The sequence below is a fragment of the Adiantum capillus-veneris genome, chromosome 5 (genome assembly GCF_014529385.1).
Source record: "Adiantum capillus-veneris isolate H3 chromosome 5, ASM1452938v2, whole genome shotgun sequence".
NCBI classification, from domain to species: Eukaryota; Viridiplantae; Streptophyta; class Polypodiopsida; order Polypodiales; family Pteridaceae; genus Adiantum; species Adiantum capillus-veneris.
In genome coordinates this window covers 152,355,111-152,427,199 of record NC_140935.1, presented here as the reverse complement: position 1 = coordinate 152,427,199, position 72,089 = coordinate 152,355,111, and the positions used below count along the sequence as shown (strand labels likewise).

The window sequence follows — 72,089 nt, the reverse complement described above, 5'->3', positions numbered from 1 at the left end:
TGAACATACATTTTTTATGCCATTGTCTTGCACACGTCTCCCACATTGGCTTTTGCCCTTTACCATGCACCTATCTGCATACACAACATTGCACTTAACACTTTCCACCATGGATGAACTTTGGTTGCACCAACTATATCTATTAACAGCCAAACCAAAAGTCGCTTACCCTAAGTCGCTAACCCTTAGCGGCTAGCCCTAAGCAGATTGAAATGGCCAAACGCTACCCTAATCCGATTTAGAGTGGCTAAACATAAGCAACTTTATGCAGCCACATCCTAGCAACCAAACCATAAGCATCTACCTCTAAGGGGTTAGCCCTAACCTAACAACTAGCCAAATGTTGCCCTTACCCGATTTGGAGCAGCCAAATCTAAGCAGTTTTAACGAACTACCCTAACCGTCCAAACACGGCCACATCCTAGCAACCAAACCATAAGCATCTACCTCTAAGCAGTTAGCCCTAACCTAACAACTAGCCAAATGCTACCCTTATCCGATTTGGAGCGGCCAAACCTAAGCAGCTTTACACTACCTACCCTAACCGTCCAAACACGGCCATCTATTAGTGGCCAAACCAAAAGCCGCTAACCCTAAGCGGATTTAAATGGCTAAATGCTACCCTAATCCGATTTGGAGCGGCCTAACGTAAGTAGCTTTACACAGTCTACCTTAATTGTCTAAACACTTCCATCTATCAGCAACCAAACACTAAGCCGCTAACCCATCGTCCAAACATGGCCATCTATTAGCGGCTAATCCTAAGCCGCTAACCCTAAGCGATTAGCCCTAAGCGGATTGAAATGGCCAAAAACTGTCCTAATTTGATGTAGATGGACCTAACCTAAGCGGATTTACACAGCCTACCCTAATCATTTGAACATGGCCATCTATTAGCGGTCAAACCCTAAGCCACTAACCCTAAGCGGCTTTACACGACCTGCTCTAATCGTCCAAACACGACAATCTATTAAAACGGGCAAACCAAAAGCCGCTAACCCTAAGAGGTTGGCAACAAGCGGAGTGAAACGGCCCTAAACGGATTTAAACGGCCAAACGCTAAGTTTAAGCCAACTGAAACATGCAACTAGCCAATCCTAAGCAGTAAGTTCTAAACAAATTAAAATGGCCAAACCCTAACACTTGTTGGGGTAAAGGCATATATGCTTGCCCAACCGCTATGGGCCGCCGTCCACTACTCACCTTATTCTTGTACATATACCAAGAATAAGAAGTAGCTCATTTGAGTCTTGCTCCACCCACACACGGTCTACTCTCTCCCTCTCCCCTTCTCGCATGCTCACACCGCACCACATCCGCACCGTGTACACATCCGCACACATGCACCCTTTAACTGATATCAGAGCCACGAACGACGATCGGCACGTGCAGCACGGGGGATTCACTAAGATTGGAGAAGAGATGCCACATGTATGCATCCCATAGAAAAAAACCCCTATATAAAGTCCCTTATGTGGTAGCCTAGCCCCCTATCTACGAAGATTGAAGCGCTAATATAACCCCCTACACATGATCTCTATAGTATTAACACGACCTCCCTACCTTATATGTACAAACAATTCAATGGCTTAAAGAAATTTCCAAGAACTCCTTGAAATTTTTTTGCCAAAGTTTCTCATGTATAGAGACCAAATTTTCAAATTTACATATGCCACCTACTTTGGACACAAGATTTAAGGCTTTATAATCAAAGAGTATACCCAATATCTTTTGACTCAAATATTTTGCAAAATTGAAAGTGCCAATCCTTTAATTTATGAGGAAATAAACAGCCATAACATACGACCACTTCAAATCTCGAGTTATAGATGAACAATAACCATGGGTGAACCATACATGTGAAAGTTGCGTACTAAATGAGTTGTTTAAAACAGAACTTCATAGTACAATTTCACAAAATCAATCTAAATTACACAATTCAAAAGCAAGTCTTTACAATGTTAAAAATATGTAGCATCCTCCCATGTTTGCAAAATACTTAGTCATAAAAATATTTAGTCATAAAAAGCTCCAAATTTAGAAAGGTTATCAACTTGTAAGATGCAATAATTCATATGAGAATTGGCAAAAACTATAGCATCCTCCCCTGTTTCCAAAATAGTTAAGTTACCTTTCACATAGTCATTAAAGACTATGAAGCTTTACTCATAGTTAACGGACAACCCTTCCAAGGAATGGAAAATTGATCCCCATACGAGACGTATAGTCCTCTCTCATGAGTCATCTTTGTCGCGAGTCCCCATCAGAAGCATGACCAATCAAAGGGATGAACACATCCTTCATACGCTTATTCTAGTAAGAATATATTGCATCCCACTCCGCTCTAATAAAGAGAGAGTCAAACTTGTTACATGTTAATTGTACTAAAAGTATGAGCTTTGGTAGACATTCAAGGAGTGGATTGGAAATCAATACCCTAGCATAATGAGAAATCTCATTCTCATGAAAGGCATCTATAGTTTTGTTGTATCCAACATTTTCATTACCACAATGATTACAAAATCTTGTTGGCATGCATGCCCTAGCTTTCTTCCACAAAATCCAAGAAGTTCATCATCTCTTGCTATCCATCTAACCATTCTCTTGATCACTATCTCATCTTCTGCAATAATGGCAGACATACTTCCCAGAGTAACGTTGTTTCTAGTCATGTGATGCTTGTAGATAGATGCTACATGTTGAAAAGTATCCTCTTGCAAAAATGTTCTATAGCGATGAGCCTTTCTTAAACCTCTCATAGTGGTGGACATATGCAAAACCCCAAGATTTTGAGAGAGGAAGTTATGCAATCTTGTGCCTCCCCACAATTTTATAGCCTCAAAGAGACTCTTTGTTGTATCGGACTATCTCTTGCCATGGTTTTCTCTGCCAATTTTTTAGAGATATCCATGAGAAATTTCCACAACACTTTTTCCCTCTTCAAAAGATCAAGGTTGTGGGCATTCATAATGTTTGTACAAAAAATATTGACATCGTCTCGTCCCAAGGCCTCAGTGGTGCTTTCTTGAAAACTCCTTACCCTTGCACTCAAAGCCGCCACCTTTGTTATTGTAAACCAAACCTCTCTTTTAAATCTCCGAGCTATGATACATTTGGATCTAGCAATGTGTAGAATCTTTGCATTAGTCATGTAATCCAAACGTCGACCAGCGTCAGTGTCTCTACAACCTCTAGAGCTTGATGGCCAAGACTCTTGATATATGCGCATGCAAAAATCTCGCTCCTTAGAATAGAGACACGCTCCTTGCACATTAGATTCAAATGAATCCCCCAATGGATTCAATCTTTGACAAATTTTATGGAAAAATGTACCACTAATATCCACTAAGATGAATCCCATCATAAATGTTTCTCTAGTGGTGGGCTTGCGAAACCACAAAGCACATCTCGACTATCATCTAAGAATAGCTTGAAGTCAACATGTTTCCGTCCAAATGTATATGTTTTTTTCCAAACCCCCCAACATAGAGATAGTAGAGAGTTGTTCTTTGTGTAAATAGCATGAGAATATTAAAAAAGAAAACTTTCAACTCACTTTTCATATATGTACTATGTCAAAGAGAGTACAAAATAAGGAGCAAAATAGGTAACTTCACCATTTTGCATTGACAGTGTATTGCTTGATTTATCAAGACTTGAATGCCAATGGAGACATAATTTAGCCCTTGAAGAGACCTAGAAACATACAAAAAAGATGTACGTCTATGTTACCTAGACTTGGTTTGAAAAAAAAAACTAGTTAGGCTCATTTGCCTCTCATCAGCAGGCATAGTTGACTTGCTTGGACAACCGCCTTTTTTGCAAACTCTTTCAAACTTGAACCAAATGCTTGGATGTGGCTCTTTGATTTGACATGTTCAATCATACACTGCTTGAGAGATCTTGTCTTTGGAAACAAGGGGATCCATTTGCCGCCAAGACCTTGGAGAGCACCTTGTAGTCCTCAATTGTTTTAAGAACCAAGTCAAACACCAAGGTTTTCTCTTCTCCAAATGCAATGACCTCTTCCATTGCTTTGTCTACCCTAGCTTTGTTTCTTGTGATAGCCTCCTCCTCCATGCTATTGTTTAGTGATGAAGTCTTTGATTCATGCAATCCCATTTCTCGCATATGTCCCCTCATCATTATGTGAGAGTTGAGATAGTTTTATATGGTATCTGGCCCTCCTTGACCATATGCACTCTTGCACTTTTGACACCAAATTTGAAAATTTGACTTTCCCTCCTTGTCCTTTGAGATAAGCTCAAACGTATCATTACGGCCCTTCAGTTGAAGCTTCTCCTTTGCGTGCACTATGTCTCTTTGCCACTTCTTAACCTCAGAGCGAGTGGCAAGGATACTCTTCAAATGACATCCCGCATGCCTCTCATCCATATTTATGTCCTCTGAAGTATCAGAGTTGGATCCTTCTATCTCTTTTGAAGAATGAAGAGAGGGAGAGAGGGATGATCAACATCATGATTTATGTCCTCCTGCATGTGCGCTCTCCATACCGCATGAAGTCTTGGTGCAGACTTATGTTGACGAGATTTCTCTCGCTCAACTCGTGAGATGACAATCATTGTTGTTTTTGGTCTACACCACCGCATTTGCCGATTCAAGCACCACCTGAGCAGCCTCACATACCTTTCAGCCATAGAATCAGATCCATCCCGTAGCCCACCACCCACTACATGCTAAGAACTAAGGGGAAGTAGCAATGTTATGTGCATACATGGATGACATCCCAACAACCACAACTATGAAATTACTTAGGTGGTGAGGGCACGAGCTTGCAACCACTAGAGGCAAGTAAGAGAAGTGTGGGTTTCATGATCTAATGCCTTTGTGTGGATCTGAGTGGTTTTCTTATACTATCAAATTGAGACACGGTTGCATTTTGCAGAAGTTGGTGAACTCAATATTGATTCTCTATTCTTTTGTTCACATTCATCTCTATCTCTATGGCATGAAAAAAATGGTTATGCTCTCATGGTTTATTTTTACTATTTTCATTCGAGTTGTTAATATTCTTTTGTTCTTGCCTCAATGCCAAGTAGATGGTTTAGTCAAACTTGGAAGTGTTGAAAGAGAGAGAGAGAGAGAGAGAGAGAGAGAGAGAGAGAGAGAGAGAGAGAGAGAGAGAGAGAGAGAGAGAGAGAGAGAGAGAGAGAGAGAGAGAGAGAGACTTGGTCACTTCACTTAGCTAAGATTGCTTGATCTAGCCATAATCTGCTTAAGACATTGTATGTCTGGAACTATGGCATGTCTTTGATGCTAAGAAGTTGTTTTAGATGTGGTATACTCACAGTGTGCAGGATGGAGCTTGTGGACTAGTACCATGAGTCTTTACCTTGCATAGGTGAATTTGGCTCATTTTTTACTCATTGGAGATGATGGTTATATTATATCGGGGTGATTATCGTGAGTCTATGCTTGATATTTCCTACCTTTGGTTGGAGGTTTCTTCTAATGCTTGGATCATGCTACTAGAGTGTATTATGAGTTCTCCATATTGAACAATACCCAGGTTTTACCCTTTTGTTGGATTCTCAATAGAAGGGCTTGCCCATTTTTTATTCAAGATTTTTCTTGGTAACTCTCAAACTTCGAGTGGCACGGCATACTCACCTTAGATTAAAGAGGTTATTGAGTTATGGCAACTTTAATGTGACCTACGAGTAGTTTTCCCCATGGCTCTTGGATGTGCGTGGTTCCAGATGCTAGATCTTCTACTCAATTTTTCTTTCCTCTCCCCCTCTGCTCGATGCTAAAGTGTGTGGCTATTGCCCTTATCCCCATTGTATATAGCTTCTACACCACCCATAGTATACTCAAATGACTCACTTTCCCTCTAATGGGATGATAAGCTCATCCTTCTATTGCATAGAATATCCCTTCTCATGATATTGACAATTGCTCTATACTGGCGTATTTTTGTCTTAGAGGAAAATACTACACATGTTCGTTCCTCTTTATTCAAGGTATGACAAATTGATTCTCTGTTGGATTGTGGTTTCTTGCCTTTAGTGGTATTAAATTACCTCTATAAGGATTGTTAGAAACCACTTATTCTCATAGTGATAAAAATGTATACAAAGAACACTTCTAATATACCTGCCTTTGATCATGCTTTGCTTCCCGATTCTAACCCTGGTAGCTACACTACTTGTGTATATTGGTAGGGATCCATTCCTTCCTACTAGCTTTCAATCTCTATGTAAAGATATGACCTCGTTTGATGTATGCTAAAACAACTAAAACCCTGGAAATACTTGAGCTATTGCCTACCTCTTCCTCCATTAAAAAGGTGAGGGATTTTACTTCTTCCCTCACTTAGACTTGGTATAGTGGCATGTAAGGATTACTGTGGTGGGTTATACTCTTGTGGAATTTTTGATGTTGTGTTGAAGTTTTCCTCGTTTGGTGGATATGAAACTAGTTGACAAGGCCTCGACATCCTAGGTTTCTTTGCTCACTAAATCTAACCTTTGGCTAGACTTGGGCTTACATGTTCTACAAGTTCATTATAAGTGAAAGTGATTTGCTACTAAAGTGTGTGCTTATCTAGTTTGAACTAAAAAGGGCTCTGCTAAATTGTCTAAACACACCTGCTCTCCTCATATGTGCTTTCTGGTTTTTAGCTTGGATGATATACATGTCATATATTCATACATCAGAATGTAAATTATTAAAAGATGGATAGTGTACAGTGAAAGTCTTGGTAAATTTTTTATGGCTCACTCGTTATGTGGAGACTTGGAGTATTCTAGGATTGGTTATTTCCTTAGAACACTGATACTAAACTCAGGTTTTTTTTACCCTTTTGGGTGCTAACTGTAGGCTAAATGGGGTTTTGTTCTACTGGCATTGCTTATTGTTGGCATTGGTAACTCCTAAATGTGTGATTTACTTGGGGTGTTGTGCTTTTACTAAAAACTATAGGGATAACTTCTCTATAACTAATACTTGTACTGGAGGCCTTGCCATGACCTAAATATGTGTTGGCCTTCTACTGGCTTACTATGTTTGGACGGCCTTGGGAAGATTGTTGCTCTTTGGCCTTGGTATGATTTGCTGAGACATACTAGCATGGTTCACCCTCTCTGGTGGTTACTGGTGTTTATTGAGTTCTGAGCGGTAGTCGCAACTGGATATTTACTGCTTTGTATTTGTTTATAAGCTAATATATACTGGCTTTTTTCTTAAATTTGGTCTAGTATTCATTAACCCAATGGTTCAGATGATATCTTATGGTATCTACCCATTTTGGTAGGTTACATTTGCTGGGTTGTGGCTTGTTCTGAAAACCTAAAAAGGAGGATGCTTGTTCTTGGTTTGGGTTACTGGTTTTTTCATACAAAAAGTGAATGATTTGGTTCTAGAATACTCTTTTGCTGACACTAAAACTTAGATACTTGCTGGATTTAGTGCTGACTTGGAGGCTAGCAGAAATCTGATGTATTAGACTTAACTTGATAAGATTAATCCCCAAATTGGTTTGACTAGCTGTTGCCATATACATGTGGTAGTGATGTGTGTGAACACACTAGGACCGCTGGGGCATTTTTTCCCTCTTTAGGAGGTTTTTCCCCCGGAGCATTGTATATATGCCCATCACTCTAGGGCTATCTATCTTTCATTGCACACTAAGTAACACACTCTCTATTGTGTGCCTTGAGCTTCCTTTGTCTTCTCCAAGCTGTGTGCGTTTCTCTGCAACCCTAATTCCAACAATTGGTATCAGAGCAGGTTGCGTCCTCTCGGGCTTAGTCGCCAGTTGCTCCAGCACACGTCTGCTGACTTTCTCTGATTTCAGTGAGCTTTGGCGAGCGTTCGCAGGTCAACAAATACTTTGGGCAAGCTCGTAGAGCTTAGTCTGCTCAGATTTCTGATTCGGGGCTCATTTCGACCTCCGTTTCCACTACAGGCCACTGTGCTGCACAAGCTATTTTGTCATTTTGTGCAGAGTTTCTGTCAGTGTTGTTTTCTGCATAACAGGTGCCTTACAGTCGTCTACGGTTTGTGCTATATAGCACGTGTTATTCCCGCTCCATTTCTCCTATTTTCGGGCAGTTTTCACATCAGGTGCAACATTTACCATGGCTGACAACAACACAGATGTCTTCAAGATGTTTGTTACTGAGGACATGTTAGATTGGGGACAATTACCCTATGTGGGCTTATATGATGCAACACGTTCTTGTGTCAAAGGGCATCTGGAATATGTGCAGGGCATTGATGTACGTCCTGGTTCTGAGGATGTAGGCGATGTTGAGGATGTTGTAGGTCTTGCTGCAAGGATTGTTGCTATTAGAGTTGTTTTGCCTACGACAGAACAAGCTCGTTGGGATGTAAAGGATGCGCAGGCTTATGCATTGATTGCATTGTCTATGAAGCGCACCATTGTTCCTTACATCCGTTCAGCAAAAATCTGCAAAACAGACTTGGGATATTTTGGCTGGTCTTTATGCAAGCCGCAATGAGGCTAAAATTTCTTTGTTGCGTAAAGAGTTGGAGTCGAAGATTATGCATGAGGAAGATGATATGGACACTTTCCTTGCTAGTGTCAAGGATATCAATGAGAAACTTATTTCTGCAAGTGAAGTCATTTCAGACAGCTCCCTTGTGCAGACTGTTCTTGATGCCTTACCAAAATTTTGCTAGTACTTGGAGACTTATGACCCAAGGAAATCCAGAAGTTGTCAAGTTTGATGCATTATGCACATTGCTGTTGCAAGAGTCACTTTCCATAAAAGACAGGACTAGATAGTGTGCAGTTGAACAGGCTTTTATTGCTTCTCAAAGAAAGGGTGGTAACAGCAATGCAACCACTTCTTATGGTTCTGCTGCGAGTGGCAAAACTTCTATTCCTAATGCTTCTGCTGGCAGCACTTCATCTGGCAATTCTGGTGATAAGGGCAAAAAGAAGATGCGTTGCCATTATTGTAAAGCTAATGATCACTTGATCAAGTAGTGTCCTAAATTGAAGGCCAAAGAGGCTAAGAAGAAAGAGAGTGGTTCCACTGCAAATGCTGGTTCCACTACAAATGCAGCCATTGTTGAGTCTTCTGTGAAAGGAGACTGTGATGCTGATGTCGATGCAGAATGGGCTTTTAGCGCAAAGTGCACTTACAATTCTGCTGTCCATGATGCATGCTTGTGAGTTGCTGCAGATTCACTTGTGTGGTATTTCGACAGTGGTGCTACAGAGCACATCACCTCACATCGTGAATTGTTCACCTCTCTCAAGTCTGTCCCTCATGGGAATTCTGTCACTTGTGCCAACAATGCCTCTTATCGAGTTCAGGGAGTTGGAAAGATTGTGCTTACTACTGCTAATGGCAGTTCTTTCACACTTTTTGATGCACTTTATGTACCTGGGATTAAGAAGAATCTTTTGTCGATATCTGCACTTGTTAGACTGGGACTTGTAGTCAAATTTGTGGATGACAGATGTATAGTTCATGATCTCAGTTTTGGTGATGAAATCATTGCATCTGGTTGTGCCGTGGGCTGTATAAGCTCACTTTGTATGACAAGTGTGGACAAAATTTTGCAAATGCAGTTGCAGATTCAAGGGCTATTTTAGATACAAAACTTTGGCATGCACGTTTTGGTCATCTGAATTTTGCCAGTTTGCTACGTTTGCAGAAATCTGATATGGCTGCTTCTTTGCTGCCTCTTGAAGCACCTGTCAAACATGTTTGTGAGGGCTGTATTTTGGGTAAGATGCAGCGTTCTAAGTTTCCAAAGGATGGTTCAATTCGGGCCACATGCAGGTTGCAGCTTGTGCATAGAGATGTTTGTGGGCCCATGCAAACTCCGTCCTTGGGCCGTCCTTGGGCAATTACCTTTACTTTGTGACTTTCATTGATGATTACTCCAGGCATGCATGGGTATTTCTGCTTAAAGCGAAGTCCGAAGTTTTTATGTGCGTCAAACAATTTCTGGCTATGATTGAAAATGTCTCGAAATGTACTATGGGCACCCTCCGTTCTGATCGAGGGGGGGAGTATATGTCTCTCATGAATTCAATGCATTTCTAGCTAGTTGTGGGATAAACACCAATGTACAGTACCTTATACACCACAACAAAATGGTGTTGCTGAGAGGAAAAACAGGTCACTTACGGAAATGGCACGATGTATGGTCAAAAGTCAAGATTTGCCGCATTCTTTTTGGCTTGAGGCCATCATGTGTGCCACTTATGTTCTAAATAGGTGTCCTACGAAAGCTTTATAGTCTATTACTCCATATGAAGCATGGCATGATAGAAAGCCTTCTATTGAGCACATGCGTGTTTTTGGTTGTTTGGCAGATGCTTTGGTGCCACAAGCACATCGCAAAAAACTGGATAATAAGGCTGTCAAATGTATTTTTGTTGGTTATAGTGCTGAAAGCAAAGGTTACAGGTTGTATCATCCGCAAACAAAACGTATTTTGGTTTCATGGGATGTAGTGTTTGTGGAAGATTCTGTTCAGCCCTTGCTGTCATGTACTAGAGATAGTAATGTAATCTCACAGGACATTTATGACACTCTGTTGCCTCTTTTCAGTGGTGGAAATACGAATGTAAGTTCGAATGAGGCAAATGTACAGCCTATGGGGGTTTATAAAAATGTTACAGATCAGCCTATTACTGATGCAGATGTACATGATGTACTTAATGAGGAAAGGGTTGAAAATGAGCAGGCTAGAGATATGCCAAAATGGCTGGTGAACACTTTGCGTGATAGTAAATTGGATGCACCTTTGTCTAGTTGTACTCGTTTAGGCTCTCGCCATGCATTTTATGCATCAGATTGTTATGCTTTGGCTGTGTCTAGCTTACATGATGTTGAGGAGCCTCTGTCTTTTGATGAAGCACAAAATTAAAAAAATTGGATGGCTGCCATGCAATCAGAATATGATGCACTTATAGAAAATGACACATGGACTTTATGTGATTTGCCTCCTGGAAAAAAGGCCATTGGTACGAAGTGGGTTTACAAGTTGAAACGCAAGCCGGATGGTGAGATCGATCGCCATAAGGCTCGACTTGTTGCAAAGGGTTATGCACAGCAAAAAGGCATCAATTATGAAGAGACTTTTTCTCCCACTTGTTGTATGACTACTGTGTGTTTTCTATGTGCATTGGCAGCTCATTTTGGTTGGGATGTACATCAATAAGACATTGTTATTGCTTTCCCGAATGGTGACATATTTGAGGAAGTTTATGTAACGCAGCCTCGCGGTTTTGTCATAAAAGGACAAGAGGACAAAGTGTGCGGATGTAAGAAGGCTTTGTAGGGGTTGAAGCAATCTCCTTGTGCTTGGTATGAGAAAGCTGACACTCATTTGGTCAAACAAGGCTTTCGTAACAGTCCAACAGAAAGCACATTGTATGTAAAGCGTGAGGGTGATGTACTTCTCATTGTGGTTCTTTATGTCGATGATTTGCTGATCACTGAACCAAATGAGAGACATATTGTTGAATTTAAGGCTGATTTGAATGCTACTTTCAAGATGAAAGATTTGGGGTTGTTGCATCATTACTTGGGTATACAGTTTAAGCAGTGTGATGGTGGTATTGCCTCGTGTTAGAAAATTTACATAGAGACATTGCTATGTAAGTTTGGACTTGAGGATTACAAACCTATTGTCACTCCCATGGAAACATATTTGAAGTTGAGTCTACATGATGCTGGCGATCCTGCTGATGTCACTCTTTATCAAACTGCTGTTGGCTGCCTCATTTATGTATGCAACACGAGTTTGTAGTCTCATAGGTCTGTAGATTTATGCATAGCCCAAGGTCTAAGCATTGGCAGGTTGTCAAGAGGATTTTCTGCTACCTTAGTGGCACTTTACATCTTGGCTTGTTTTATCCCAAGGAGAGATCATTGCCGCCAGACTTACATGCTTTTTCGGACTCAGATTGGGCTGGTTGTTTTGACACGCGAGTGTCCACAAGTGGTTTTTGTTTCATGCTTGGCAGTTCATGTATATCATGGTTGAACAAGAAGCAACCTACTGTGGCCACTTCGAGTTGTGAGGCTGAGTACAGGGCAATCTTCACAGCTACGGTTGAGCAGACACCTTATGGATGATTTGGGTGTTGGACAGGACACTACCAACACTATCTACACTCACAGTTAGAGAGCATTGGCAGTTGCGAGGAACCCAGTTTTTCATGCTCGCACAAAGCACATTGAGGTGCATTACCACTATGTCAGGGAGAGGCTCTCAATAGGAGAGATCAACTTGGCTTATGTGCCAACACAGGACAACCTTGCAGATCTTTTCACAAAGGCATTGTCTTGTGAGAAGCTTGAAGCTTTCCGCAAAGCTTTGGGCTTACTCCCCTTTGTGGACTGATGATGTCCTCAGGGCATGGCATTTCCCTTTACTCATGTGCCAGCTCTCGTTCACCGCATCACTCCAGGGGCGATTTGTTATCATATACATGTGGTAGTGATGTGTGTGAACACACTAGGACCGCCGGGGCATTTTTTCCCTCTTTAGTAGGTTTTTTCCCCCGAGCATTGTATATACGCCCATCACTCTAGGGCTATCTATCTTTCCATTGCACACTAAGTAACACACTCTCTATTGTGTGCCTTGAGCTTCCTTCGTCTTCTCCAAGCTGTGTGCATTTCTCTGCAACCCTAATTCCAACACTAGCTTCAATCCCTAGACGGACTAGCTTCTATGTATTAATTGGATACTGATCTATTTGATCTTTTTGACTACAAATGAAATAGGATTGCTTTTTGATGGTTGTCACTAGTTGGGATAATGACCTTTTTATAGCTTGATCTGTGTTTGCATATGAATTTTTGGCATAAACTTCTTTTATGAGGCTTGAGTACTTCATGTAATAGGGTATTCTTAAGATGTTTTTCATATGAGCTTTCTTAGCTAGGGTAGGTTTCTTTCATACTAAATGACTTACAAAGTATCGGCTTTGTGAAGGCTTTGGCACTCTTGAGATGCTGACTATTAAGCATTATCTCTTCTTTGGCTTTAACTTAAAACTACTTGATTGGCTTTAACTCATGGAGAACCTAAGTCGTAGACTATGCATTGGTTTTCAAAAATGATATTCTAAAAGTAATTTACAAAGTAATAGAAGACTCTACTCTGTGAGTATAACTTGGGAAGTCTAACAAATCTTTTGTCTTGACTATATGGATGTAGGTGAGAATTTTATCTTGACTTAAAAAGGTTTAGCGTGTTGAAGTCCCCGATGCTGAAGATCCCTGATAATTCAATCGAGATGACCTCAACAACTCTAATACTTTTGTATAGAATCATTAGAATGATGCCTCATCCTTATTATGTTGTACATAAATGAATCAAAGACCGAGTCATTTCTTGGTGTAGGGAAGCCACTAAGCTAAAGTTAAGATGGTCTGTATGGTTTTTGTGTAGGGAAGCCGCTCTCGAGTGTGAGGCAAAATTGCAGAACTTTGGATGCAAAAATTTTAAGATAAATTGTGTCTTTGGAATTTGCATGCAATTTGTAATTTGCCGCTCTAAAATTTAAATTTGGACGATGGGAAAATTTACAATTTTTTTTAGATATAAGTGGTGCAAATATGCCAAATAGACTTACATCATTATATATAACAAATAATTATAGTATGTGGGTCGGCTATGGGTCAGTAAGCAGAGAGGTGGACGCACTCACCTCTTTGAAGTCCAACACTATTCCTGCCTCACTTACGACCACTAATAAGAAATAGAGGCCGATTGCGCTCTCTCTCTCTCTCTGTCTCTCTCTCTCTCTCTCTCTCTCTCTCTCTCTCCCCCCTGTCCGAGGGTCCGCTAGGGCTTCCTTTTCGGTATTTGCCTGTGAGTGTCCAATGCCCCCTCGCATCTCATTTACGGGTGGGTGTCTACTCCCCCTTTGGTGAGGCAGCGAGTCATATGGCATAGGGAGACGTAGGTAACAGCCAATGAAAAGGCGAGAGAGAGAGAGAGAGAGAGAGAGAGAGAGAGAGAGAGAGAGAGAGAGAGAGAGAGAGAGAGAGAGAGCTCCTTGCCGAAGTCCTTGCTCGAAGAGTATCTAGAAACTTGGTGCAGCCTGTAAGGAGACAAAAGCGATAGCCACCAACCTATCTACTTAGGCAAAAGGTAGAATTAAGAGGGTCTCCATGACTTTTGTAAGAGGGTCTCCATTAAGAGGGACATACCCGGTCTTTGCCTCGGCCTACAAGCATGTGGCCCAACCCATTTACCTATACGAGGACGCGCTTGGCCAAGTGTCTCCCACTTGGAAGGCCGCCATTCCAACGAGCTCAACTTGGGCTTCTCTGATCATAAGACAACTTCTTCAATAGCCTCCACGAGTGCGGTGCTTCAAATCGTGGGCTTACTAGTTAGCCATCTAGAGATAATTTTGGCCATTGCAATATGTTCATTGGTAAGAGTGAGCCAAACCTGCTGTAGGCGGGTCGCACGAGCTTGTATTTGGAAGGGATAAGCACCTCCCCCTGTGGTGGGCCCTCTGGCTACAAAAAATATTTACGTACATCAACATATAGGTACATTAACATGTCCCACATGGAATAGAGAGAGTGTGAGAACAACCTCTTGTGGAAAAGGTTGGAGTTTTCCTTTGATTAAGGCCCCATTTGTAGAGTAGAGATTAGGGTAAAGTCCTGCTGTGCAAGCTTGGAAGAAGATGATGTTTGTAGAGGGGTCGTAAGGGTAGAAGATGACACAGTTTAGCTGATATATGAGAATGGCGGGTTCATCCGAGGATGCCAGATTTGCTGTTTTTGATTTCGAGGAGGACCTTTTCCTAGAACCTTTTGACCTCTTTGATGAAGCAGACATTGAGCTCTTGAGAGCTCAAGCACAGCAGAATGCGCTCCTCCAGGACTCTGTTGCTGCTTCTGCAGAGATGGAGGCTCCATGTGAAGAAGCAGTCCTTGCTACTGCCGGCACGAGTGCAGCGGCAGCAACACTATCCGCTGCCGAAGAGCCTTCTTTGCAAAAATGGTTAGAGACATCAGCTGCTGAAGAACCGGCTCCACTCATCGTTGACAAGCTACGGCATTGTGTCCACATAGCGACATCCAAGGTTGAGCAGGTACATATGTTATGGCTATGTCAAATGACTGTCGCTTGTATGGTTCTGAGCTTGTACTTTTAAGAGATGCTTCTATCTGGTTTTTTGGGGATCGGTTGAAGGCTGAATGACACGCTGTCATTGCAAAGTAGATTTGAAACACTTGATAATGACTTATACTGTTTTGTTTAACAAAGTGAGTAGAATTTTACCTGGTTAGAACTACCAGAGTAACCTGTTAATTATTTTTAGAGGAGTGCATTCAAAAGCTTCATGATATTAGTGATTGTTAGAGCTAAAGCATACTGAGAACCAAAATCTCTTGCACACAATTTACTTGTGCAATATATAATGTCTTTCCTTCTGTTGCTGTCTTAATCATGATTGCATAGCTGGTGTTGCAAATGAAATTCATGTGAATTTGTACATAGTAACCTCCATATGGGCCAGCTTTAGCAATGATTACCGCATATGCAATCACTTTCAACTCTGAAGATAACACTAGATTTTGTTGCACATTGCGTCATCTTCATTCAACTTCTTCATTTTTTGTTTTCTTTCATCAAGGGCCATTAGGTTGGCTGTATGACTTAGGATGTCCCACGTATCTTGTTATCTTAGAACTATGGAAAAAGGTTTGTGGGTTAAAAATGAAATGGTCTTCATATTTCAGAATTTCTGAACATGGATTTGGTAGACATCTTCACGGCCTTCATAATGCAACCTTTACCAGAAACAATGAGACAACTCTGGAGTCTTGGATTTACCTTTTTCTTTTCTTTAAGTAATTAGTGGGTTTTAACCATGTGCTGGACATAACATTGCAAGAGCTCTTTGGTGTCTTTATTGAAAACGTGGATGAAAATTTTACTGGCTTAAAAGTTGAGGAGCTTCCATAGAGTTGAGAAGGGTATCTTATGGCATTGCTCTATTTGTGCATAATGAGAAAATCAAGGGCTAACACAATGTGTACGTTATCGTGTGGCTGATAAACTATGCTATTTCATAAGACCTCCGGGTGATTTGTCTTTAGGAACAAACGTGAACCACAACTATCCCATGATTGGCGATGCCTAGTTTTAGAGTAACAAGCTACACAAGCCGAGATAGAGGACTTTGCAAATTTAGGCACAATGTTATACATTCTATGTGGATTACAGGTAGCTATGACCACAAACTTCTTGAGTCCCAGTAATGTTTTTAGAGGCAGCTCACCCATTAGGGGTTTATATATTGGGGTCTTTACTTGCCACTTGTCCTAGAGAACACCTTGGGAGAGCCTTACCGTGGACCAAGTGGGAGTAATTACTCCACGATGCCTTCACTTTTCATCTCAAGATGTGCTATTTTCTCAACATGTCTATGATTTATCCACATGACCAACACCATTTGTTGTCTATCTCCCTGGAAGCTAGATTTTACTCTTGTAGCATATGAAAGATAAAATGCATTGGCACATGCTATAGAGTTATTGCCAATTTTCTTTTCAAGTGACACAAAGCATACTTTCTGTAACGAACTTGGGCACCCCAAGTCTAGATTCTGTCGCGACACGAGAGAGATTCACTTAAAATACTTCACAACTTCAAAATCACACTTCAATTTGGTTGACACGGTCCGGTGTAGTTTTGTGCCCAGAGAGATTGGCCCCAAAGAGTGTTGCCCCTTTCGGTATTTCTTTTATTCTAACCTTTGAGCAAAGTACAACTCGCACTCTCTCAAACTCTACGTCCAGATGCTCTAAGAGTAAGGCCCTTAGGGTTCTTTTATTTTTACAAGGGATGCCCAAAGGAAGAGCCCCAAAGCAGTTAAACTCAAAAGCAAACTGTTCCAAAAGCTATTGGTCCCAAAAGCTGGCAGAAAAAGCATCAGCACAATTTGCAAAAATCTGTATAGGTTGCCACGTCATCACTTGTCAGCGCAAATCGCGGAATGCCGTATTGTATGCCATGTCAGCCGTCGTACTGCCACGTCAACACGTGTGTATATTTGTTCGGGTGGCTCTGCCACGTCACCAATTTGTGACATACCCCCCTCTTGAAAGAATTGTTATCGCCCTCGATTACGCTTGCAAAAACATACAGAGGCCATAAACTGTCTTAGTAGAAAGCGAGTGTTGGTACCGACGCACTAGACTCGACCCATCTAGCACTTGTACAAAACGACAGTTACATCACATGACATCACAGGATATCACATGACAAATCACAGAAAAATTCATTCCAAACCTCAGACCATGACTGCCGGCAACGTATTTAATAATCGCATCTAGATCCATTCCGGACCTCACTGATATCGGAGTAACTAATCCCATATTGCGATCATGTCTATAGAGATTTTTGACTCAAGTAACAGGGGAAATTAGTTCCCTTGTTACGTTTCTTCAGTTGCTTTTCCGACGGCTTCTTCATGTTTAGAAGTTGATTGATTTGGGCCTGGACCGCATCATGGAGTTCTTCTTCAGTAAACATTCTCGAGGTAGGAGGCTTCTTGATTGTCGGTTTGATTGGTGGCTCGGTGGCTTTTTGCCACTGAGTGTGCTTCAGCGATGGATTGCTGAGACAAAATTTTTGCAAACTGAGGGTCTTTCACAAATTGAATCATCTGCTTTGTGCACTCGTCAACCTGCTGTCAACGCTGCATCCCTTGAAGTTCATACTGAGTAGGCCGAGGTGGCCTGACTCTTCTTTTGTTAATTCGTTTAAATCTACTGCGTGGTCTCCTCTCGCATCAACGGATTCAGAAGAAGTCGACTGATTCTTTTCAGAATCCATAAGTGTCGCGAGATAAGGGATCAGATTTCCGAGTAGGAGAGAAATCGGGCGTGCTTTGATACCACTGTAACAAACTTGGGTACCCCAAGTCTAGACTCTGTCGTGACACAAGAGAGATTCACTTAAAATACTTCACAACTTTAAAATCACAGTTCAATTCGGTCGACACGGCCCGGCGTAGTTCCGTGCCTAGAGAGATTGGCCCCAAAGACTGGCGCCCCTTTCGGTATTTCTTTTATATTAATCTTTGAGCAAAGTACAACTCCCGCAGGGTCCTCCCCTCTCAGACTCTGCGTGTAGATACTCTGAAGAGTGAGGCCCTTGGGACTCTTTTATTCTTACAAGGGGTGCCCAAAAACAGAGCCCCAAAAGCAGTTAAACTCAAAAGCAAACTGTTTCAAAAGCTATTGGTCTTGGTGTTTGGGGATACTTCATTACCAGATAGAGTTACTGTGGCTGTGCGCGATTGAGACTACTCTCTCCGCATGGTAGTCATTGGCCGCCCAGGACAGTGCTTACGCTGTCACGAGATGGGACACTTGGCGCGAGATTGCCCCACCTTGCCACGACATCGGCGGCAACAACAGCCGGTCCGTGGCGGTCACGTTCAAGCACGTGGTCAGCGTCAACAGCCGGTTCCTCCTCCTTTCCCATCTACTACTCAAGCACCTCAGCAGCCTACAGGCGCTCCTCGAGCTCCGGCCCTCCATGTTCCTCCCTCCGCTTCAGCTGACACTGAGGCAGCATGGCAAACAGTGGGTCGTAATCATTCCTTCCGTCCTCGTCAGCAACCAACAACACAGCCAGCTCCCAGTGTTACCTCTCCTGCTCCCTCTCAAGTTTCCACCACCCCCTTACCCCCTGCATCTCCTCGCCATTCTTCTTCTTCGCGACAGGATCACTTACCTCTGTTACCAGCTTCTCCTTCACCTGCAGTTCCCCCGCCCGCTCCTTCCCCTCTTCCCGAGGTCCCTGTTCCCATGCAGATGGATCATTCACCGCTACTACCTCTCCCTTCTCCTCCTCTTCCTCTCGCCCTTACTCTCCCCCCTCCGCCTTCTGATCCTCCCCCTTTCTCAACAGCTCATACTTACGTCTCAGCTCTTGCCCTCTTTCCTGGGGCACTCATCGGGTTGAGATGTGCGGAGACACAGAAGGGCCATTGCGGGTGCAGCTCTATCTTATGCATCACAAGACAGGTTGTGTTCCCTCTTTAATAGGCAGTCGCTCTCAGCCTACCCATTCCTTTTTCCTTCCATTCCACACTGCTCAGGAATGGTCCGAGGATTAGGCTCTACATTTTGTGCACGCACAGACTATGGCTCAGCTTCATTTATTGTTGTCTACTTCCGCTCCTGATGTTTTGTCTCCTCACTACCCTTCATGTATTGGTGCTATGGAGTGGAGTGATGTTTATGCTTGCTATTCATTGCCTATGGTCATTCATGTATCCTCAAATGTGGTGCTTCCTATGTCTATGCGCATTTGGGGTGTCAAAGCTGCAGCATTGGTAATGCAATGTAAACAAGCTGAGGTCCGCAGTTGGTGCAATGAGACACCATATCTTAGAGAGGGCTTGCGGGTAGCTTTCCTACCGCCTGAAGCTCACCCCTTGGATGGCCCAGCTGCCTCCAAGAAGATGCGCAGTTAGTCATATGCTATTCAAACTCTTTCATGCAGTCTATGGATTTACATGTAGTTTCTTGGAATGCTAATGGTTTACAGACTTCTCGGGTAAAAGGTTCCCGTAAGCTTTTACTTCGCAGAGATTTACACGCTCATGTAGTGGGCACTGTGGATATATTGCTAGTACAGGAGCATAAGATTGCCCCCCCCCCCCCCCCCGATTTTTGATACTAAAGTCACTGATGTCTCTTTTGAGTTTTAGGGATACTGTGAGCTGACAGTATTCTGCTGTATGACTTTATGAACTAGAATTCCCGATAATATGATACTGATTTGTTCTTGACTTGTCTAAGTGTATGAACTGATTAGACGAAATGACTGCAGCATTTCGGTTTGAAAGATCTCGATAGACGTGATTGCAATAAGGATTAGTTAATCGGGCATCTATGAGGTCCTGAGTGGATCTAGATGCGATTGCTAAATACGTTGCCGATTAATCATGGTCTGAGATCCGAATGAATTTTGAATGTGATTTGTCATGTGATGTCAAGTGATGTCCTGTGATGTGACTGTTGATTGGTACATGTGCTAGATGTGTTTCCCTAGTGCGTCGGTACTAACAATCAATGTCTGCTAAGACAGTTTATGGCCTCTGTCTATTTTGCAGGCGTAATTGAGGGCGATTACAATGGGGTATGTCACAAACCGGTGACGTGGTATGGCATGTTATGGGCTGCAGATACACAAACCCTCCTCGGCATGGCCCGCTCCCGGAAATTACGCAATTTTGTTGACGTGGCATGCCGTACGAAAACCCGTGATTTGCGGCGGGATTTGCGGTGAGAATTCTGAAAACAAGCTGACGTGGCAGTATGTACGGAAAAGTTGTACGGATTCTCAGTTTTTTATCTACGCAAGGTTTTAGGAAGCTTTGGGAAAATTTTTTGCTTTATTCTTTAATGCTTTTAAAAGATGGCAGCTTTTGGGGCTCTGCTTTTGGCATCCCTTGTAAACCAATAAATAGGTGTTGGGCTCCCACTTCTCAGAGCATCTAGACGCAGAGTCCAAGAGTGAGAACCCTCCCACTCTCTTGTACTTTGAACACAAATAAATACAAAAAGAAATACCGAAAGGGACGCCACTCTTTGAGGTCAATATCTCTAGGCACGGAACTCAGTCGGGCAGTGTCAAATCAATTGTGAACTGTGAATTGTTTTGAGGTGAATCTCTATGGTGTCGTGGTAGAATCTTGACTAAGAGTGTCCAGGTTTGTTACATCTTCTCCAAGGATGAGGCAGAACATGGACAACATCTGATACAGGTCTTGCAGGCATTGCAAGATCACAAGTGGTGATCAATGCCAAGAAGAGTGAATTTTTCTTATCGGGGATACACTTTCTGGGACACATCGTCTCAGCAGCAGAAGTACAAATGGACCCGGCCAAGACTGAGACTATACGTGATTGGCCCGATTTGAAGAATGTCCATGAAGTTAGAAGCTTCTTGGGCTTATGTTCTTACTACCGACGGTTCATTAGAAAGTTTGCAAAGGTTGTTTCCCCTTTGCATATCTTGACACAAAAAGGAGTCCCTTTCTCGTGGGGACCCACAAAGGTGACTGCCTGTCAAACTTTGAAAGAGAACTTGACTACATGACTAGTCTTGACTTTGCCGGATTTGCAAAAGAAGTCATTCAAAGTATATTGTGATGCTTGTGGTCGTAGTCTGGGTGCGGTCTTAATGCAAGAAGGCCATGTCATTGCCTATGAGAGCCGATTGTTTTCAAGGCTGGAGTTGACAACACAGATATATGAGAAAGAGCTTTTGGCGGTTATCCATGCTCTTACTCGGTGGCGACATTACCTACTCGGAGCCGATTTAACGGTCTTCACTGATCATCAGAGTTTACGCTACTTCTTGTCATAGAAGCAGCTATCGAAAAAACAGATGCGGTGGGCTAACATCTTGTCACAGTTTCACTTCGAGATTGTCCATGTGCAAGGACAGAAGAACTTGGTGGCAGATGCTTTGTCCCGGAAGCCGTTGGTCTTGGCTATTTTTGCGATTCATCATCAAAGCTTCAAGGACATGGTCAATCAGTACGCCACAGATCCAGATTTTGCAAAATGTATTCAGAATGGGTAGGTAGTAGCGGGATATTCCATTCGGGATGGCTACTTGATGAAGAAAACGATGTTGTGCGCTACACAGCCGCTAAGGGAAAAGGTTCTAACCGAATGCCATTGTCCACCATTTACGGGTCACCGCGGCATTGATACCACCTTGAAAGGTGTGGAGCGATACTTCTTTTGGCCGAGACTCAAGAAGTACGTGGACGATTTTGTACATAGTTGCTTGGTATCCCAGAAGGTCAAGTTTGACAGGCATAAAGCACAGGGATTGTTACAACCTTTACCCATTCCCACCCGCCCCACGGAAAGTATTGCAATGGATTTAATTTTTGATCTCCCGAAGACACAGAGTGGGCACGATGGTATCTGGACTGTTATTGACAGATTTAGCAAGCAAGCTCATTTCATTCCAGTGAAGAAAACAGTCCAGTCGGCTCATTTAGGGAGATTGTTCATTACCCAGATATTCAGATTACATGGCATGCCTAAGACAATAGTCTCTGACAGAGATCCTTGATTCACGAGTTTGTTTTGGAAGGCTATTTGAGAGAACATTGGCACACTGCTGCAGTTCTCGTCATCTTTCCACCCACAGACAAATAGGCAATCTGAGATTGCAAATTCAGTCGTACTAGATTTATTGAAGTCTTACGACAGGGAAGGCGCCATTTGAGATTATTGAAGGTGCTACGAAGGTTCCACCCTTCCTAAGCACGAAAGATAAGATTTTTGAAGCCGACCAGTTCACTAGGGACTTGGACTTGGTCCGGGAGGCGTTAGAGAAATCTCAAAAAAGATACAAGAAGGCAACAGATCGACACCGTCGCGATTTGAAATTAAAGAAGAACGATTGGGTGCTCTTACGTTTTGAGAAGGCACGCCTGAGAAAGAAAAAGGGAAAGGAGCGGCTTTTTCCAAAGCTTAGCATGAGATACTATGGACCTTTCCAGATAAAAGAAAAGATAAATGATGTCTCCTTTAGACTGAAGCTGCCCGATACTTGGAGAATTCACAATGCTTTTCATGTGTCTCTTGAAGTCTTTTAAAGGCGATGTGCCCGATGATGAGGAGCCAGATGCGCAACCCGAAGTGAAGGAAAGCAAGGAGATACTCGTTCCAGAACAGATACTGGCACATAAAGATAGAAAGATTAAAGGTAAAGTGATGAGGCGGTTCTTGGTTAAATTCAAGAACTATTGTGCATTGGATGCGAAGTGGATGGAGGAGGAGGACCTAGCAGATACTCCTCAGATTGTGAACCTTTACCTTGAAGCATTCGGTTTAGCATAGTCTACTCCGATAGAACCGCGATTTCAGCATGGGCGAATCTAGTGCAGCGGGTTTGCACAAGAGGAGAGTCACTCTGCTCCTTTGTCGACAGATTGCCCCGATTTTTGATATAGAGTCATTGATGTCCCTTTGGGTTTCAGGGATAATGTTGGGCTAACAATATTCTGCTAAATGACTTTATGAACTGGAATTCCTGAAAATGATACTAATTGATTTGTACTTGACTTGTTTGAGCGTAGGAACTGAAAGACGAAATGATTGCAGCATTTCGGTTTCATAAATCTCTATAGACATGATTGCAATAAGAATTAGTTAATCGGGCATCTATGAGGTCCCGACTGGATGCGATTGCTAAATACGTTGCCGATTAATCATGGTCTGAAATTTGGAATAAATTTTGAATGTGATTTGTTATGTGATGTCAAGTGATGTCCTGTGATGTGACTGTCGATTGGCACATGTGCTAGATGTGTTGTTCCTAGTGCGTCGGTACTAACAGTCAGTGTGTGCTAAGACAGTTTATGGCTTTTGTCTGTTTTGCAAGCGTAATCGAGGGCGATTACAATGCTTTCAAGAGGGGGGTATGTCACAAACTGGTGTCGTGGCACTGCCCCAAATACACACCCCGACTGACCGGGATGACACGTGGAAGGCTCACATGGCTACAGTACAAAATCCCGGAATTTCCGATGCAAAACGCGCTGACTGGCTGACATGGCACAGTGTACGGAAATCCGCTTTTCACGGAGGTGCTGATGTGGCAAAGCGGACGGATTTCCCAGATTTACGTTGGCTGAATTTTATGGCAGCTTTTGGCTCGGTTGCTTTATTTTTGAGAAGCTTTTGGATTACTGCTTCTGGGGCTCTGCTTTTGGGCATCCCTTGTAACCAATAAATAAGTGGGTAGGGCCTCACTTCTCAGAGCATCTGGACGCAGAGTCTAAGAGTAAGCACCTACCCACTCTCTTGTACTTTGAACACAGATTAACACAAAAAGAAATACCGAAAGGGGTGCCAGTCTTTGGGGCCAATATCTCTAGGCACGGAACTACGCCCGGCTGTGTCAACCTAATTGTGAAGTGTGAACTGTTTTAAAGTGAATCTCTGCTGTGTCGCAATAGAATCTTGACTTGGGATATCCAAGTTTGTTACAGTTTGTGACATCATAAGTGGGGTAAGTGGAACTCCCCGAATGTATCGAGAAACCCCATTTCGGATGACCCATTAATTCTTGGATAGAATTCGACTTTTGTTCAGGACAATAGTCTCAGATCTCTGCAAGGAGACCGCAACAAAACTGCTCAATTTGTTCCTAAAAGGTGACCTTCTTAAATGAAGAGGTTGGTAGAAAAGAGTCCCAAAATCTCTCGCAATAAGCACCTAAAGAATCTCCCTTGGTCATCCGAAGATGGTTCCAAGCGGTTCTTACATCCCGTTCATACTCCCGGGTAAGCCAAGAAGAAATAATGAGCCTTTTGAATTTCAACCACTTGACTGGAACTTCCTTCCTCAGAAGAAGAGTGGACCACCATGTTCGAGCATTTCCCTTTAGAAAAGATGCAGCCCTCCTGATCTTGGAATGCTCTAAGTAGTGCCCTCTAGAGAAGGCTGTGTCAAACTGCTGGATGAAGGCCAAAGCCCTCGGAGCATCTCGGAATCCAAAAAAGGATTCGAATTTTATCGACTTTCCACCTTCTTTAAATGCTTCTGTTTTCTTGCTCGTCTTCAAGGAAGTCATATTGGTTGGCTCTATAGAAGTGCTTCTTTTCAAGAGTTCTTGTCCATCTCTTTCTGCGAGTACAGGTTCCGCTTTTCTGCACTCGTCTGTCTTTTCGGCTTTCCTCCCTACCTGAGAGGAGAAGCAATGGCCACACACCATCTCGAGTAAATCTTATCAATCGGATAATTCTTCAGGTGTTTTGTCACAAAGTGATGACGTGGCTATGGGTAGCTGAAACCCTAATTTGAGGCTGAAACCCTAAAATCCCTGCAAACCCTAAATAACTGCCAGAAACCCTAATTTTTGTGAAACCCTAATTTCTGACAGCAAACCCTAATTTCTGCCGAGGTGCCACGTGGCAGCAGGAGCTTTCCGGAAATTGCGTCGCAAAACGCGCTGACAGCTTTTGGGCGTTGCTTTTTGGTCCACACGCCATGAAGGAGAGAGAGAGCTTGCTTTTTTTTATATAAAAAAAGAAAAGACTCTCTAAAGAGAGAGAGAGGACTACTGCTTTTGATTTTAAAAGCTTTTGGGGCTCTGCTTTTGGGCATCCCTTATACCTTTAAATATGTGGAGAGGGCTTCACTTCTGAGAGCATCTGTACGCAGAGTCTGAGAGTGAAACCCTAGCCACACTCTTGTACTTTGATCTGATTAATATAAAAAGAAATACCGAAAGGGGCGCCAGTCTTTGGGGCCAATATCTCTAGGCACGGAACTCCGCCGGGCCAGTGCAAATCTATTGTGATTTGTGAATTGTTTTGAAGTGGTTATTTGGTGCTGTCGCGGTTGATTCTTGACTTGGAGTGTCCAAGTCTGTTACATGTTTTGCCAATCTCGGGTCCCTGGAGTTCGTCGAAAAAAATTTGCCCAAATCTTCATTCTTTTCTTCAGTTCTCGCGCCGGATTTTCAAATTTTCTTTGCCTTCCCACTGAGACGTGTCATCTCTGTCAAATTCTCCACGAGAACCCATGTGTAATCTGGGATTCTTTATGGCTTTATGCCCTGTAAAATAGTGCGATGAAGACGGGAGCGCGCCCGATGCGCGATGTATGAAGGGTGGGAGTGGCTAATAAGTCCGGGGTCAGGGCACGAAGATTCTTTCCCAAAAACTGTGCGCGTTGCAAAAAGGATCATATCCTCCGTAGAAGAAGAATCTTTCTGTGCTTTGATACCATTGTAACAAACTTGGACACCCCAAGTCTAGATTCTACCACGACACAACAAAGATTCACTTTAAAACAGTTCACAAAAGACGACACGGCCGGGCGTAGTTCCGTGTCAAGAGGTATTGGCCCCAAAGACTTGACTCCCCTTTTGGTATTTCTTTTTATATTAATCTGTGGGCAAAGTAGAAGAGAGTCAGCAAGAACTCACACTCAGACTTTGCGTCCAGATGCTCTGAGTAATGAGGCCCAAAAGACTTATTTATTCTTACAAGGGATGCCCAAAAGCAGAGCCCCAAAATCTTTTAATTAAAAGCTTCTATAACTCAAAAGCATTATGCCCAAAAGCTGGCCAACGTAATTTTCGGAAATCCTTACATACTGCCACGTCAGCAACTCAATGCGTTTTGCGGAGATCCTGCCACGTCAGCAATCAACGAATTTTGCGGAGGTCTGTACTGCTCTGCCACATCAACTTGTCCGCGCGTTTTCTGTGCCTGGTGCCACATGGCATTTCCCGTCGCAGGCTATGTGTATCCGAGGATCTGCCACGTCACCAGTTTGTGACAGCTCGAGCGACCGAGCTAGGGAGATCTAGACGCCCATGACTACGGAGGACATCGACGGAGGCTGCATCAGAGGATTCGGATCACTTTGGCCCGGCATGCACGACACCCGATTAGATTGATGAGATCCGCCAGCGACCGATGATGTATCTCTTATGATTTAGCTCTTTCGAGGATTGTACACCCTGCTCATCTTGTTTCAGCCTTTGTACCAGCTCTCACAAAATATATTCCCACACGCACACCCACATTGTGTTGTATTAGCCCCAAGTCACTACTTTCACCCCCCTACTCATATCCCACACAATTCCACCTAGCTGCTTAGTTCACATCTAGCAAGATTTTAGTTTTTCACTTTACTTCAAATTTTTTTTGTACCCAGATATTGTATTAGATTCACCAAGATTGTATCAATTTGGTCTCATAGGTCATTTTGGCCTTTTGAAGACGTTCAATATAACATTTTATCTCTCTCTCTCTCTCTCTCTCTCTCTCGTTTTTGGAAAAAGTCAGGGCTGTATATTACTGAGTACAATATAATCCCCAACGGATGCCAAAATAGCCTATCACGTGGGGTGTACAAGTTGAATGTAAGGAGGAGAGCCACTATAGTGACAACTCAACTAGAACAATCTCATGGTGGTCGCCGGTCGGTGAGACGAGTGGAGGAGAAACCACCGAGGAGCATAATGCCACGTAATCTAGCCACCTGTAAGTGTGAAGAAGAGTGGGGATCGTGCCCAACGCCGAAGGAAGGCAAATCGGCGAGCCTCGGCTGCTCGAGATGCACCTGAGGAAGAATCCCACTGCCAAATTGGGGTGTGAATGATGTCCAACCAAATGGCAGTGAGGGTATCCTGAAGGGGCTGTGGAGCCGCACTTAGAATGTGAAGACAACGAGCTCTCCAAACATTCCATAGTGTAATACTAGTGATGACTGAAAAAACTTCATCACGTGTCTGAGAATCCCCCTGCCAAGCAATCTGTGGTAGCATAGCCAAAGTCCCTCGCCGATAACCAGCCGAGGTAAGCATAAAGGCTGGATCTGTGTCTGAGCCCTCGTAGAAAAGATGGGGGCCGGGCATCGGCATCAACCATGAGACAGATCCCCAAGTAAGAAATCCATGCTGAACACCTGCTCTGCTAAGTAGAAAGCAAACTGCAAGCCACACTACATGGGAAGCCGAGCATGACCAAAGACAGTATGCAGGTGACTCAAGTAGTCGCAAAGGACAGCGAGTACATAACGGATCATGACCCATAGTAGCTAGCCAAGTCCCAACTGGAAGTCCCGCATGTGCAATCATCCACCGACGAGCCGCATGTAAATCCCAGATGGCAGACCAAAACTGCTGCAGATAGGCATGAGAGAGGCCTGAATGTAACCAGAAACGCATACGAGTGGGCTGCTCTGGCTGCTGTCTCATCAATGCTAACCGTCCAATCCTGACAGTGTACTCAAAGAAGGATACAGGTGCACCGGTGGGGTCAGAGTGAGGCCAATGCCACTCTCCTAGGTCCCAATAAAGTTGAGATAAGGCACGACCCTCCCACACCCAAAGCCTCCAAAGTGCAGCATCAACGGAAGCGAAACGGGGGTCAACACAACGACGCTTCCCGCGGGAGCCAACTACTCTGATGGCCTCCCATCGAGCGCCGGGAAGGACAAGGTGCGGAGAGGTGGCATCATATGTCAATCTAGCATGAATCCCCTGAGACTGGTCAGTATCAACTGTGAACAGCATGGTGTCTAAACGAACTAATAAGAGAGTGCTCTGAGCAAAGAGGCCTTCCCAGCCACAATGGGGAGGCATCTGAACCGTGCCTCTCATGACTGCATCCCACTGTGAAGGAACGGTGGAATCAATCTCAACCAGTCTATCAGTCACCTCGCGACCAATGTCATAATGTTTTGCCACAAAATCAGCATCCAGCATACGTGTCTCATGAAACAACCGCATAGAGGCAGCAGGGCTAGTGTCCCAGGCAGCCTAATCAATGTGAGTCCTCTCTCCAAGCTGACGGGGTGGATTAACCGAAGAATCAAGAACTGCAGCATTCGAAATGAGAGGCTGGCGCTCAATCTCCTCACGACATGAGGGAGGTAAGCGTATGATAGCCCGTCGCATGGAAACCAAATCTGAAGGAGCGATCTGATGAAGGGTGAGAGGGAGGTGGTGGACAAAGGGGCATCCGTAAAGAGAAAACGATACCCTGTATGCCAAGAATGACCATCTCTAGTGCCGAGTCGTGGAGTCACTGCGCAAAGAGCGGCCTGAAGAAGCATCTTCCAAGGTTCTTGTCCGAGAAAAAGTCCCCGAACAATAAGCTTGGTAAGAAGGGCGCGGCTCTGTAACTCTGGATCAATATTGCCAAGGCCTCCCTCTGACCTAGGACGAATAATCGTGGACTAGCGAACTCGAGCACGGGTATCAGTAGTCCCATCTGTGCCACTCCATAAAAAGTTCCACACTAGGCGGCAGAGCGGAGCTATCACACCAGAATGTAACATCCAACAAGAAGCCGTATACCATACTGTAGCCAAAATGACCTGGTTGGCGACCAATGCACGGCCAACCAACGACAGATGACGTGAAGACCAATGGCATAGCTTCTTGCGAATAGACTGTAGTACGGGTGCAAACTGCTGCTGTGAGGTAACATCGAATCCAACCTGAAAGCCCAGATATCTGCATGTCTGACTCGGCTGCAGCCATGTGAAACCATCAGCTACCCCCCAAGTAGGTATGTCATCACTGCCAACCAGTAACCCATAGGATTTATGCCAGTTAATGCGTGTACCACCGGCAATGCAAAAAACCTCTAGGGCCTCCTGCATGGCATCAAGAGCAGCTAGCAAATAGCGTCACATGAGCATAGTGTCATCAGCAAACTCCTGATCGATAAGGTCTGGAGCTGTCGGTACTGGCATGGTCAATCCACAAAATGCATGACTCTGAGCACGAAGAAAGTCGGACATAGTCTCTCCTACAAACAGATACAGATATGCTGCTAGAGGACATCCGTGACGGACAGATCGAGAAAGCTCAAAACTGCGACTTACACGGCCACCAATAGTAATAGCACTACTGGCAGTCCTGAAGAGAGCGGAAATGCCTGAGATCCATCTCGAAGGGAAACCCATCCTGGCTAAAGATCCTTCGAGAAAGTCCCACTCCACACGATCGTATGCTTTCTCGAAGTCAAGGATGAAAAAAGCGAGAGGCTCAGAAGATGATATGGCTGTCATCAGGAGGTGTATTTTTCCTGTTGCCTTCCGTAAATAAGTACTAGGTATTTTTATTTATTTTTATTTTTACTTGTTTTCCCCGGAACCCTTGAAAAGGTGCAAGTGGACATTGCATGGCCAGTGTGAAACGGCTGCGGCCGAATAGGTTTCTCACAGCGGGAGTCTGGGTCGGTCAGTCTGGGAGGTTGGGCCAATTAGCACTGAATTCTGATGAGTATGGAAGCCTGTGCGCGCCAAATGAAGTCTGGGCCACTCGGAAAGTCACTTATAACTTTATAAGTCAGTGGGAACTAGAGAATTAACTCAAAAGGGGCAAACTGGACACATGGCGGCTCCTGGTGAAGTTTTCCACTTCCATCAGCAAGAGGGGGCGCCCAATTTGAGAGAGGAGGCTGATTTGACTCATAAGTGACCTACAGTGTGTGTGTGAGTAGTGGGTGCAGGTCTACAGCTTTAATGGAAAGCTTGCCTTCTCCTCTGTCTCATGTAGCGCGATGATTTGCTCTCGTGCATCTCTCTCTCCCCTTTGGCACATATGGTAATGCCCCACTAGATGGGCTACTCAGATGAACATGTACAGTTCTGGGGTTTTATGCGCGTTTGCCAAGGCAAGAGCCTTCTGAACAGGAACCGGATTAGCTAATTGCTAATCCCCCACAGGTACGCACAGTTCCATCGCGAAAGATTGCGAGTTCGGAGAGAGTTCTCGCGTGAAAACTCGTCCAATTCACAGGGGAACTGTCCCATTGCGTGCGGGAGCCCTCGGGACGCGCGTAGACATGTTCGCTCCGCTAAAAACGATCCGAAACAGCGAATTACAGTCTGCTGTGTTTTTCTGCAGGTTTAGGATTTCGCACCTAAACTGCAAGGGAACACCGGGGGAGCCTCGTGAGAGCCTTGGGATGCGTGTACAGGCTTTTGGGCACCCGGCAGTGAAAAACAGGGAATTACAGCCCGCTGAATTTCTGTGACAGCTCACCAGAAAGCTTCCAGATAGCGAGGGAATCCATCCTAGACAGGTGTTTTTGACCTACAGGGGTTTTTGCGTCGTTATGCTGCCAAAATTAGGTCGAACACCTGCGTTTTCAGCCCTCGCCAGGTTTGGACAGCTTTGTGAAAGCTTGTGCTAAGTGGTCGGATCGTCTACCTTAATTTGAATAAAGAAATACCGAAAGGGGCGCCAATCTTTGGGGCCTACAAGGTGTCGGTCTCGTGTGCGCAGTGACATTCTATTCGCTGGACGCAACTGTGTTCTCTTCCCTTCTCAGGGCTTTGTGTAAAGTTAACAGGTAATTGAAATAGTATCGCCCTCTACGTTGTACAGGCCTGTTAAATGGTTCCATCGACGGGATAGTCACTTTTTCTTCAAAAAGTGCAGCGTGGATTGTTGTGGGTGAAAGCAACACAGAGCTTGTCGATATGGCAGAGAAGAGAGACCAAGTACCTGAATTTGGTATGGCTGGTTTTTACAATTTGGTATGGTTGGTTTTTCGCAGCCATACGTACCAAATGCAGATACCACAGGTAAAACAGTTGATGCGAGTGCTGGAATGATTAATCATGGAGCACCCCTGTTAAACAGCTGTTAAACAGGCACCTGTTTATGATAATGTGGCTCCTTTGAGTCAGCTTAAGGATTACAAGGAAGGTGGGCAGGGAGTGAAGTTTGAAACTTTCAGAGGAACTGAGGATCAATTGAAGGCTTTGACCTTCATACAGTAGTTCGATGCAGCTTATGGTGGAGGAAACTTCACGGAATCTTCAAAGATACGCAAGGCTGCCACTTTCTTGAAAGGGAATGCGCTTCAATGGTGGATTGCATTGTTGAACCAGGGTTAAGCCCCAACAACGTGGGTCCAATTCAAACAGCTTTTTGCGCCTGCATGGTTGACAAACACTTTCGATGTGGATGTGATGACAGAATGGCACGAGTTGAATGCTAAACAGTGTGCGAATCTGGAAGAGTACAATTAACAATTTTGGGCCGCACTGTTGCCAGTCACCTCTTACAGGTTTGTGCCATTGTCAGAACAAATTGAGAAGTACTGTTGCGGATTGCCCAAGAAAATCGGGACTATTGCACAAAGACTACTGTCATGAATATGTTTCAGTTGATAGAGAATGCAAGAGTGGCCAGCAATCTGTCGAAAGGAGATTCCGATGGATTTAATAGCCACAAGAAAGGGTCCCAGGGCAAACAGTTTTCAGCCAAGGGCAATGTTGCAGCAAAGCCTTCTGAGCCTCCCACAAAGAAGCCCTCCACTGAAGAAGGTGATACGTCCAAGAAGCAGTCTAAGTCTTCTTCGGGACGAGGAAAAAAAAAGGCATTTTTTTGGCAAAACCTTTGAAGAAAGGAAAGCTCTTAGGGAGGCCAAGAAATGCTACATTTGTGAACAGGAAGGACATTTTGCAAATGAATGCCCACAGAAGAAGTCACAGGATAAGGATGACAATTCAGACCATGAAGGGAAGAAGCCAAAGCCAAGTGCAGGACTTGTTCCAGATTTGGTTGTAGACCAGCCAAACACAGATGCCACGGAGCTGTGCAGAGCTTGGGGCAAAGTTAGAGACCAAACAGTGCTGGTTTTCTTTGATCCCGGAGCCCGTGCAAATTTCATATCACCAGAATTGGCATCAAAGTTGGGCATTCGTGCAGAGGAGATGGGTATGACAGGGGAAGCAGGTTTGGTATGCCCAGGTCATTCAGAGCCCGTTACTCCCATTTTGGGAAAGCTTCGTCTGCACATTCAGAGCTATGTGGATGCGGAAGAATTTCATATTATGCCACTTGAGGGCTGTGATGTGTTACTGGGTATCCCATGGTGTTACAGGTTGCATGCTATGGTGGATACTTACAACAAAAAGACTACCCTTGTACATAGAGGAAAGACTCATGTCCTTGATGTAAAGCTTAAAGGCGAGTCTGTTCCAGTTGTTTTTGCTTCTGCTATTTCATCTGTAATAAAGAATCATCTTTCTGCGTACTTGATCTTTGCAAAAGAAGTACCTCAAGTTGTATCTAATTTGTCTACCTTAGATATAGACAGGTCAACTTTTTTGAGTGGTTTTAGTGATTGTTTTTCGGACTCTTTGCTAGGGGAGTTACCTCCTAAGAGACCCGAGGATCATACCATAGATCTTGTGTCGGGTTCTAGTCCACCGAATAGACCACCATACTGGGTTAGTGCAGCCCAGCAGAAAGAGATTATGAGTCAGTTCAACGAGCTTTTAGAGAAGGGGTTGATTCAGCCCAGTTCATCCCCTTTTTGTTCGCCCGTACTCTTAGTGCAGAAGAAGGATGGTTCATGGCGCATGTGCATTGACTATCGCGCCTTGAATAAGAATACCATCAAGAACAGGTTCCCCATACCGAGGATAGATGACATTCTTGATCGGCTTGAGGGAGCGTCATTGTTTACAAGAATAGACCTAAAGAGTGGCTACCATCAGATACGCATTAGGCCAGAAGATGTCTATAAGACTGCGTTCAGGACAACATTTGGTCTTTATGAGTTTCTTGTCATGCCATTTGGTCTCACAAATGCTCCTGCCACTTTTAATAGAATGATGGACAGAATTTTTAGACCACATAGAAACTTCGTGGGTACCTTCTTTGATGACATGATTGTCTATTCGAAGTCCGAAGAGGAGCATAGGGATCACTTGACTGCAGTTTTCAATGAGTTACGTAAGAACAGGCTACTCATTAATGCGAAGAAGAGTGAATTCTTTTTGCAAGAAATTCACTTGGGCACATTGTTTCAAAGGATGGGGTACGCATGGATCCCGCTAAAGTGGAAGCAATTAGGTCATAGCCAGACTTGAAATCCGTACATGACATTCAAAGCTTTCTAGGCTTATGTTCCTACTACAGGAGGTTCATCCGAAATTTTGCTGAGATTGCTTCTCCACTCCATGCACTACAAGGAAAAGGAGTTACTTTCAAGTGGACAGCCAAGGAAATTTTAGCGTTCAAACACTTGAAAGAGAAGCTGACTTTAGATCCGGTAATCATTTTGCTAGATCTTTCAAAACCTTTTGTGGTTCAGTGTGATGCGTGTGGCCATAGTCTTGGTGCAGTTCTAATGCAGAATGGCCGAGTAGTCGCATATGAGAGCAGAATTCTTTTGAAGACTGAAAGGAACTTGCAAGTCTATGAGAAAGAATTGCTGGCAGTAATTCATGCTCTCACTAGTTGGAAACACTATCTGCTAGGGGCTGATTTTGTTGTCCAAACGGATCATCAAACCTTGCGATATTTCTCACACAGACAAAGTTGTCTGAGAAGCACATGCGATGGGCAAACATCTTGTCAATGTTCCATTTTCAGATTGTGCATGTGTAAGGGAAAAAGAATGTGGTGGCTGATGCGTTGTCACGAAAGCCCCAAATTTCAGCAGTGTCAATTCCGTATCATTGTGAACTAGACGAAATGAAGACACAATATGTTGAAGATTCAGATTTTGCAAGGATCTATGACCAGCTTGTTGATGGGCAACATCATGAGCACTATATGCTTAAGAATGACTTTCTCATGATGCATGGAAAGTTATGCGTTACTAGACAGTCACGGCCAAAGATTTTGATGGAAAGTCAGGCTCCACCTTATGCTGGGCATCGTGGAATTGATGCGACAGTGAAAGGGGTTGAGGCATTCTTCTATTGGCCAACTTTACGTCAAGATGTTGACACATTTGTAAGATCATGTTTAGTATGCCAAAAAGTCAAATTTGACAGACAAAAGCAACCGGGATTGTTGTAGCCATTGCCGATCCCAGATAGGCCATGGGAAAGCATAGCAATGGACTTTATCTTTGATCTTCCAAGGACGCAAACAGGCAATGATGGGATTTGGACTATCATTTGTAGGCTTCCAAAACAAGCTCGTGAATCTGGGTCTCTGTCGAAGACAATTGTCTCAGACATGCCATGCAATCTGACAACACAGTCTCGCTAAGTGATCCAGCTTGACTGTTTTCTTCACTGGAATGAAATGAGCTTGCTTGATAAATCTGTCAATAACAGTCCAAATACCATCGTGCCCACTCTATGTTCTCGGAGCTCAAAAATGAAATCCATTGCAATACTTTCCCAAGGGCGGGTGGGTATGGGTAAAGGTTGTAACAATCCTGTGCTTTATGCCTGTCAAACTTGACCTTTTGGCATACCAAGCAACTGCGTACAAAATCGTCCACGTCCTTCTTGAGTCTCGGCGAAAAGAAGTATCTCTCCACACCTTTCAAGGTGGTAGCAATGCCGCGGTGACCCGTAAATGGTAGACAATGGCATTCGGTTAAAACCTTTTCCCTCAACGGCTGTGTAGCGCACAACATCGTTTTCTTCATCAAGTAGCCATTCCGAATGGAATATCCTGCTACTACCTCCCCATTCCATATCCGAGTGAAAATATCTGCAAAATCTGTATCTGTGACATACTGATCGACCATATCCTCGAAGCTCCTATGATGTATCGCGGAAATAGCCAGAACCAATGGCTTCCGGGACAGCATCCACCACCAAGTTCTTCTGTCCCTGTACATGGACAATTTGGAAGTGAAACTGTGACAAAATGTTCGCCCACCGCATCTGCTTTTCAGATAGATAGCTGCTCCTGTGGCAAGAAGTAGTGTAAACTTTGGTGATCTGTGAAGACCGTAAAATCGGCTTCGAGTAGGTAATGTCGCCACTGAGTAAGCATGGATAACCGCCAAAAGCTCTTTCTCATATATCTGTGCTGTCAATTCCGGCCTTGAGAACAATTGGCTCTCGTAAGCAACGACATGGGCTTCTTGCATTAAGACCGCACCCAGACTACGACCATAAGCATCACAATATACTTCGAATGACTTCTGCAAATCCGACAAAGTCAAAACTGGTCCTGTAGTCAATTTCTCTTTCAATGTTTGAAAGGTGTCACCTTTGTGGGTCCCCATGAGAAAGGGACTCCTTTCTGTGTCAAGATATGCAAAGGGGAAGCAACCTCTGCAAACTTTCTAATGAACTGCCGGTAGTAAGAACATAAACCCAAGAAGCTTCTAACTTCATGGACATTCTTCAAATCGGGCCAATCACGGATAGTCTCTATCTTGGCCGGGTCCATCTGCACTCCTGTTGCTGAGACAATGTGTCCCAAAAAGTGTATCTCGGGTAGGAAAAATTCACTTTTCTTTGCATTAATCACCAACTTGTGATCTTGTAATGCCTGAAAGACCTGTAGCAGATGCTCTGTATGTTCTGTCTCATCCTTGGAGAAGACAATAATGTCATCAAAGAAAGTGCCCACAAAAGATCTGTACTCTCTGAAAATCCTGGCCATCGTTTGGTTAAAGGTCGTTGGAGCATTGGTAAGCCCAAAAGGCATCACCAAAAACTCGGATAAACCGAAGGTCGTCCGAAAAGCTGTCTTGTAGACATCTCCCGACGTGATTTGGATGTGATGATATCCGCTCTTCAAATCGATCCTGTTGAAACAAGAGAATCCCTGTAGTCGGTCTAGAATACCATCGATCCTAGGAATCGGAGATCCTAGGAATCGAGAATCTGTTCATGATGGTGATTTTGTTGAGAGCTCTTTAGTCAATGCACATTCTCCAAGATCCGTCTTTCTTCAAAATCAACAACACCGGAGAGCAGTAAGGTGAAGTAGTCAGGTGAAGTACTCGGCTGGATAAGACCCTTTTCCAACAGGTCTTTTACTTGGTTCATAATTCTCTTCATTCTGGGCTCGGCTCACACGGTAAGGTGGCCGGTTCGGTGGTGTGCTTCCAGGTATCAGATCAATGGTACGATCCTCAGGACGAGCTGGTGGCAACTCACGTGGTAGGCCCTCAGAAAAGCAATTGGCATGAGTGTGGAGAAAATCTTGGCGTTCTGTTTCTAAATCAGACATATTTGTCCTATGATCATCATTGAACTCTTTCAAAAACATCGAGTAAACAAACAGAGTAGATTTAATTAATTTTGAAACGGCCGGAGCCGATACAATAGGGACAGACTCGCCCTTAAGTTTTACATCAAGTACAATGGTTCGGCCCTTTTTTGTAGTCAAAGTCGCTTTTCTCGCCTGATAGTGTTGTTCTTATGGTATCAGGGAATTCCGAGGAGGACATCACAACCTTCCAAAGGCATTATGTAAAAGTCCTCGTGTCCCAAATACCCCTGACAATGCAACCGAAGTTTGCCAATGATAGGTGTAATGGCTACGTTCCTGCCGGGTGCTGCTAGAACTGCCTCTGCTAGTGGTCCCATCCGATCGGGTGAAATGAAGTTGGCCTTGGCTCCTCCATCAAAGAAAATCAGGGCTTCTTGATCTTTCACTTTGCCCCAAGCTCGGCAAAGTTCTGTACTCTTATCAATCATGCTTGGGTCAGTACCCATGCAATCTGGAATCAGTCTTGCTTTCATCTTGCCTTTCCGTCCACGTTCCTCAACTGCTTTTGAACTCTCTGGCCTTTCTTCCTCTTGTTCTTTCTGTGCCTTTTTAGGGCACTTCGCGGAGATGTGTCCACTGTCCTTGTTCCCCGCATCCAAAACACTTCCCTTCTTTAATGTAGTTGGCTCTCTCCCGAGGAGTGAGCCGGGGTCGTGCATTCTTATCTTTCTGATCTTGGGGACTCTTCTTCTTTCTACTTTCGTTTTTAGAAGCCTGCTCAGATTTCTGCATCATGATCTCATCTGTGGGGCAAGTCAAATTGCCTGAGTGTATGGCAAAGCCCCGTTTCGCATGACTCATCAGTTCTTGAATAGAATCTGACTTTTGCTCTAAGCAGTGATCTCAGATCTCCGTAGGAAGTCCTAAGGTAAACCGCTCAATCTGTTCTTTAAACGAGATCTTCTTAAATGAAGAAGCGGGTAGAAAAGAGCTCCAAAATCTCTCGCAATATGCGTCCAAGGTATCTTTCTTGGTCATCGGGAGATGGTTCCAAGCAATTCGTATGTCGCGTTCGTACTCCCGAGTCAACGAAGAAGAATAAAAAGCCTTTTAAATTTCAACCATTTAATCGGAGCTTCCTTTCTCAGTAGAAGAGTGGACCACCATGTTCGAGCATCTTGGAACCCAGAAAAGGATTCAGATCGACTATCCACCTTCTTTAAATTCTTTTTACTTTCTTGCTTTTATCTTCGAGGAAGTCATATTGGTTGGCTTTATAGAAATGTTTCTTCTTTGCATAAAACATGTGATCGTCAGAGTCCGACTGTCTGAAAATGACTCCTGTAGAACTGTTAGAAACTGGGCGAAATCTAGGCTTCTTTGCCTTTTTTCTTGCCCTTTCCGAAGCTTTGCTTTTTGCTCGCTTGTCCATGTCTTTCTGTGAGTACAGGTTTTGCTTTTCTGCACTCGTTTGTCTTTTTGTCTTTCCTCCCTACCTGAGAGGAGAAGCAATGGCTACACGCCATCTCAAGTAAATCTTATCAATTGGGTAATTCTTTAGGTGTATCACCAATCTCGGGTCCTTGGAGTACTTAAATCAATCTGTTCACACATATGCCAATTTGCAGTTGACGTTTGTACTCCTTTCTGGCAAACTTGTCCGAAAAAAATTTGCCCAAATCTTCATTCTTTACTTTAGTTCCCGCGCCAGATTTTTCAACTTTTCTTTGCCTTCTTATTGAGAGGTGTCATCTTTGTTAGATTCTTCACGAGAACCCATGAGTAATCTGGGATTCTTAATGGCTTTATGCCGTGTAAGACAGAGCGATGAAGACGGGAGCGCGCCTGATGCGCGATGTATGAAGGGTAGGAGTGGCTAATAAGTCCGGGGTCGAGGGTGGGGCACGAAGGTTCTTACCCAAAAGCTGTGTGCGTTGTAAAAAAGGATCGGATTCTCCATAGAAGAAGAATCTTTTTGTGCTCTGATGCCACTGTAACAAACTTGGACACTCCAAGTCAAGATTCTACCGCGACACAGTAGAGATTCACTTCAAAACAGTTCACAGTTCACAATTGATTCGACAGGGTATGACGGAGTTCCATGCTTAGAGATATAGGCCCCAAAGACTAGCGCCCCTTTCGGTATTTCTTTTTGTATTAATTTGTGTGCAAAGTACAAGAGAGTGGGAGGGTTCTCACTCTCAGACTCTGCGTCCAGATGCTCTGAGAAGTGGGAGCCTAACCACCTATTTATTGGTTTACAAGGGATGACAAAAGCAGAGCCCCAAAAGCTGCCATCGTTTAAAAGCATTCAAAAATAGCGCAATTTTTTTTTCCCAAAGCTTCCTAAAAGCTTGCGTAGAGTAAAAGGTGGGAATCCGTATAGCTTTTCCGTACATACTGCCACGTCAGCCTGTTTTCGGAATTCCTGCCGCAAATCCCGCCGCAAATCACGGGTTTCCGTACTTGCCACGTCAGCAAAACTGCGTAATTTCCCAGAGCGGGCCATGCCGGGGAGGGTTTGTGTATCTGGAGTTGTCACAAGACGGACACCACGTGCCAATAGAAAAGAACAGACTGAACAGACTTTTAGCACTTCAATAACAACTGAATTGAAAGAGAGACGACACGCGACAAGAGGTCTCACTTGGTTCATAATCTCTTCATTCTGGGCTCAGCTCACATGGTAAGGTGGCCGGTTCGGTGGTGTGCTTCCAGGTATCAGATCAATAGTATGATCCTCAGGACGAGCTGGTGGCAACTTGCCTGGTAGGCCCTCAGAAAAGCAATCGGCATGAGTGTGGAGAAAATCTTGGTGTTCTTTATCAAGGTCAAAACATATTCGACCTTCAATCATCATTCAGTTCTCTCCAGAAAGTCGAGGAAAGAAACTGAATTTCATCAAGTACAATCTCTTTGCCCTTCATTTGTCAAAGTCTCTTTCTCAGCCCGATTAATACTCAAAATCATTTCGAGAGCTTTCTCTTGGGAGATGGCGCCCCTCCAAGAGGGTATATAGAGAGAGAATGTGTAGAGAACCCGCACAACTGGCCATTCAACGTTTCTAATAGGGTGTGTGTGTGTGTGTGTTTTGATCAGGTACGGTTGATGTGCTATTCATCTGCACTTTCCTCTTCTAGCTGAGCTTGGAGTAGGCAAGTGTGGACATGGCACATTTGACTTCCTGCCTGGTTGCAGGGCCTGTGTGTGAGGTCGCTCCTAACTGAAAATAGCAATGCATGGCTGAAAATGGGTCTCCCCTAGTTGGAGAGTTGTTGCCTAATGCTCCTGCCTTGCATGTGTCACTACTTGCCATGCCTGAACTGTCCAAATGTCCACTTGTCTTGCATGTGTGGCCATCTGCCATGCATGAGCTCCTCTTGCCTTGCACATGTCACCACTTGCCTTGCTTGTGCAACTTCTCCTTGCAATGTAACCAAGTGTCCACTTTCCCCGCATGCGTTGCCAGTTAGAGGGTCATCCAGTTGTCATGTGTCCTCCTGCCATGCATAAGGCTCAAGTGTGTCCCTTTGCTGCCATTTTGGGCCGGTAAGCACCTTAAGCTCCTCTCCCCTAGGTGCCCAGCCAGCACCTCTGTCACCTGAAGCTCCTCAAGGATCAGAAGCTCTTCAAGCATTAGAAGCTCCTCATCCAGAAGCTCTGCAAGCTGCTCCTGCAAAAATTCAGGAAAGATAACAAGTGCATACAACAATTGCAGATAATCAGCCCTGTCCATGTCTATGGGCCAGGTCAGCGACAATGGACTGTCACATGTACGTGGCAATCTCTGTGGCAAGAGAGGTTTCCTTTAGATTGAGGTTCATACGGTAATTATACCCCAACACAACTTACATGAAAGTGTGTGTACATATGCCATCAGCCAGAATGTATGGTCTTGCATCAATTGTGTGGAGTGTCTTTAGACACAGTTCTTTTTGGCACGATTGAGTGCCATGGCTTTTTTGAGGTAATAAGGAAATTCTATATTGAACTGAACCTATTATTATTGATAATGATTTGAACAGTCTCTTTGGTTGGCTGTTTGTTGAACTCTTATTGTTTATGGTCTACAGATATTAACTATTGGTTTGTGGTTAGGTAGCAGTTACAGCGGGAGGTTTTACAAGCTACACGTGCCCATTCAATTTTGAAGAGGACCAAGCAACAGGGGGTAATCCGTTTGAAGGATCGTGATGCAGGGAGTGGAGGCAGTTCTGTGAACAAGAAGCCTCGTCTATTTGATGCAGCAAGAATTGAAGCTGTAAAGAGAAAGAAAATGTCTGACCATATGCGACTCGGTGGCAACATACTCAGACAGGTACATTACCCCATACCTTCAGTCTTAAGTCTGGCATCTTTGTTAAACATATAGGTTAGCAGGATAGTTTCAAGATTCACCTGCATAGATAGACAAATAAATCTTGCTACTTGTTTCAAAGGTCTTGTAAGAGCAGTTTGAAGTAGCAGCTGCTTACATGTTTTGAAGTAATGGATGGAGAGGGTTTTGTCTTCCGATATTGAGGAGGGCATGAATCGACCTTGTTTCTGAGTTAAAGAAGCGATTTATGAGTTTCTAGAGGCTGGTAGAAAGCGTCACATCGAGGTGAATAGTCTTACTGAAACAATTTTGGATATTTCAGCTCATGCAGCATAGATGGGCATGGCCCTTCTTGCAACCAGTGGATGTGGAAGGTTTGCAGTTACATGACTATCATAAGGTAAGAAGGTAATTTTTCTGGTTTGCAGAATGTTGGTAGATCTGTTCAGGTATGTCATTGGTCTTTTGGCATTTATGTTAGTTTTCCTCTTCATAGATTGTTAGAAGACCAATGGATCTTGGAACAATTCGAAGCCGGTTAGAAGCCAAGGATGGGACTGGTTATCGGCATGTCAGAGAGCTTTGTGAAGATGTGCGGCTTGTCTTTCGCAATGCAATGCTGTACAATGAGTCGTGGACTGAAGTGCATGTAATGGCTAAGGCACTGTTGCAAAAATTTGAAGATCGATGGAAGGTCGCTGTTGAGCCACGGCTGATTGAGGTGAAAATCACTGTATCTTTTCAAACTCCAGAGTATTGCTATTCAATGAAGTGCTCTATAAATAATATTCTCTTCATATTGAAGGAAGAGAAGCTGTATGAAGACCAGCAGGAAGGGTATCTGTCAAACATTGCTGAACTTCGTTCTCAGGAAGAGCAGGCAGCAGAACAACTCTCTAAAGATGTTCTTTCTCAGGTGTGTTAATTTGCTATTTACTACAAGAATGGATATAGCTTCTTTTTTTTGAAATTCTGAGTCAGCTTTTATTGAGATTTATAGTTTCTAGCTCACTGCACCTATTATTTTTTTCCTTTCTCAGCTCTCTGACATGGAAAATAAGCTGAATAGTTTTCTAATGCAAGTGCTGTCCAAGTGCAGGTATGCTCTTGAATCTTATGTGGACTTGTTTTCAACTTAAAGGCTTCCTGCTGAACTTTTGATGTAACTCCTTTTTTATGTCAGGTCAATGAGAGTTAAGGAAAAGAAAGAGTTATACTCAAGACTTCGAGAGCTGCCTCCTGCTAGCTTGAGCAGAGTGGTCGAACTTGTGTCTCCTGAAAGTGATGGTGAAGCTGCTGTAGATGACATCAGTGTTGACCTTGAGGCTCTTGTAAGTATAGTATTTTGGGTCTCATTTGCTCAGCAAAAGGGCTGCTGTAAATTTTTGGACTTTATTCAATTCAGCAATTTCTTTGTGTGATTGTGTTTGTGTTGAGGTCCAACTTCCATGCTGAATCTTAGATTATAGACCTTGCCTGCTGGCATTATTATGGTTCACATCCACAAGAATCCTCTGCGTGATGCTACATGTGCACTAAGACGCTTTAAGGAAGGCCATCTGTGTCTTATTGGGGGTATGAAATCCTCTAAATTCCTGCTTGACTCCTATGGTTTTGAATTTTGGCCTTGCGTGTGATCAAGGTGCCTAGATGACAAAGGAAAATTTTCCATCGGTCATTGCAAGAAGTGCCTTAATTTGTTTACATGTTCAATCACAGGACCCGAGCACATTGTGGAGATTGCATTTCTTTGAGAAAATGCTGAAGGACAATGCACAGGAGCAGGTGGAGGCTAAGAGCCAACCCAATGGTCCAAGGGAAGCCGTTTGATCATGTGGGTAAAATCTTGCCCTTGATGTATGGTGTACCATGTCAGAAGTTGAGATGAGTGTGGTCTCAAGTTCTCGTGAGGCTCTCTGTCGGAGCCTTTTCTCAGGATTTAGCACTGGAAACAGGCAGGCAAATGAACGAGCTAAGTTTGTGACGTTGAGTGACCTCTTTGCCCATGGGGATAGATAATGAACCCCACTGTAAGTTGTAACATACAAAGGCATGTAGAATTGACTTACGGGGCACTGCCAGATTGTAAGGCAAAGCCTGCCGCCTGGGAGAGTTTCACATTCCTATTTTGCTTTCAGACTGTTGCGTCTGGAGATACCAATACACACTTTGGCATATCGATGTGTAGAGTTTTTGAGTTTATGGCATACGGCAGGGATCTACCTCTGAATCATCCATGTACATTCCATGTATTCATCAAGCAGCCCCTTAAGCTTTGACTAAGCGACAATTTTTTGGTTTTTGTCGCTTATTCTTCCCCCCTTGTGGCATCTGTATAATTTCAAACTACTATGATAGCAATCAATCTTGCGAATTGTCTATGAAGTGTTCTCACCCTTAAGTGTGCTAAATTTTTGTAAATCATGGTGATGTACTTGTATTAAAGTTAACTTTAAAGAGTTGGGCACATGAGCAAGAATGCGTCTTTTTTTTTAATGTCCGATCCAGCAGTCTTTCCTTGGTTTGCCTGTGCCTGTTTGTGAGATTTCCAAGTCGTCTTCTTGGCCTCGATGGCTTTTAGAATGAAGTTTGAACAGCTACCAAAGGCAGGCTTAACTGCATTTTATTTGTAGCCAAGAGGCATTTTAAGGATTTAAGTTTCATGTGCATAGGATCTAGGCAAAGAGCTCCACTCCATCAGCATAGAATCATGAAGTGTGGCCATTAAATTGGTAAGGTTTACTCATTTTGTCACGTGAAGAAGTCTCAAGATAATGAAGCTTGGGAGGGTGACGGAACTGTAGCCATTAATGCTGGATGCAATCATGCTAGGTCTACTCTTATTTTTATTCTCTTTGTTTGTGGCTCCGGAAAACAGTTTATTCCATCCTTTACAATCTATCTTGGAAGAAAATTTTGTTCTCTTATTTGTGCAAGAAGCATGATTACGAAGGTGTGCTCAGTGAGTATTGAGAGTGGAGGATCCAAATAAAGTTGTTTAAGCATGACTTGTGAGTGGAACTTATGATTTGTAGTTCAGCTATGAAGGTACCAAATCTTCGTAATGTATCCTTCCAAGTCTCTCAGGTGTATTATACCAATCTATCCCATCCTCCAAGTAATTCTCAATTAAAGTAGAATTTTTCTTTAAACTGCTCTTGCTATATTCACCACACGACTCTAGATGATTGTTTTCTCTATGGTGCTTAGCTTGATCTCTCTTTCAACTCTCTTGCTTTTATATGATGAGAAAATGTTTAAAACAAGATTTTTTTTAAAACAACTTCAAGACTTTTGACATGTCTTTTGTTTTGCACTAGGGAGCATTTTGAGGGCAAGCAAGTGATTGCTTGCATTAGTCTTTATAATTAGGGACTGCATAGAGAGTTGAGTCATGATGGTTGGGATAGAAAATTAGCAAAATATTTTTGTATGGGGAGAGTCAATTGTTGTAACTGATTTGTACTTCGACGAAGAAGCTCCGCGCTATTTTTCATCAGATGCAAAGTCAAGGCCTTTTGCCAAATTAGTCACTATGCTAGCATCTTCAAGGCCCTGTGGCATTGTGCAAGGCTTCCATATGGGCGAGAGAATTCACAATGAGATTGCTAGTTAGGGCTCAGGGAAGCTAAAAAATGTTCTTTATGAGCTTTCTTCCTGGATTGTTGTATCTTTGAGCGTGTTGATTGCAGGATGTGCCCAACATAGTGGTGAAAAGAAAGCTATGGGCTGTTTTTAGCGGTTACTAGGTGAGGGTTTCCCTCCAGTCCCTTTGAATAACCTTGTAGGAGGATATTATTGGCCGAGCAAGCTGTGCACTATTGTTGTTGGATGCAACAAGAGGGCACCTACTCAACGGCGATCACTTTTGCTAGTGTTCTCAATGCTTATAGTCACTGGATGAGGGCCAAATCCTTTTTGATAACATGAGGCAACAATATGCCATTACACGGGATGAAGATCGCGACACTTGCACATGTGAAATAAAGGACTGTTTGGAGATGCAATCACCCATGCTTGTGCCTTGTAGGCGTGTGGCATTGTGCAAGACATTGAGGACTTCTTGATGACATCGCTAGTCAAGGGCTATTGCAAAATCATATCTTGCTTGGCATTGCTTTGGTTGGCATGTATACTAAATGTGGATCCTCATGAGAGCATGAAAAGTACACGGTGGTCAATATGTAATATGTAAGCCAAATGCGATGTCCCTTGCAAAATCATTAAAGTTTTTGATCAGCTTCCTATATGGAATGCCATCTCTTGGAGAGCGCTTTGATTGCAGGAGGTTATGCCAGCATAACTGCGACAAAGCAGCTTTGGGTTGTTTGAGCAGATGCAAGGTCAAGACTTGTTCTCGATGCAAACACCCATGCTCTGGAGATGCCCTGAAGGCTCGTGTCATTGTGCAGAACGTTGACATAGGTTAGATAACTCATGTGAGATTGCTGCAGGGGCTTTTCTAGAGAAACATGTTTCTTGGCAGTGCTTTGGTTGGCATAAATGGAAAATGTGTGGCTCTCAGAAAGGAAGGATTTTTTTTTTGGTTAGATTCCTGTATGGAATGTCGGCTCTTGGAGAACGTGTTGATTGTAGGATATGCCCAACATGATTGCGGCAAAGAAGCTCTGGGCTTTTTGTAGCCGACTCGAATCATTTATACTTGCGCCTTGAAGGAATGTGGCATTGTGCAAGACGTGGTGCTGGCTAACAGAATTCACCAGGGTTAAAGATGCAGCTACAATGTTGGTTGCAGTTTTGCAATAGCCTGCCTAGATTAGAAATTTCATCATGAATTCTCTGTGCTTATGTCACCATCTTGCTCAGTACCACATGCATTTAAGGTGCACTCATAGGAGATTAATTGCATTTGTAAAAAGGCCTTCACTTAGTATCTGGTGATAATAGGTCAAAGCTTCCTTGCCAAAACCAGGTTTAGTATATCTTGCACTCAACGCGCTCGAAGGGATGACCTTCTGTTTAGAAAGATGATTTAGTGCTTTTGTGAGGATGTGGCATCTGGCATTCATGTCGACCAAAGCACCCCCAAGAAAGGAATGTTTTTGTAACAGCCCCTGACTACCATTCTCATCATAATGAAGAGTGATGAAGTTCTTGTGCAATGCCACATACCTTCAAGGTGCAAGCATAGGTGTTTGCATCTGGAAACAAGCCTTCACTTTGCATGTGCTGAAAATAGCCAATTGGCTCCTTGCAACAACAAAGTTAGCCATATCTTGCAACCAATGTGCTCCAAGAGACGACATCTCGAGCAAAAAGCTGATCAAGAACTTTTGGTGCTTTTGCAAGGACCTTACATACCAACCAAAGTACCACCAAAAAGCAAGACATGTTTTTGCAACAACCTTTGACTAACAATCTCATCTACTATGGGGTAGATCTAAGTTTTGCTACACAGAATGTCTATATTCCCAAGCTTGGGTTGTGGAATACATTCGCTTGTGATCATGACCATTTCTCAAGCTTCTGCAAAGACAAGAGCAAGGCGAGCAGGCAGAATGGGACTAGGAAAGTATCGCTTGTGCAATAGTGCATGAAAGGTTAGGAGTCAAACCATCCAAGTTTGTGCTTTGATGGTATATACCATCAATTCACATACTAGTGGACAAGCTGTGGAACAATGAAAGGAAGATGTAGGAGCCAATGTATCCAAGGTTGTGCTTTGAGGCATACAACCAATACCAAAGGTACACATATACTTTGTATTTCAATTTCCGTATGTGATTTCAAAAGTACTTGGATTAGATTCCATCTTGTACACATTGAAAGAAATAAACTTAAGCTTTCTCTATGTGATCTCAAAAGTACTTATATTGGATTCCATCATGTACACATTGAAAGAAACAAATTTACATTATCTTTATTGAAAGGGTTGTAGATGAAGGTGACACGGATTAAAGACCTTTTGCAATGTGTAGCGCTATGACATGGCAATCTAGAATACCACAAGTTCCTCATTAAATCAACAGTAATGAATTCTTCCTTATGCACCTACAATATTTTGTAGTAAGAAAGGTCCTGCAACATTGAAGGAGAAGCACAAGTCCCTCTCCAACATTGGAAAGGATAAAAGCAGTGGGAAAAGGGCACATTTTCTACCGTATTATCAACAATGTGGAGAGGGTGCCAACTCCACACAATACAATGTATAATCTTTTCTCATTAAATGTGTGGTATGTTGCATTGTCCATAATCTAGAACTTTTTGTTTTGGCATTTCTTTTGAAATGCCTTAATTTTCTTAGATTTTCATCTTGAAATTACAATGAAAATCTTGATGGTTCTTCACTGGAAACATTTCAATATTTATATCTTTCTACATGCCTCTTCTTGTTTAAGATCTACCATACCAAAAAAGCTATGGGAGAGATCCACTCTATCCACACATCCAATCCTAGGATACCATCTACACAATCTCATAGGCATTGTGTGCCATCGATGTTCAATTAGTCAGATAATTAAATAAATAGGATAGGGAGGTCTTTCTTGAAGTAAATATGATATGCTCTTACATAAATCCATACGATATCATCTAAATATTTAAAACAAGATCTAAGATTTCCTAGAAAGTGTTTGTCATGTGGGTTTCTTAGCGATCCCTATACATAGTTATATTCTAGGCCATGTACTCATACGCATGTTGTAGTGAACGTCTTACCTCGTAGCGATACCATTACTTCATATAAATATTTGGAATTCACATTGCACATACATGTTGACTATCCATGAGCTTTTGACAACATTTTCGGATTGTATTTTCCCATGAGTTGAAACTTTATCTACTTCACAAAATTTCAATAAGTCCAAGCAAACATGTAACTTTTCCATTGATGTGTGGGAGAATAGACGGAGAATGGCATTTTTACTAAGGGTAGGATGAATAGCTTAGTTCTCAATACAACATGGATGCAAGTATTAGCAGGTTTTCACAAAATTTGTGAATTTAACTCTAAGGGTGAGGCCCATTTTTAATGTACAAGAACTTACATATTATTGGCTAATAAGTGATATAATAGAGATTTTCCATTGGGGATACAACTTTGCTTAAAGACTCGCCTACTTTGAGGAGGGGAGTGGGGATGTGGGCTCTATTCCCAAATGTGTTGCAAACGTAGGGGATAGGGATTGTCTTGTTCCAAGTGTTTGACCTTCAATAGGTAAACTCCAATGTGTGTGTGTGTGTGTGGCTCAATCGGCATTTTACTTGTACAGTAGAATTTTTTCGTTATGTATTTTCTCTAAAACGTTGGAGGGAAGAAGAAGTTGGAGAAAATGCCAAGGATATAAGCTCTCTCTTCTTTTACGTGTCTTGTGATTTATGTAAATCACAAAAGCGTGTTTACATGAGTGAGAGATTGCAAGAAGGTTGCATTGTGTTTATATTGATGATGTGGGGAATAGAAGAACACGCGTATGATGGTATGATCACACGAATTACATGAAGTTACTAGGGTAGAGGAGTTGGTTTAGAGATGTCGAAATCTCAACGTAACTAGCAAGAGCTTCGGTTAGCCATTTTGAGCGGGGAAGGGTGCAAAGGATCCATCATGAGCGCGCGCATCTACAACAAAAATCAACACCTCAAATGGTGCTCGCTACCTCAAACACGATGAAAATGGGGTTGAGTTGCAAAAGTAGTACAAAGCTGCCAACAAGGCTTGAACACATGATCCAACAGCCAAGATTCTCTAAAAGCTATGCTAACCACAAAAGAATTCAAGCTTTCTTGTCTCTATTATGGTGCATTTTGGTAATATTTTATAGGGGTAGGACGGGTCCTAAAGAGGGGGCCATACTTTTACTGGCACCTCTACCCTAGCTATGCATCACAACTTAAACTTCCACATGGGTAGTGAGAATCACGCAACAAAGGCCTTGACAGAAAGATCAAGGTATGTTATTTTCCAAATTAACAAATTTTTTGTTATGCATTAGGGAAGAAGAACCTGAAGACTATCACAAGCTATCTCTTGTTGAATGTCTCTTATGGTTTGTGTAGATCACAAAAGAATATAGCACGTGTGAGTGAGGGAGTGAAAATAGAGCACACCATGTTTATAATGAGAATATAGCGATTAGAACACGTTGTATGAAGGTGTGATCACGAGAGTTACATGCTGTGCATCACAAGCATATGACGCTATGTTGGCTCTATGATAAAGTGTAATCCAAGTTGATGGTTCACACAAAGGAAGCTGCAAGTAATACAAAAGCATTATTTGGGGGGGGGGCCATCTGACCGTCAATATCGTGTACTTTGTGTGTGTGTGTGTGTGTGTGTGTGTGTGTGTGTGTGTGTGTGTGTGTGTGTGTGTGTAGCCCGTCCATGCCTGCGATTGGCCAAAAAGGGCACGACGCCCACAACTATTTTGTCTGGTAGTCGAACGTCCACACACTCCTCCAACGCCTCTCCTTCATCTCGTTCCAGTGGAAGGAATTTGGAGTGTCTGTACTCATCTGTTCCTTCAGTCTTTTCAGATGCAATTTTGGTTTGCGGCTCTACAATGTTGCCACATCGACAACCTTGAGCTTTTGAGGTGACTGTTCCGATTGCATGTGTGCAAGCCTGCCAGGTTGCTTAAGCCATTCACATCTCCACCTTACCAAACAGATTTCACGCATGTGTCCCCTATCTCTCTCTCTCTCTCTCTCTCTCTCTCACACACACACACACACACACACACACACACACACACACACACACACACACACACACACACACACACACACACACACACACACACCCACACCCACACCCACACATACATTCTCTCTCTCTCTCTCTCTCTCTCTCTCTCTCTCTCTCTCTCTCTCTCTCAATTGTTTGCTCAAATTCATACAATTGTCTTCACTATTAAAGGCACATACTGGTAACTATTAAATTAAAAGCAATAGAAGCGAATATCCCCTCCCCTCTTTCACGTGCATCGCTCTTCCCCCACCTCCTTGGCTTTGATCAACCTTCCTTCACAATGAGATTGCTTGTTAGGGCTCAGGGAAGCTAAAAAATGTTCTTTATGAGCTTTCTTCCTGGATTGTTGTCTCTTTAAGCGTGTTGATTGCAAGATGTGCCCAACATAGTGGTGAGGCTTTCCTTGCCCAGTCCCTTTGAATACCCTTGTAGGAGGATATTATTGGCCGAGCAAGCTGTGCACTATTGTTGTTGGATCAACAAGAGGGCACCTCCTCAACGGCGATCACTTTTGCTAGTGTTCTCAATGCTTATAGTCACTGGATGAGGGCCAAATCCTTTTTTTATAACATGAGGCAACAATATGCCATTACATGGGATGAAGATCACGACAATTGCATATGTGAAATGAAGGACTGTAATCACCCATGCTAGTGCCTTGAAGGCGTGTGGCATTGTGCAAGACATTGAGGACTTCTTGATGACATCGCTAGTCAAGGGCTATTGCAAAATAATATCTTGCTTGGCATTGCTTTGCTTGGAATGTATACTAAATGTGGATCCTCATGAGAGCATGAAAAGTACACGGTGGTCAATATGTAATATGTAAGCCAAATGCGATGTCCCTTGCAGAAGCATTAAAATTTTTGATCAGCTTCCTATATGGAATGCCATCTCTTGGAGAGCGCTTTGATTGCAGGAGGTTATGCCCAACATAACTGTGACAAAGCAGCTCTCAGTTGTTTGAGCAGATGCAAGGTGAAGACTTGTTCTAGATGCAAACACCCATGCTCTGGGTTGTTTTGAGCAGATGCCCTGAAGGCTCATGTCATTGTGCAAAACGTTGACATAGGTTAGATAACTCATGTGAGATTGCTGCAGGGGCTTTTCTAGAGAAATATATTTCTTGGCAGTGCTTTGGTTGGCATATATGGCAAATGTGTGGCTCTGAAAAAGGAATGGATTTTTTTTGGTTAGATTCCTGTATGGAATGTCGTCTCTTGGAGAGCGTGTTGATTGTAGGATATGCCCAACATGATTGCAGCAAAGAAGCTCTGGGCTTTTTGTAGCCGACTCGAATAAATTATACTTGCGGCTTGAAGGAATGTGGCATTGTGCAAGACGTGGATCTGGCTAACAGAATTCACCAGGGTTAAAGATGCATCTACAATGTTGGTTGCAGTTTTGCAATAGCCTGCCTAGATTAGAAATTTCATCATGAATTCTCTGTGCTCATGTCACCATCTTGCTCAGTACCACATGCGTTTAAGGTGCACTCAATAGGAGATTAATTGCATTTGTAAAAAGGCCTTCACTTAGTATCTGGTGATAATAGGCCAAAGCTTCCTTGCCAAAACAAGGTTGGGTATATCTTGCACTCAATGCACTCGAAGGGATGACCTTTTGTTTAGAAAGGTGATTTAGTGCTTTTGTGAGGATGTGGCATTCATGTCGACCAAAGCACCCCCAAGAAAGAAATGTTTTTGTAACAGCCCCTGACTACCATTCAAATCATAATGAAGAGTGATGTGAAATGCCACAGACCTTCAAGGTGCAAGCATAGGTGTTTGCATCTGGAAACAAGCCTTCACTTTGCATGTGTTGAAAATAGCCAATTGGCTTCTTGCAACAACAAAGTTAGCCATATCTTGCAACCAATGTGCTCCAAGAGACGACATCTCGAGCAAAAAGCTGATCAAGAACTTTTGGTGCTTTTGCAAGGACCTTACATACCAACCAAAACACCACCAAAAAGCAAGGCATGTTTTTGCAACAGCCTCTGACTAACAATCTCATCTACTATGCGGTAGATCCAAGTTTTGCTACACAGAATGTCTATATTCCCAAGCTTGGGTTGTAGAATACATTCGCTTGTGATCATGCCCATTTCTCAAGCTTCTGCAAAGCCAAGAGCAAGGCGAGTAGGCAGATAGGACTAGGAAAGTATCGCTTGTGCAATAGTGCATGGAAGGTTAGGATTCAAACCATCCAAGTTTCTGCTTTGATGGCATATACCATCAAATCACATACTAGTGGACAAGCTGTGGAACAATGAAAGGAAGATTTAGGAGCCAATGTATCCAAGGTTGTGCTTTGATGCATATGACCAATACCAAAGTATACATGTACTTTGTATTTTAGTTTTCGTATGTGATTTCAAAAGTACTTGGGATTAGATTCCATTTTGTACACATTGAAAGAAATAAATTTAAGCTTTCTCTATGTGATCTCAAAAGTACCTATATTGGATTCCATCATGTACACATTGAAAGAAAAAAATTTACATTATCTTTATTGAAAGGGTTGTAGATGAAGGTGACATGGATTAAAGACCTTTTGAAATGTGTAGCGCCACGACATGGCAATCTAGAATACCACAAGTTCCTCATTAAATCAACAGTAATGAATTCTTCCTTATGCACCTACAATATTTTGTAGAAAGAAAGTCCCTGCAACACTGAAGGAGAAGCATAAGTCCCTCTTCCACATTGGAAAGGATAAAAGCAGTGGGAAAAGGGCACATTTTCTACCGTATTATCAACAATGTGGAGAGGGTGCCAACTCCACACAATACAATGTATAATCTTTTCTCATTAAATGTGTGGTATGTTGCATTGTCCATAATCTAGAACTTTTTGTTTTGGCATTTCTTTTGAAATGCCTTAATTTTCTTAGATTTTCATCTTGAAATTACAATGAAAATCTTGATGGTTCTTCACTGGAAACGTTTCAATATTTATATCTTTCTACATGCCTCTTCTTGTTTAAGATCTACCATACCAAAAAAACTATGGGAGAGATCCACTCTATCCACACATCCAATCCTAGGATACAATCTACACAGTCTCATTGGCAATGTGTGTCATCGATGTTCAATTAGTCGATAATTAAATTAATAGGATAGGGAGGTCTTTCTTGAAGTAAATATGATATGCTCTTACATAAATCCATACGATATCATCTAAATATTTAAAACAAGATCTAAGATTTCCTAGAAAGTGTTTGTCATGTGGGTTTCTTAGCGATCCCTATACATATTTATATTCTAGGCTATGTACTCATACGCATGTTCTCGTAGAGACACCATTACTTTATATAAATATTTGGAATTCACATTGCACATACATGTTGACTAGCCATGAGCTTTTGACAACATTTTTGGATTATATTTTCCCATGAGTTGAAACTTTATCTACTTCACAAAATTTCAATAAGTCCAAGCAAACATGTAACTTTTCCATTGATGTGTGGGAGGTATGTAAAAGCCAAAATAAAAAGACAGAGAATAGCATTTTTACTAAGGGTAGGATGAATAGCTTAGTTCTAAATACAACATGGATGGAAGTATTTATGAATTTAACTCTAAGGGTGAGGCCCATTTTAATGTACAAGAACTTAGATATTATCGGTTAATAAGTGATATAATAGAGATTTTCCATTGGGGATACAACGTTGCTTAAAGACTCGCCTAGTTTGAGGAGGGGAGTGGGGATGTGGGCTCTATTCCCAAATGTGTTGCAAAAGTAGGGGATAGGGATTGTCTTGTTCCAAGTGTTTGACCTTCAATAGGTAAGCTCCAATGTGTGTGTGTGTGTGTGTGTGTGTGAGAGAGAGAGAGAGAGAGAGAGAGAGAGAGAGAGAGAGAGAGAGAGAGAGAGATTATCGTCCTCCGAGGTCATATATGACTTATGGGACCAAAAAGTTAGACCATACAAATGACACCTCTTGGTAAAAGGGTATTGAAGCGTAAGCAATCTTGGATACAATAAAATGTGACACGTCACTTAGGGGAAAAACAACTAGTAACTAAAGGGTGGTGTTCACGATGGTAGAAATCTTGGGAGAGCAAAACTCTCATATGATAGCCTCCCCTCGTGGTAGACCGCCCATTGTCCCTTGCCTCGTGCTGCATGCACTTTCTTGAGCTCTTTGCCTTTGTTTTTGAGTTGTGACGGGGTAAGAGCTTAAGTAGATCTTCTCTCTTCTTGAATTTGAGAATGGCTTGTCCACTTGGTAACGGCTTGTTTCCATCGACCCTTGCTATCTTGTCGAGGTCGAGCTTGATTGGCTTGAGGGTCTCATTGAGGAAATTGATGTGCTCCCAAAAGTCCTCCTTGACCCCTTCCCATGCTTGTGGTAGTCCGCCAATGCGAACCTTGAGGGCATTTTCTTCTTTGCGCTTTCATTTTTGGAGTTCCATTGCCACAAATGACTCTACTTGAACGAGCACGGTCGATTTAGCTTGGGTGACCCGTGCTTCTACTTCCATTACCTTATTGGTGGCAATATTGACTGTTAATTGGAACCAGGCTCAAGCAAGCTAAGGTGAGCTTTAAGATCACAATTTTCTTCCACGACTTGATTGAGGGCCACTTTGAGTTGTCTCATGCGGTCGGCCTTGCTTGGAGCCGCTACGATGGCTGTAAAACTTACCTGTGGTGGCACCGAGGTCTTCGAGAGACCTTCTTTACTGGAGTCTTCTTCAGTTGGGGTTCTCCTCTTCTTGCCTACCATTTTTTGAAAACCCTTACTTAATCTTCTACTTCTTTTCTCTAAGATTGCTAAAGAGGCTCTGCTAGCTCTCGAGCGTCATACGCTCAAGAGGCTCAAGAAGGATACACAGGCGTCGACTAGAGGGAGCATCATGAGCTGAGGCCCACACAACCCATATGTGCAGCGTGGCGACTCAAGGGGATACACAACTGAGATACACTTGCACTGTGGCCGTCGACTAGGGAGGGAGTACATGGATTTCGACTAGCGCCCCCCCACAGGGAAGCTGTCACCCAAGGGGCACATGCGGCATAGCACAGATGGAAGCGGGCTAGGTTAGAGAGGGTTATAGAGAGAGAGAGAGAGAGAGAGAGAGAGAGAGAGAGAGAGAGAGAGAGAGAGAGAGAGAGAGGGAGGTAAAACCATGGCTTCAATTGAGGAATTGAGGATTACAAACATAGGTGTATATTTAGCTACATCGTAGCCACATCACTTTGTACGTGGTGGAGGAAAACAACAGAGAGCTAGAATAACCATGTGGACTTCTCATTAAGCAAACTCCATGGATCTTGCCTTTTGAAGCCTTTGAAGTGGAAGTAGTTGATATCTAGATCGAGAAGGAGGGGGTCCAAAAAATCTAATAGGAGGATAAAAGTTTGTGGGACCATTGAGTGTCAATGGGAACGAGGTAAAATGGGCTTGGCTTGTACTAGCTTCTCCATATCGTGATTTGTAGTATGATTTGCATCCTTGCTTTCCATTAGCAAGGGAGGTTGTAGCTTATGGTTGAAAGCTAGGCAAGTATTTACATAAGGTTTCTTTTCCTACACATTAGAAAGACTTACACATGTTGAGAAGACAAACATAATGAACAAAATCATGACAACATCATACATTGTTATGCAAGATTCCTAGCATGACGAAAGAGAAAAATTATTGGATTATCCCAAGTGAAGGACTAAAGCTAGAGAAGCCCTATAGTGGTGTTGGACAAACATCACCAGGGGGGTTGATCTCAGGTCTCAGAGGGTTCACTAAAAAATATCTAGAATAACGTGAGTTCAATAGAAGGGGTTAGTTTCTCTTATAAATTTACAAAAATATATATACAGAAAGGTGTTTTAAATTAAAAAAGTGAAAATTTTGGTACATAAGGTGTCTTTTTTATTGAGAAAAGTGGTACATAAGGGGTCTCAATATATCTCAAAGAATGTAGAATATGGTTTTATAAATACCTCTTAAACGCACGTGCTAGACAAGATCTCTACATAGTGGACCCCTCGAGTCTCATAAAGACGATGGACATTTCTTGTAAGAATTAAGTCAATTATATGAAAGTGCCAAACATCCATGTATTCATTTATTTATGCTATTTGTTGTACTCTAGATGTTTGATTGCCTCCAACCTCTCTTTTTCTCTCATACAAAATTGCACGAAATGAGTCTCATGTCTTTCTTTTGTTTCCAACTTTACACGAATTTGATGCCCATTCCACTCTATGTTCAAGATTAAATCATAAAGTTCCTAAACAAAACATAGGCAATGCGCCAAGCCATGGTCCAATATTCAAAAGCATGCTTATGTAGATAAGGTTGCACCATTTTCAGCAGCATAGTTATACTATAGATGAAGTTGTATAATCTTGAGCAACATATCTCATTTGTTCTATAATCCCGAGCAAGCATCATATCAGCATTTTTGTCAATTATGGGTGTGTAGCTAGCAATCAATTGGTCTTCTCTACTGGTCACCTAAGTAGCTTCTCTAATGGGCACCTAAGTACCTTCTCCCAATTTCCTAGAACAATATATCTACGTGACAAGCCATCTAACAATCTTCCTCAAGCCACTATCTCATGCCATTAGGTTGAGTTGATCTTTCATCTTTTTCTGTCCCAAAGCACGTGGAGTGTCGGTAAATGATCCATTGGTTCATGTAATCCTTGAATTGCAGTGTGTCCTTGCCAGGTCACATGGGAAGGTGCAAAATGGAAGAACATGACACTCTTTGAAGTAGCAAGATGCATACCCAAAGACTCAATGTTTCTTGAAGGTCTACTCAATAAAGAGTTGCATGCTATGCTTTATGGAAAAAAACACACAACCTTAGAAGCATGCATTCTTGATGTGATAGACTTAGGGAATAATTGTACAATCTTTAGTGAAGAGATCTTGGGAAACTTTTCCAAAGTGGAACTCATGGAATTCAATAGATGCTAAACTATACTTCAACTTTGCACCTAGGTACTCTTGTTCATCTGTCTTAATACAAAATATGCTTCTTAAGACGTGCTTTTATGATTTTTGAGTGCTTTTTATGAGACTTACAATTTGAAGATATTCCGGAAGGCACTCTCTGATTCAATGATTCTAAAAAATCAACTATGATTTTTAATGTATTCTCAAAGAGTAAAGTTTCAAGATTTAGAATCTATCCACATATGGAAAATTTGAGTGGATTAAAGGCATGCTTTCTACCATGGAAGTTCCCACATTGTTTTTTTTGGTTATTTAGCATTCGGGATAGTATCATACTTAGGGTAGATAAAGAAGATGAGTTGTGACTTATTGAAGGATCCAAACGATTAGAAGGCGGCCGGGGGGGGGGGGGGTGGGTGGGTGGGTTGTTGTTGTTGTTCTACATGTAGATGGATCCATCAAAGATAGAGGCAAGCGCACCTCTAGGACAATCCTTCATAAAAACAACCATAGATTGTTAGAATTGCACAATCAAGGACTCAACACAAAGCTCTTTACATGGTGTCAATGCATAGATATTCGTTTCTTCTCCTATGGAGATGCCTGATCTATGCATTGACATGGTGTCAATGCATAGATAGGTTTCTTCTCCTATGGAGAGGCCTGATCTAAGACACTCCACCTTCTCAAGGAAAAGAGATTCAAAACTTCTGAAGAGGTATGTGAGATATAGTCGATGATGGCTTTTATTTCATGGAAGTTGTAATGTTACTAAATATAATGCACTTTTTATGATTCTTGAGTGATTTTTATGATAACTATAATTTGAGTATCTTTTGAGACTCATATTTCTTATTAAAACAAAAGTTTTTAGTAAAAAGCAAGTGTGCCTTTTGATGTTTCTTTTCAAAAAGGTGTCAAATCTATAGGTTGAAGGCTTGCTCTAGATAATCGCAGTTCTTACATGGTTTTTTGATAATTTAGCATACATAGGTACTATGATAAAAGTAACCAAAGAGGATGAGTGGTGGCTAATAAAAGAAGCCTAAGGCTCAAAAAAAGGGGAAGGGGAAGGGGGGGGGAGGGGGGGGGGGGGGGGGGGGGGGGGGAATCGGCATGCAAATGGATCTCTCCATTAGGGAAGCCAATTTTGTCGAACAACCCTCTATGAAACAAAGATAACTTCCACATCGTAGTGAGAATCACACAACCAAGGACTTGACTTTGATCTCCATGTGTTTATGGTATGATTTGCATGATTTGATAAGGCCTTTTATTTGTACAACAGAATTTTTTTAGTAATGTATTCATTCTCTCTAGAAGGTTGGAGGGAAGAAGAACTCGAAGAAGATGCCAAGGATATAAGCTCTCTCTTCTTTTACGTGTCTTGTGATTTATGTAAATCATAAAAGAGTGTTTACATGAGTGAGAGATTGAAAGAAGGTTGCATTGTGTTTATATTGATGATGTGGCACGCTCAAGAAAAGACAGGTTCGCTTTATCCAAAGCCCGTTCAAACTGAAAAATGGCCGGCTCAAATTTGGGCAAGAAGGTTCTCAAACCGGTTCAAAATATGGAATTTGTTGTGATAATATGAGAAATTTAGTGTGATTATCCCTTTCAAATTTAGAGTTAGCTTGCTCATATGCATGTGAAAAGGTTTCAAGCCGGGTCCACAAAAAATGTTTCCCGAGCCTTGTGATGTGGGGAATAGAAGAACACACGTATGATGGTATGATCACATGAATTACATGAAGTTACCAGCTATGCATCACAACTTAAACTTCCACATGGATTGTGAGAATCATGCAACAAAGGCCTTGACATAAAGATCCCTTTGAGCTCAATGCGGATAAAGGTATGTTATTTTCCAAAATAAGATTTTTTTGGTTATGCATTAGGGAAGAAGAACCCGAAGCCTATCACCGAGGATACAAGCTATCTCTTGTTGAATGTCTCTTGTGGTTCCCGTAGATCACAAAAGAATGTAGCATTTGTGTGAGTGAGGGACTGAAAATAGAGTACACCATGTTTATAACGAGGATATAGCGATTAGAACACTTGTATGAAGGTGTGATCACGAGAGTTACATGCTATGCATCACAAGCATATGATACTATGTTGGCTCTATGATAAAGTGTAATCCAAGTTGATGGTTCGCACAAAGGAAGCTGCAAGTAATACAAAATCCTTATTGTGGGGGGGGGGGGGGGGGGGGGGGGGGGGGGGGGGGGGGGGGGGGGGGGATGGCTGATGTGACCCTCAATACCGTGTACTTTGTGTGTGTGTGTGGCCCGTCCAATGATCCATGCCTCCGATTGGCCAAAAAGGGCTCGAGGCCCACCACTATTTTGTCTGCTAGTCGAACGTCCACACACTCCCCCAATGCCTCTCCTTCATCTCGTTCCAGTGGAAGAAATTTGGAGTGCCTATACTCATCTGTTCCTTCAGTCTTTTCACATGCAATTTCGGTTTGCGAGTCTACAATGTTGCCACATCGACAACCTTGAGCTTTTGAGGCGACTGTTTCGATTTCATGTGTGCAAGCCTGCCAGATTGCTTAAGCTATTCGCATCTCCACCTTGCCAAACAGATTGCACGCATGTGCCCACTATCTCTCTCTCTCTCTCTCTCTCTCTCACGCACACACACACACATTCTCTCTCTCACTCTCTCAATTGTTTGCTCAAATTCATACAATTGTCCTTATAGAGGAATCTGCTGATCTCTTTCTATTCTTTTGGGGTGTGTTTGCTTTATTGATTTAGTACAAACGCTCTAGCCTAGACCAAGAGTGTAAGGAGAGCAAAAGGGTAGCCCCCTGAGGACTTAAATTACCCTTCGGCCTAACTTTCTTGGTGATCTCTCTTTCTAAATTCTGTGACACAACCACGATGCTTTTCCGTATCGAGCGTGAGCAGCAGGGAACTGCAAAAGGCAGTCGGAACAACCGAACAGCGACATGCAATAGTAGCAGATGGTTGCCCATGAACACCAGAACCCTTGCACAGCAATTTCGCAGAGCCTCACTATGTCATTGAGTCCGATCATATGCAGGCATGCAGAGGAATGGAGTTATTGAATATTCCACAGTCACCTTCAGATATATGTCTTGTCAGCATTAGGCCCCCCTCATCGACAGCAAGACAAAGCCCGCAGACTCCAAGGAATGTCAGAAATGATCCAGAAGTACGATCAGCTGCCATGGGGCATGAAGATCTTTCAATTCACCACTCATTGAACACTCGAGAAGCTGTGATTACGATTGCAAGCACCAGCAATTGCATCCCTCTTTCATGGGCAAAGAAAAGTTTGGAGGATGCTCTCTCCTTGCTCGACTCACACTCTCTTCCCCATCCCACTGTTTATGAGTTTGCTTGCATCCTTCGCAAATGTAGGAAGGCCCAAAACCCGGCTTTCCTTCCTCGCTTGCTTGCCCACATCCGCACTCTCGGTCATGAGTCTGACCCTCATCTTGGAAACAACCTTGTCTCTGCGCTCGTTGAAGCTGGACATCTTAGTGAAGCACAACAGGTCTTTGAGAATCTAGAGGCACAGAATCGGCCCTCTTGCAACTCTCTCATTACAGGCTATGTAAAATGTGGGCAGCCCCTCCTTGCTCTAAGCCTTTATGAGCGACTGACACCGGATGAGTTGCTACGTCTAAGTGGGCACACTTTTGTGGCTTTGATCAAGGCTTGCACCAAGTCAAAAAATCTGGAATTGGGCTCTCAAATACATGCATGTGTAAAAATCAAGGGCTTGCTACAAAGAGATAAGTTTCTTGGCAGTGTCTTGGTTGATATGTATGCAAAGTGTGGATCGCTTGCAAAAGCTCAAGAACTTTTCAATGAGCTTCCTGTAAAGGACGTGGTGTCATGGAATGCTCTAATTTCAGCTTATGCAAATCATGGCCTAGGTGAGAAAGCACTTCAATGCTTTTCGCAGATGCAACATGAAGGCTTCACACCAACATCTATTACATTTGTTTGCTGCTTGAAAGCTTGTGGTAGTCTAAGAGACACAGATCAATGCCAAACTCTAGATGTAGAGGTGACGAAACATGGGTTAGAGAAGGACCTTATTGTTGGGAGTGCCTTGCTGGACATGCATGTGAAGTGTGGGTCTCTTAAAAAGGCAGAGGAAGTGTTTCACAACCTTCCAGTTCGGAATGTGGTTTCATGGACCGCACTAATTAAAGGTTATGTTGAACATGGCTTCGCTGAGGAGGCACTTAGCTATTTTGAGAAGATGCAGGAGGAGGGCATCTCTCCAGATGTTGTGGCCTTTCTTTGTGTACTAAAAGCATGTGGCAAATTAGGCTCTGCAATCAAGGGCGAAAAATTACATGCTGATATCTCAAGGATAGGTCTTGAGAAAGATCTTTTCCTTGGTTGCGCATTGGTTGACATGTACTGTGTATTTGGCTTGCTAGATAAAGCACAGGAAATTTTCAACAAGCTCATAACTAAAGATGTTATGCTGTGGAATACATTGATGGGAGGATTTGTAGATCATGGAAAAGGGAAGGAAGCGTTGCAGTGTTATCAACAGATGCAACAAGATGGCATCTGCCCAAGTGCTGTTTCCTTCGTATATGCTTTGAAAGCTTGTGGAAGCTTAATGAACATTGAAAAGGGTAGAGAAATACATGCTGAAATCTCCAATAGAAGACTGGATAAAGATATGCTTGTAGGCAGCAGCTTGGTTGATATGTATTCAAAGTGCGGTGCTCTTGAATTAGCACAGGAAGTTTTCGACAATCTCTCTGCTTATGATGTAGTTTCCTGGACATCTTTGATTGGAGGTTATACAAATCTTGGCCAAGGTCGGGAAGCACTAACTCGCTTTGAAATGATGCAGCATGAGGGCTTGTCCCCAAATGCTATTACTTTTGCTTGCAGTTTGAAAGCGTGTGGTATTGAAGGCGCCTTACACAAGGGTCAAGAGATACATGCCAAGATAGCCAAGGCAGGATTGCTTGAAGGAGAGTCCATCCTTGGAAATGCCTTGATTGACATGTATGCTAAGTGTGGCTTAGCCATAAAAGCACAGGAAGTGTTTGAATTGCAGGTAATCCAAGACGTGGTTGCATGGAATGCACTGATTGCTGGCTATGCCCAGCTTGGAGAAAGTAAGTCTGTACTATGTATGTTAAATAAGATGGTGGAACAAAATGAAACACCGAACTTGATCACCTTCGTGAGTGTTCTAAATGCATGCAGTCATGCAGGTCTGATCGACTTGGGCTTGATGTACTTTGACATCATGGTAAAAGAGTACGGCATCAATCCATTGTTGGAGCACCATACTTGCATGATTGACCTACTTTGTCGAGCAGGACAGGTAGAAAATGCCCTATGCATGATAAACGAAATGCGAATAGATCCAGATCTTGCCGTTTGGCACACTTTATTAGGTGCTTGCCAAAAAGGGGGCGACAAGGAGCTTGGTAAACAGGCCTTTGAGCAAGCAGTTTATCGAAATGGACTAGATGCTACTGCTTATGTCAGTTGGTCGAACATTTTTCATGATGATGACGTTGTATGAGGCAAGTATTGAGACAATGTTGCATTATTTCTTGGCCGTTTGAGAGTTGGATGGACCAAAGATCCATGGATCACATTCAAGTGCATTTTGTAGAGATACTGATGTATGAGGGGTGACAAGTAACGTAGGACACATCGGACCACTGATGGTAATCAAGGGGTGGGAAGCAGAAACATGCTACAACAGAGGCAACATTTTCTCCCTTGATCCAAAGCCTTACTTTTTTGAGGCATCTACTAAGGACTATCCAACTGTTTAAGGCTCAAGTGCAAGTGCTCACTTCTACTGCTTTTTGCCGGGGAATCTGTGGAGAGTGCTTATTGATATTGAAGACAGCACTTGCAGTTCGAAGGAAGTCGAAGATGAAAGTAATTAGTGATTATCCTAGCGAGTGGCATAAAAGCATCTTGAGGTTTTGAATTTTGTAGCCAGAAAGTCAACTGATGTCTAGTAGCAAATTATGGTGCAAAAGGCACCATGGCAATCCCTGTTTGTGGAGGGATTGGACTTGGTTGTGGGGGACGAAGGGACAAATGACAGCTTGTACAGGGATAGGCAGGACGGGCCAATGGAGATTCTAGACTAATACAAACCCATCGTCAGTGTTGGTTACATTGCCCAGGCGGTTGCTGTCAGAGCCTGTGTGTTTGTGATGGTTGGAGAATCAAATGATGCTGTGGTTCCTCCCCCCCTCGGTCCTTTGCGCATCGGTGTGCCCATCCCATTCAACTATGGCTTGTTTCAGACCACCTGTACAAGCAAGTGCACCGTGGAGTGGCATAATGTAATCGAGTGCAGGCTGCCAGTGTGGAAAACAAGGTGCTTCAACCTCATGATGCTGTCCTCAAGGCCAACATACAAATAGGTGCGGCATGCAGATTGAACAGTCCAACACATCAACTGGGTAGCTGTCACAAATGATAGTGCAGCAACAATTCAAAAATACATATCCAAAGAGGCAGAGGAGACTTGATACGAGATTGGGACCATAAGATGGGCTGGTCTCCCCCTTGCAGAGGGATCTTTAATTACTATGGGAAGATTTTACAAGCACATGGGAATTAGAGATTATCTTTAATTGCTATGGGGAGATTTTGCACACACGTACATGGGAGGGTTGGACGCAATTTTCAGTCTGTCAAGCATATTAACCACCCTTGCAACGATAAAGGTCTACTAGCACATAAGAGGGATGGTGGTATCTGCAAAGGTGGGTCTTGACCCAAAACTCAAGCACTTGAGATGAGGCATAGTGGGGTGTGGGCCCTAAAGTAGGTGCCCTCTTGTGGTACTTCTAAATAAGCTCTGCGTTGTGTGTACAACTGCCGGGGAGAACCGACTCTTCAAACTAATGAGCAAAACTCGCTCCCTCTAGGCATATGTTGTAAGGCACTAGGCCTCAGCTTTGCACGGTGTCCCAAAATTGTGTGCTTCTAAAAATGCGCTTAAAGTAACACAAAAATCAACTGCTTTTGTAACAGGTACCAAAAAACTCCCAACAGCTAGTTTGCTATGTCAGCAATGTGCTGTACACGCTACCTCAACACGTCGTACAGTGCCATGTCTGCCATGTGTTGCGGGTGTCTGTACTCAGGTCCAACTCCAATTGGGACGGGCTCGTCTCGATTGGCTCCTTCCTTCCAATAGAGTCAGGTCATGCCATGTCCCCAAGTTGTGACATACCCCCCTTAATAGAAGAGTAATTGCCCTTGATTACACATGCAAAACAGAAAGAAAATCAAGATTCAATAGAGACTGACTCCATATAGATGTGCCGTTCACCATCACATACAAGACACTACAATCACAAAGCATGCACCAGCACAAAGAACTTAGTCCTTGTTGGGACCTCAGATGCAAACCATGAATGACAGTAAATCCTTTAGCCATCACATCCATGCCTTGTTGACTTCCTACGGATGTTCGACTGGACTAGATTCATCATCATAAACATCATGATCATCCCTATCCATGAATAGAGATAAACTGTTGCAAACATTCTACCTCACATACACTCATGCAAACATACACCTTGAAAGAGTAAATATCATTTGTTGCAACAATTCAATTTATACATTGGATATCCAACCATAGCAACGGCATAACATATGTATATATCATAAAGTAGTCACCACGTTGAGTATCGTCAACTTAATACCCCGAAAATGTCAAAGACAAAATGGTTGACTCTACTCTCAATCAGTGACAAGGGAGAGCAGTGGCTCTCCTCTTGTGTAGCATTCATTGCACTAGACTCGAATGTCGAATCAACATGCACTCTTGTATTGGTCACAACCAGATCAAAAGCCTCAAGGTGAAACTCTAGTAACATAGGAGTATTTGCCAAGCCATTCTTGTCCATTTCACATCAAGAGTAGGGTAGTTCTTGAACTTGACTAGTATTTTTGGACGAGCTTACCCTTGACTTTTCTTCCCTTGCATGCTAGGATCTGCTAAGGTATAAGAATTTCGCTAGTTTCTTCTACCTCAGGTTGCTCCTCTAACTTCCTATCCTCTAGCACCTATCCTTCACATGAAAAGCATTAGCTTTGCTTTACTTGTGCGCTAGTATATGGTCAAGTAAAAGAATTTCCTTAGTTTCTTCTTCCTCAACTTGCTCCTCTATCTTCCTATCCTCTAGCACTTGTCCCTTAAGAGATTATAGAATGCTCACATGAGAAGCATTGTCAATCCTCCAATGATATGACAACTTAGTCTAAAAGATACATCATTGATCTTTTAAGGACAATAATATCTCATATGTAGCTTTGGATAAAGCTTCTCCTTACCTTTCATCTTTCTTAATATAACCTTCTCAAACTTAAGAAGCACTCAGTCATGTTCCTTTGTTTGCAAGTTGTGTAGATGCTTGTTTGCTGTTTTCTTATGCCATTTTCAAGACTCTTGCAAAGGCTCCTTGACTTTGGAAACTAATGTGGCTAGATCCTCTACAAAATGATTTGCATGAAAGTTCTTGTCCTTGATGCACAAGATAGGCAAAACCTTCTTGCCACTCTCGACTATCTCACAGTAGACTTATGTTTAGTGTTGTTGTAAGAAAATCCACCAATGAAAAATGCTTCTCCCTCTGAGACTTATGATCAAAGATGTAGCACTTGAACAACTCTAATTCCTCTGAGTTGATAGTCTTTGACTAACCTAAGCACTAAATGAAACAACAAGAACTTGATTATCATGTACAAACCCTCACACACTAGTCTTCAAATCAAACCGGTGAATCCTCGGCCTTTGTTTCACACAACAGACTTAGGCATCCCATAAATTTGAAAGATTTGGGTAATGAGCAGTTTAGCCAAACGATCGGGATTCATATCTTCTTCACTAGTATGAAGTGAGCTTGCTTAGTGAACCTATCCACAATATTCCAGGTTCCATCATGCACAATCTAAGTCCATGAGACGTCAATGATAAAATCCATAGCAATACTCTTCCATGGTCTCTCTTGAATAAGTAAATATTGTAGGATTCAAGTTGTTTTGTGTCCCTTCACTTTTTGGCCTACCAAACAAGTACACACAAAATTATCCACACCCTTCTTGAGGTGAGACCGATAGAAGTAACCCTCAATTGTCTTGAGTGTCGTATCTATCCCTATGTGCCCGAAAAAAGGTGGATAATACACTTTGTCGACATTTTTTGCCTCAAGACCGTCACACATAACTAGGCTTTCTGCATCAACATGAGAGAATACCCTAAAATTGTCTCCCAATTGTGTAATGATCAAAATAATGTTAAAATTTGAATCAAAAGCATAGTGCTCTTTCATATCATCAAATTCATGACAAAATATTGCTATGATCCTCGAAATTTGTTGCTGCCAAGATAGTGCATCTACAACCACGCTTTCTTGCTCTGTATATACACAATCTAAAAGTGAACGTAAGATACAATGTTTGGCCATCTCATCTCTTTCTTTGTTTCGTTTCTCTAACAATTTTTGCTGAAAATAAGTATCGTAGACTCCAATGATCCATGTGCACACTAAAGTTTACACCGAGTAAGTAATGCTTCCATTGACTCAAAGCATGTATCACTGTTAAAAGTTTTTTCTCATATATTTGTGTAACCCTTTTTGACTTTAAGAATATTCACTTCTCATTCCACGTGGCCCTCTTACACCAACACCGCTCACAAGATGCTACCACATGCATCGCAAAAGACCTCACAAGACTTCTGTAAGTTTGCAAGTATGAAAACACGTCTTGTGGTCAATTTCTGCTTGGGTAGCTCAAATGTTGTAACCTGTGTAGGTCCCAGGTGAATGGTATACTTTTTTTTGTGTAAGAGCATGCAACAATGAAGAAACCTTCGCAAACTATTCGCCGATAAACCTTCAATAGTAAAACAGATGCCCAAGAAGCTTCTCAAGCCATGAACATTCCACAAAGATTGCCAATGGCGAATAGCCTCTTGACGAGGACCGGATTTGCTTGGAGACGGTCCCCCCTCCAAAAGGTCTTTGTATTATTATTCTTTCTCGAAAAGAGCTTTGATTACATTGTGTTGATTACAATACAATGTGTGCTCTTGTGGAGCTTTCCTCAAACCAAGAAGATGGTGTTCTTCAAGATTCCATGGTATAACCCTCCTTCCCAAGCCCTACACACCCCAGCGGGGAGAAGAGGTAGATAAGGGTAAATGAAATATTTTTCAAGCAAGAGAATTTATATTCCATATATGCTTATTCAAGGATAAACTCTAAACATAGCTTAGCATAATAGAATAGTAGAGATTGAGAAGAAGAAGCTTTCACTTGCTTGGATTTGCATCCATAACCAAGTGCTTGAGCATGATGGTCTCCTCTTGAGCTCCTATGAGAGAGAGAGAGAGAGAGAGAGAGAGAGAGAGAGAGAGAGATATTGCTTTGCCAACTTGGGCCCATTTTTACAATTTCGTTGTTAGCGCGAATCTAGCGCAGATCCAATGGTCACGCCTCTTTTCCACCTGAGCTTATCGTCCAGCAGCCCGCGTTGAGTTGCCCTAAAAGTGGCGCCCATATATACTCTCGGGTGAGTATTAGGTGCACACTTCTTTGGCTATTGTCCTAAGCCATGCGAGAAAATGCTCGCACTCTGTCTAGGTAGCGCCCCATGCAGTAAAAAAAAAGGGTCGCCTCCGCCTCCTCCGGTGCCTCTATTCTCGGGAGCTTGCCCTGGCGGTGATGATCGGTTCCCCCCCTTGTACGGCTCTGGCTATTCATCTCCTCACCCTATCCCTACCATGAGAGACGCCCCCCTCTTATGCTACCTTGCACTATACCTGTTTGTCGTGTGTCTCCAAGCTTCCTTCTTCTCCCTTCGTCCGCCACCTATAAACACAACCCCCCACCCACACGACGGTACACACCACCTGGCACCTGCCCCTGCTGTCTCTATTTAATTTCATTCGAATTTCCCTTTTCTCTCACTCCCTTGCTTTTATGCTCATGCAAAATTGCAACTAGTATTTAATTGGAATGCATACCACTTGGCCAATGAGAAGTGAACACTCCACAATGCAACTCATGCATGATCACACATTTGTCCAAGCTTGCTATGCATGAAAAAATTTGACCTCCCTTCTCTTGGACTCGTCTTGGCAAGTGCACGGGCGCGCGCGCGCGCGCGCGCACACACACACACACACACACACACACACACACACACACACACACACACACTTACTTGCTAACTTCACATAAAGCAAGTAGGTGCTACTTTGGACATGTGGTCTAGCTAAGCTTAGTAAAGAAGGAATAGAGTCAACTTTTTAAATGAGGAAGGGCTGATCTAACTTTAGACTTTAAATTTTATTTTCATTTATTAAAAACCATAAAGTTACCCTTCAATTAAATTAGCTCGGGTGCAAGACCTTTCCACAAACCTTAGAGGTTTTATGAAGTGGACCTAGGCTACAACCTATCTACTAATTTAGAACCTGTTAAATTAGGATGGACCTTGATAAAAATAAAACTTACCCTTGTGCTTTAAAACTTCACCTCCTATGAAAAACCTTAGCACATTTCTTTGGAGGTGCCACCAAGCTGCTCCCAAAACTTGCTAAATTTGAATCTACTAAATCTAGACAATTCGCGACAAGTTAGAAATTTACCCTAAGGCTTACCAGACTTCATGATTGGAGTCTAAAGAGTTATTCTATACTTGAACTTAGCACAACTACTTTCTATTTTTAAACTCCTATAATTGCTCTAGGTCATCTCCTTTATCATGTACCTTTGAATCTTTGATCAAGGCTTCTAAGGATATTATTATCCTTCCTTGACCTATACCTATGATTGAGATGACTAAATAGCACTTACCCTTGATATTTTATGGAATTCTTCTCTTTTGGTCTCAAGCCTTTGACTGGGCTGGTCCATAAGCACTTAATCAGCTTCACTTGTTCTCTTTTATTTTTCATGCATCTAGGGCATGTAAGATAGTTAACAACTCTTTTTCATAGATTCATAGATTCTTTTCTTGGTCATCCAATATCCTAATTTCATATTCTATGGAATTCCCTTCTTGAAGCAGAAGAGCTCCAAGGCATTGTCCACAAGCATCACACTGGACTTCAAAAGGTTTCTAAAGGTCTGATAATATTAGCACTGGTCGAGAGGTAATCCTTGCCTTTAATTTTCCAAAAGATTCATTCTCTTTTGTAGTCCATACAAAATTAATATTATTTTTAGTCAAATTATATAATGGCCCTGCTATGAATGATTATTTTCTATGAAGCGTCTATACTATGCACACATTCCTATAAAGATTCTCAATTCATGTAGATTCATTGGCATAGGCCATCTTTTTATTACCTCCAACTTTTCAAGGTCCATTTGGATCCTTTCTTGGGAGATAATATGACCTAAATATTGAATCTCCTTTTAGAAAAACTCATTTTTCTTTTGATTAATATAAACCTTACTATCTCTCAAAACTTGAAATATTACCTGAAGATGCTGCTAATGTTCCTCAATAAACTTTGAGTAGATGATAATGTCGTCAAAGAACACTCTTGTGAAGCTTTGATGAGGTCTAAAGAATCTCTCCATCATTTCATTAAAGGTAGCCGACACATTGGTAAGTCCAAAAGAGAGTACCAAGAATTTATATAGACAAAGGTTGTTCAAAAGGCCATCTTATGAATGTCTTCAACCATTGACTTTCTCTTCCTCTTCCTCTTCCTCCTTCACATACTCGTATATGTCCTTTGAATTTTGTAAGGACTACAAGGTGTCATTTCCATGGCTCGTCAGTGTAAAGATTGAATCGGACTCTCCATAAAAGAAGAAACAACTGGTGCTTTGATACTACTCTAATATCATTATAGAAGCTCATAGTGGGAGTGTAGGACATTTTTCCACTGAAATCACTTACAAGAAAATCTTATAGTAGGCAAGGTTCTAGTGGCAAATCATGATGGCTGATGTTAGGGATTTTTGTAAAACCCGTGATATTTTCCAGAGAATGGGAAGGCCAACATGGGCAGATATGACACATTTTACCACCATACAACCATTGGGGGTTTTCATGAAGCGGGGTCTAGACTTTATGAGTCCATTCAAGAAGGTCACCCCAAGGGAGTGTAGGTAGTGATGTCCATATGTTACATCAACAAGTGGGTAGAGGCCAAAGCATTACCAGATAATGCAACAATGTCAATAGCATGGTTCTTGTATGAACATATAGTTTGCAAATTTGGCTGTCCAATTGAGATAGGCTCAACCACGTAACTCACTTCATCAATGAGACAATTCAGATCCTGGCTAAAATATTGTCAATCAAGCATCAGAAATCAACCCTCTACTATCCAAGGTATAATGTACAAGCTAAAAGTAATAACAAGACAATCAAGGCTATTCTAACTAAAATTGTCCAAAAAACTTCATAATTGGGATGAGAAGCTTCATGTAGCTTTGTGGGTCTACATGACAGCTCACAAGATTACAACATCAATGATTCCATTTCAGATGGCGTTCAAAACCCGGAAGTGCCAATGGAGTTTGCGATTCCAAATCTCAAGATGGCTATCGAGAACGCGACATGAACTTCAATTCAAATATGAAAAATAGGTTGGATGAGCTCTTGAAGTTGGATGAAATAAGACATAGGGAAATGCAGGAATAGGAAGTGGTCCAACGGAGAAGGAAGTTTTGGCATAGCAATAAGCTGAAGGTTAGGGAATTCAAGAAGGGGGACTTGGTCTTGTTATACGAGTCAATACTCGGCGCTAAGAAACCTAATTTGAAGATAGCCTGGGTGGAACCCTATGAGGGAGATTAGGGCCTAAGAAACCAAATGTGAAGATAGCTTGGTCGAGACCCTATGAGGTAGATTGGGTCTTCTCAAATGAAATAGTAAGCTATATTATTCTAGATCAGTTGAACTCTCTTATCAAAGGAACATAGTAAGCTAGGTTTTGAGTCTGAAATGAGCCATTAGATCTCTTCATAATCATACCACAGGTAGTGGGACCAACTAAGGGGCATGATAGGGGTGAGCATTGAAAGATTGTCAGACTTCAAAACCAAATGGGAAAGAATTCGAATGTCATAAAATTTAATATCTAACTAACCCAAATGATTTTCTCATATTAAACTAATTATTTAATGTGGGATAATAAACGGGAACAAGAGTTAGAATAAAGACATGTGCTTATAGACCTATCTCAGCAGGGGACCAAAAGGAGAGATGGTTGCATCTCAATAGGGGTCCAAAAGGAGACGGTCTACCAAAGAGCAATGTGCAATAAGTGCTTCTAGACTTATCTCAACAGGGGACCAACAGGAGAGATGGTTACATCTCAATACAGGTCCAAAAGGAGGTAGTCTATCAAAGAGCAACGTGCATCTAATGGAGCTTAAAAGACATTAGGGTTAGCTTCATTTAAGACCTCCAATAGTTAGTGTTAAAAGTCCTTTGACCTTAGACAAGCTAGGGCTGAGCTTGAGGTAGGAACCCGACCAAAGCTTGAGGTGCTTGTCGTGCTTGCTGACTAAGGTGCTTGAGGTGCTTGTCGTGCTTGATGGCTAAGGTGCTTGAGGTGCTTGTCATGCTTGATGAGGAAGGTTCTTGAGAAGCTTCCTATGCATGGGGGGTAAGGTGATTGAGTAAAAAGGAGACCCTACAAAGGAGGGGGAAAGCCCCAAAGTTAGGGGAATCTTTGACTTAACCTCCCACTCACCCAAAGGACACCCTTTTCTCAAGGGGCACATGATGGGACACATTTCAGACTCTCCCTATGCTTAGCCACATGGTGTGCTTGAATTCTATTGATGATGGGCTAAAGAGGGGTCAATGAGATTCTAGTTCCATTCAAAAAATATCTAGATATTTTCAAGCTCTCTCTCTCTCTCTCTCTCTCTCTAAGGGTAAGGAGGACACTTGTACGAAGACTACCCATGTACTTGAAATGCATGGTGCATATGATTGGCTAGGGGGAGAGGGGTCCAGTGAGCTTGAGGCATGAGCAAAAAGTAAAACTCACCCCAAGCAAGCAAGGGGTGTGCTGGGGGGTATACACCTCTCACACACTCAGTTTGTGGATTCATTCTCACTTGGTGAAAGTAGAGGAACCCCACCTCCTTCTCCAAGCTTGTGAGAAGTGAGAGTCTACACCAACACTCTTGGCTATGGAATGCATATCCAACCAAGAGCCATGATTCAATGCTTAAGCTTGCCATCTTCTCCATCTTCATTACTATGCTACTATGTATGCTAGCAAGAAGAGTGATGATAAGTGAGGAACTATTTCTTTCTCCTATGGAATGTTTCTTCTTCCTCTTCCCTACCCTCATTCCCCGCTAGCTCTCTCCACCTTCGAAGGTGTTTGAGGCCTTGGGACAGAGGCTTGGAATAGTTAATGCTTTCTACAAAGTTTATGTTATGCTTGTGATGCATGAAGCTTTCCATCTTCATTGCATCACCAAGGTCACAAGGAACACAAAGATTGTATTGTACCAAGTCTCTCTTGATGGGAGAAACTATAATACAAATGCCTATTGGAGGGGGGACCGGCTCCGTATGAATCTGGTCCTCAACTATTGTCATGTTCTCTAAACTCTCTTTTTGGCAAAAGTATTGTTCATGCCAAGTTAACTAAATACCATGTTTATGTTGCTACCATCAATTAAGTTCACCCG

At 42.7% G+C, this 72,089-nt stretch overlaps 2 protein-coding genes and 1 pseudogene across 3 annotated transcripts; 2 read left to right on the top strand and 1 right to left on the bottom strand.

The window, feature by feature from the left end:
* Positions 1-14,597: 14,597 nt before the first annotated feature.
* On the top strand, positions 14,598-43,155 carry LOC147458310 (transcription factor GTE6-like). 2 transcript variants are annotated; one of them, XM_086511807.1, is made up of 8 exons: positions 14,598-15,082; positions 40,562-40,774; positions 41,097-41,174; positions 41,271-41,495; positions 41,580-41,690; positions 41,815-41,873; positions 41,958-42,105; positions 42,494-43,155. In XM_086511807.1, exons 1-8 carry the CDS (start codon positions 14,726-14,728, stop codon positions 42,602-42,604), a joined length of 1,302 nt encoding a protein of 433 aa, XP_086367933.1. In that variant the 5' UTR covers positions 14,598-14,725; the 3' UTR covers positions 42,605-43,155. The 2 variants fall into 2 exon arrangements, with proteins under 2 accessions (XP_086367933.1, XP_086367932.1); XM_086511806.1 differs by having other exon boundaries at positions 40,559-40,774.
* A 10,331-nt stretch (positions 43,156-53,486) lies between these two features.
* LOC147458309 (uncharacterized) lies at positions 53,487-56,027 on the bottom strand (annotated as a pseudogene).
* A 3,167-nt stretch (positions 56,028-59,194) lies between these two features.
* Positions 59,195-63,729, top strand: LOC147458308 (pentatricopeptide repeat-containing protein At2g03380, mitochondrial-like). Its single transcript, XM_086512975.1, has one exon. It carries the CDS (start codon positions 59,450-59,452, stop codon positions 61,946-61,948), a length of 2,499 nt encoding a protein of 832 aa, XP_086369101.1. The 5' UTR covers positions 59,195-59,449; the 3' UTR covers positions 61,949-63,729.
* Positions 63,730-72,089: the final 8,360 nt, after the last annotated feature.

Coding starts and splice junctions, on each gene's coding strand:
- LOC147458308 (XM_086512975.1), top strand. CDS start 59,450: ATGCAGGCATGCAGAGGAATGGAGTTATTGAATATTCCACAGTCACCT.
- LOC147458310 (XM_086511806.1), top strand. CDS start 14,726: ATGAGAATGGCGGGTTCATCCGAGGATGCCAGATTTGCTGTTTTTGAT. Junction 41,691..41,814: donor CTAAAGATGTTCTTTCTCAG/GTGTGTTAATTT, acceptor TTCCTTTCTCAG/CTCTCTGACATGGAAAATAA. Junction 41,874..41,957: donor CAAGTGCTGTCCAAGTGCAG/GTATGCTCTTGA, acceptor TTTTTATGTCAG/GTCAATGAGAGTTAAGGAAA.